The 72,089-nt window shown below is 38.7% G+C and overlaps 3 protein-coding genes across 6 annotated transcripts; 1 reads left to right on the forward strand and 2 right to left on the reverse strand.

The window, feature by feature from the left end:
- Nucleotides 1-16,345: 16,345 nt before the first annotated feature.
- On the reverse strand, nt 16,346-17,566 carry LOC141600798 (uncharacterized). The gene is made up of 4 exons (XM_074421049.1): nt 17,395-17,566; nt 17,072-17,292; nt 16,863-16,953; nt 16,346-16,749 (listed from the first exon to the last, which is right to left on the reverse strand). The coding sequence occupies exons 1-4, from the start codon at nt 17,564-17,566 to the stop codon at nt 16,346-16,348; spliced, it is 888 nt and encodes a 295-aa protein (XP_074277150.1).
- A 1,880-nt stretch (nt 17,567-19,446) lies between these two features.
- On the forward strand, nt 19,447-22,203 carry LOC141602563 (uncharacterized). The gene is made up of 2 exons (XM_074422783.1): nt 19,447-19,725; nt 20,837-22,203. The coding sequence occupies exons 1-2, from the start codon at nt 19,526-19,528 to the stop codon at nt 22,020-22,022; spliced, it is 1,386 nt and encodes a 461-aa protein (XP_074278884.1). The 5' UTR covers nt 19,447-19,525; the 3' UTR covers nt 22,023-22,203.
- An 882-nt stretch (nt 22,204-23,085) lies between these two features.
- LOC141599479 (calmodulin-binding transcription activator 2-like) lies at nt 23,086-34,192 on the reverse strand. 4 transcript variants are annotated; one of them, XM_074419502.1, is made up of 13 exons: nt 33,887-34,192; nt 32,413-32,532; nt 31,814-31,929; nt 31,466-31,554; nt 31,322-31,364; nt 29,056-29,227; nt 28,733-28,849; nt 28,337-28,632; nt 27,141-27,410; nt 26,362-26,987; nt 25,382-25,961; nt 24,759-25,079; nt 23,086-23,583 (listed from the first exon to the last, which is right to left on the reverse strand). In XM_074419502.1, the coding sequence occupies exons 1-13, from the start codon at nt 33,930-33,932 to the stop codon at nt 23,461-23,463; spliced, it is 2,919 nt and encodes a 972-aa protein (XP_074275603.1). In that variant the 5' UTR covers nt 33,933-34,192; the 3' UTR covers nt 23,086-23,460. The 4 variants fall into 4 exon arrangements, with proteins under 4 accessions (XP_074275603.1, XP_074275605.1, XP_074275602.1 ...); XM_074419504.1 differs by having other exon boundaries at nt 29,056-29,224; nt 33,887-34,150; XM_074419501.1 differs by having other exon boundaries at nt 27,141-27,413; nt 33,887-34,150.
- Nucleotides 34,193-72,089: the final 37,897 nt, after the last annotated feature.

A 72,089-nucleotide genomic window follows, 5' to 3' on the forward strand; every position in this document is an offset into this window, starting at 1 on the left:
TCATAGCATCAACACGGCCCTTGCCAAAGAAATACAAGGCAACATCCTTATACCTGCTCTACACCGTGTCCCTCTCAACAGCCAGCTCCTCGTTTTCCTTCAAAAGATCCTGCATAACCTGCTTTTCAGCTTTCAGCTCATCCTGGACAGTAGCAAGTTTATCCTGGACGGATTTCACTGCATTCTGGGCAGATCCCAGTTTGGACATTTCAACAACCAATTTTGCCTTGCCTACCTCATTCTCCTTCTTTAGAGCCTCATTCTCTCCCTTCAGCACTTCCAAGTCAGTGTTCAAGGCTTCAGCATCCTTCTTCAAGCACTGCACCTCCCACTCCAAGACATTATTCTTAGCATTTGAAGACTTTAGCTCACAAGCACCCCTCAACATAAAACTAAGGAAAAAGAATAGTACCTCCTGTAGCATAGCAACCAAGTTGGCAGTATAGTCCCTAGAACGATACATAGCAGCTACTACCTGAGCAGACAATTCCTCAGCCTGATAAATAGAGTAAGGATCATCAACAAAGAAGGAATGAGCCTGGATCTGTTCTTTGGCAAACTGTACATCAGCAAGCCTGGCCCTGACCTCTCTGACCTTGCTTACACCCTCACCAACAGCTCCAACTCCCTCAGAGACCTCATCCTGCCTTTTTCTTTTGCTAGCCTGTCTAGACGCGTCAGTATCATCCACGACCTGTGGAGGAGACACCAGTTGAGCCTGGTGAGTAGGAACCTGAATTTGAAGCGTACTATCACTCTCTGTAGCCTCGCTGCTCCGAGACTTCTCTCCTGTAATTTGGGAGATCCCTGCCTTCACTACAGACAGGCCAAAGTTAGAAATCCTCGTAGAAGCCCCGGTAGCTACACGACGAGATCCTATATCAGCAATACTAACATATGCTCAGGCATAAATACCAACACAGGAAAAACAAAACTTACTTCCTGATGTTGAGGCCCCTGAAGCCTTAGCACTCTTAGAAGCCTTGTAGGTGCTCAATTTAGCCTTCTTAAAATGAGGCAGGGACTCTTGGCCAAGGCAAGCAGGCCAGGTCCTTTCCTCCTCTGACAAGGCCATAAAGCTGCAATACGGTCAGCCGACCCCTCAGCATCAGAATCACAAGCCCAATCAACCACTATGGCACAACACAAGTAAGTTTACATTAAAAATTGATTTACATACTATTATAATCTAAATTGTATACAGGGAAGTACTTACCACCCTCCACAGCCGGATAACTGAGATAGTTCAGATCAGGGGCAACAGAATCTATCTTGATAAACATGTAGGTTGTGGCCTAACCTTTATCATCGCCTGAGTCAAAGTTGGTTATCAAGTGAGCCATCTTCTCCCTGACGCGAAAATTGAAATGCCTAGTAGTATTACTCTTCAGGTAATAAACGTTCTTGAAGTCTTCAACAGTAATCACCAAATTGTGTTTGGCACATAAATGTTCAACAGATTGAACAATTTCCAAACCATAGGCATAAGTTGGAAAGGAGCAACCTTGATAGCCCTTATAATATCAATCATGAATGGAGTAAAAGGAAGCTTGCAACCCCCCTTGAACGCCTATTCAAAGATATAAAATCAGCCAAGACTGCACCAGTTTGCCCTGACTGGACCACTTTCTGGGACCCAGACCTCAGCATCAGAAGGAAGGAGACCTCTACCCTTCAAGTAATGTTCAAAAGAAGGTTTAAGTTGATTAGCCTCAGGAAATAAAGCAGACAACGACTTCACAGGGGCTAAACTGACACCCTTATGCGTAATAGCCAAAATTTCTGCAAGGGCAAAAACTTCGATAACCTCATCCTCAGGCATGATTTCAGGAACATCAACCACCACCGGAGGTTGCTCAGCCTCAGCAGCTTTTGGTGCAGCAGTTCTCCTTCTTCCACCAACCTTTTTTTTATTATTAAATATGAAGCTTATTGAAACAGGGTTTTATCTTGCAAAGTAATCAGAAAAAGAAGAAAGAAAGATTGAAAATTGGAAGAATGAAAGTAAGAAGAGATCAATTGACGGCTCAAACCAATTTATAGGCACAAATCAAGCTAACGGATAACGCAAGTGGACGAGTTTAATCATGACTCTCCTAGGGTTTGATGAACCTACCCCATTTAATGGGCACTAGCCGTTAGGAAGTTGAAAAGAACTCAAACTCTTTTCCGGTAAAGATTCTTACATTTATGCTTGGCCCGATTTTTTATCTCCTCATTACTGGCCAGATTCAATGGAAATAAGGAGATAAGGGGCAATTGATGGGCCAAGCTTTATCCTGCCTAATCAGACAAATGTCAGGCTAAGACTATCAGGCAAGTTTGGACATGGGCAACCCAGCACAAAACATATATCACTTAGACAGGCGCCATCCAGGAAGGAAAGACAGGTCAAGCCATCCTATCAGGCCAGACCTGAAGAGATACATATTAGCCATATATTAGATATCACTTGAATGCGTTAGGCAACGATAAGAATGCAACAAAGTAGTTCCTACTTTCACGGGAGACCTATTCCACAAACCTACAACAATTGAAAAGCGGTTGTAATACTACGGTTTTATGAGTCTCTGGGTACTCTATCGAGTGGGGCTTACTCTGTCGAGTAAGTATGTTTTGTTTTACGAAACAGTAGTCTGCCTGTAGGGTACTCGATCGAGTAGCCTTGGCACTCGATCGAGTAAGTGGCACTCGATCGAGTATGTTACTTACTCGATCGAGTAAGTCGGTTATCGGGTAACGTTTGACGGGTTTTGTTATAAATGCGGGATTAATATATAAAATACTCCGTTATCTTTTCTAAACACTTTTTACAAACCTAATTCACAAAAGGAGAGATTGCAACTACGTTGTTTTATTCATCCGCATTATTGGCAAATCCCGGAGCTAGAGGAGTCGGTTTCAGTCGTTCTTGATATCATTGTGGTCCTTGTGTCAAGGGTAAGTCCTACATACCGTTTTTGTAGCATTTGGTTGAGGTTGGTTAAATCCTAATTTTGGGATTGGGGGTTTTTATGATTATGTTGTATTAGTAGTGATTTTATGATTGTGTGTATAGGAGGAGGGTTCGTAGAAGAGAGATTTTGAGACAGCTGCTAGATTGTCTGCTTTTGTGTTTGCATTCCAGGTAGGGTTTTCCCTACTCAGTATTAATTACATGATTTGTGGTGATTGTGCTGTAGTTAGTGATTGTTGATTGATTCAGACGGTTGTGATTTCATATTGTTGATGGTTTCAGACGGTTGTTGAGGTTGTATTGTGATTACTGTTTATCTGTCTGTGTTCTTCGGGGTGCGTCCCTGGCTGAGTGGAGTCACTTGCGGGAGTGGCTTCACGCCCTTGATTCGCCTTCTGTGGAACCCGCCACAGAAGGGATGTGCACATTAATAAACATGGGTTTATCCCTCGATGGAGATGAGCGGGGCTTAGGTGGGAATGGCTGCGGTCCCCCACTGGTAGTGTGGAGTACCTGTTGCGATGGGTACTCTGGCAGGACTACACACTTTAGTGTGTAGTCAGTTATGAGGAGATTGATGATGGAGTTTGGGGTTTGATGTGACGATTGAGCTGTTTGACATTTGTCTTATTGTGATTTATGTTGTGTAATTAGTACTGACCCCGTTATTTGTTTTGTAAAACTGTGGTGATCCATTCGGGGATGGTGAGCAGTTGTTGAGCAGGTTTGATTTGAGGCATTTAGGCTAGCTGGGATGAGTCACGCCGAGCAGTTTAGAGTCTTCCGCTGTCATACTTTAGTTGTTTGAGACATTTGGTTTTTGAGAACATCTATCGTACTTTTAACAGTTTTGGTTTGGATATGTAATCACTTTAAACCTTTTTGCTATTTAAATAATGTTTCGTTTTTGTCATTTGATTATCATTGCCTCGGGAGACCGAGATGGTGACGTTCCTATACCTGAGTGGTCCTGGTAAGGCACTTGGAGTATGGGTGTGTCACAAAGTGGTATCAGAGCGACGATCCTCAAACCTGTAACCAATGAATCTAATGAACATAGGGAGTCAAATTAAAATGAACCCGGGGTAGAAATTGTAGGAGCTAATGCAAAGGCTTGAGAGACGTCCTAAAGTCGCGAACTCGCCCTACAATTTTGAACCGGTCACATGGGGTACGTGTCAGGGTCGTATGTGTTGTCTTTTGGTTTGTATGTGTACATAGTAGCATCTGGTGTGAATTGATGGAGGTTGAATGTGAAGAATTGGAGGTATGGAGTAGAAGTTGGAAGATATATGACTTGTATATCGAATTAGATGAAAAGCATGTTGGTTGTTTACAATGTGGCATATTAGTGGTGTGAATAAATCGTTTTGTTGATTTTATAACGAGTTGCGTGCATGCGTAGTTGTTGTTATTTTATTGAAATTATAGAAGTTGTATATTATGTTGGGAAAGTGAGATGAACATGCGGGTAGTGTAGACGAGTCTGCATGACTCAATCGAGTAGGGGGCACTCGATCGAGTAGGTGAGGTGCTCGATCGAGTGGGTGTGACTCGGTCGAGTAGTGAGTTTAGTGTTTTTCTGGGCAGAATCGTGTTTTTGGGTACTCGATCGAGTACATAGGGGCACTCGATCGAGTAGGGTCCGCTCGATCGAGTGGCTTGTCAGGTCGGTCGAGTATGTTTGTGAGCAGAGGCCTGATCACGTTCTGGAGTCGGGGCACTCGATCGAGTAGGTTGGGCACTCAATCGAGTAGCCTCAACTCGATCGAGTGGGTTCTGGTACTCGATCGAGTGGGTTCTGGTACTCGATCGAGTGGGTTCTGTACAGGTCATATGCGTGTTTTGGGTTATAGTATGCGTGTTTATATCTACCTTTCCTTATATAGTTACAAGATGTCGCCGAAAAGAAACGCCTTGTATGCTAGAGCTGAGAGTATGACGACAGACGACATAGTAAAGATGTTAGAGCACCAAGATGCTCTTACGGAAGCGTTGAAGAGAGTGGGAAAGGATAAGGAGGTTGATCACTCCAAGATCAGCATCCACATAGAGAGGTTTAACCCGAACGAATATAAGGGAACTGGGGAGCCAATTCTTCTGGATAATTGGCATAGGGAGATGGAGAATATCCTGGAGTTGGTGCACTGCCCGGATGAGTTAAAAGTGGAACAAGCTACGTTCTACTTGAGGGAAGTGGCAGGTGAGTGGTGGGATAAGGTCAAGGTGAGTGTTAGGGAGATGTATATGAAGCAGGGGCTACCTGCAATACCTTGGGATGAGTTCTGAAAGGCTATGAGACGTGAGTTTGTGCCGGAGCATGTGAGGAGCAAGCTGAGGGAGGAGTTCGATGAGTTTAAGATGGCATCTGACATGACGGTGGCTGAGTACTACCGTAAGTTTAATGAGAAGTCTAGGTACGCTGAGGATATGGGGCTGAGTGAGGAGAACCTAGCTTTGAGGTTTGAGAAGGGGTTGACCCCCAAGATAATGGAGAAGCTACCGGTGGGAGTCCTTACAAATGTTAAGGAAGTTTATGAGAGAGCTGGGAGGGCTGAGAGGTTGGTGGAGATGACCAGGAGAGGGGAGCTGAGAAGATAAAGGCTGAGAGCGAGGGTGGTGGTCAATCCAACTATAAGAAGGGTAACCACACTCAGGCGAGAGAATATTTATCTGGCTCGGGGTTTAGTGTCGGGGCTTCCTATGGGCGTGGCCGTGGGAGCAGTAGCAGTAGCTGGGGGATGACCTGTTTTAACTGTGGTGGTGTAGGCCACAAGAGACATGAGTGCACCAGTGCGGTGAGTGGGGGTTTCCAGATACCGGGACAAGGGAGCTTTTCACAGGGTCCTGCACAGAGTTATGCGAGCAACAAACCGGCTGGGTCATGGAACAACAGGGGAGGTTAGAGCAACAACGGTGGGGGTAACCGCAATGGCGGTAATTCTTATCAGAAACCAGCTACGAACACCAATAACAACCAGGGGTCTGGTGCTCAACCGGCTACTTCAGCTAGTACTGTCCAGGGAGGTGGGCAGAAGACCAGTGGCAAGCTGTTTATGATGGAGAAGAAAGCAACTGAGGATGATGCTCACGTTATCACCGGTACATTTCTTATTAATGGTGTTTATACCTTTGTTTTGTTTTATTCAGGGGCGTCACAGTCGTTTGTATCTTAGAGTCATGTTAAGAGGTTGGGATTGAGAGAATATGAGTCTGTAAGAGAGGAAGTTTTTATACCTTCGGAAGAGTCTGTATCGTGTGGGAGGTTGTATAGAGGTATATCCATGATAGTTGGGCAAGTTGATCTACCTGTAGACTTGCTAGAGTTTCCTTTATACGGTTTTGAGATGATAGTCGAGATGGATTGGTTGGGAAAGTACAAAGCTAAGATAGATTGTCATCAAAAGAAAGTTTCTCTGAGAGGTCCTAAGGGGATTAGTGTGTCTTATCGTGGGTTTGTTGTCATACCCAAAGTTAAGTTGATTGCAGCTGTGACCTTAAAGTCTTATCTAAGGAAGGGGTGCCCATTGATCTTATGCCATGTGAGGGATCACAGAGTGGAGAGTCCGACAGTTGAGCAGATACCAGTTGTGGGAGAGTTTCCAGATGTCTTTCCTGAGGAGATTCCGGGGTTGCCACCGAAGAGGGAGATAGATTTCAGTGTTGAGCTGAAACCGGAGATGGGGCCAATCTCTAAGGCAACGTACCGGATGGGTCCTAAGGAGTTGGAGGAGTTAAGGAAGCAGTTAGATGATATGATTGAGAGGGGATACATTAGACCTAGTGTATCACCGTGGGGAGCACCGGTTCTGTTTGTGAAAAAGAAAGATGGGAGCCTAAGGTTGTGCATAGATTACAGGGAGCTGAACAGAGTGACGGTGAAGAACAAGTATCCTTTGCCAAGGATAGATGACCTATTTGATCAGTTGAGTGGTCCAGCAGTGTTTTCTAAGATTGATTTGAGGTCGGGGTACCATCAGGTGAAGATTAGAGAAGAGGACATACCAAAGACAGCTTTCACGTCGAGGCATGGCCATTATGAGTATGTGGTAATGCCGTTTGGGTTGTCTAATGCACCTGCTGTGTTTATGGATTTGATGAAGAGAGTCTTTAGTCAATTTTTGGACAAGTTTGTGGTGGTTTTTATAGATGACATCTTGGTCTTTTCTAAGACTAAGGAGGAACATGAGGAGCATCTGAGGATTGTGTTGCAGACCTTGAGGGAGCATGAGTTGTATGCAAAGTTGTCCAAGTGTGAGTTCTGGTTGGAGAAAGTTGCTTTTCTGGGGCATGTAATTTCTAAGGAAGGGGTAGATGTGGATCCTGCAAAGATTGAGGCAGTTACCAAGTGGGAAGCACCAAAGAATGTAGCTGAGATCAGGAGTTTCTTGGGTTTAGCTGGATATTATCGACGGTTCGTGAAAGATTTCTCCAAGATTGCTAGACCTATGACAGCTTTGATGAGGAAAGAGAACAGGTTTCGTTGGGATGAGAGTTGTGAGACGGCATTCCAGACATTAAAGGAGCGTTTGACCACAGCTTCAATCTTAGCATTGCCTGAAGGGAGTGAGAACTTTGAGGTGTATACAGATGCCTCAAAGAATGGGTTAGGTTGTGTGTTGATGCAGAATGGTAAAGTGATTGCCTATGCTTCTAGGCAATTTAAGCCTTATGAGGAGAATTATTCTACACATGATCTGGAGTTGGGTGCAGTTGTGTTTGCTCTTAAGATTTGGAGACATTACCTGTATGGGGCGACCTTTAAGGTATTTTCAGATCACAAGAGTCTCAAGTACATCTTCACTCAAAAGGAGTTGAACATGAGACAGAGGAGGTGGATGGAGTTGATTGGCGATTATGACATGGATATTATCCACCATGAAGGTAAATCCAATGTAGTTGCAGATACTTTGAGTAGGAAGAGTGTGCATTCTTTGTGCACAGCTATATCGTTGATGAGATTGAGAGATGAGGTTGGAAAGTTCGGGATGCATATGATACAGAAAGAGGATGTCATGGGAGATTTGACAGTGCAGCCTGTTCTTTATGATGATATTCGCGGTAAACAGGTGTTGGATCCCAAGATGGTGGAGTGGAGAGCTGGAGTGGAGAAAGGGATAGTGTCTAGATTCTCTATTCATACAGATGGTAGTTTGAGGTTTGATGGGAGGTGGTGTCCCCCTACTGATGAGGAGATGAAAAAGATGATCATAACATAGGCTCATTGCACACCATACTCGGTACATCCAGGTGGTGACAAGCTATACAAGGATTTGAAGAAGACTTTCTGGTGGCCTGGGATGAAGAAAGAAACAGCTGAGTTTGTGGCCCGTTGTTTGACATATCAGAGAGTTAAAGGAGAGCAACGACGGCCACAAGGTAATATTCAGTCTCTTGAGGTACCTGAGTGGAAGTGGGAGTCCATTTCTATGGATTTTGTCGTGGGTTTACCGAAGAGTCAACAGGGAAACAACATGATATGGGTTATAGTGGATCGACTAACCAAGTCTGCTCATTTTGTGCCAATGAAAGATACATGGACTAAGGCACAATTAGCTATGGCTTATCGGAAGAATGTGCTGAGATTGCATGAGGTGCCTAAAGACATAGTATCTGACAGAGATTCAAGGTTTATCTCACGGTTTTGGAAAGTGTTGCAGGAGTCTTTGGGGACTACATTGAAGATGAGTGCAGCATTTCATCCTACGACAGATGGTCAGACAGAGAGGACAATCAAGACTCTTGAGGATATGTTACGAGCTTGTGTGATGGATTTTGGTGGTAGCTGGGAACAGAGGTTAGATTTGATTGAGTTTTATTACAACAACAGCTATCACACCAGTATTGGCATGGCGTCATTTGAGGCTTTATATGGGAGGAGATGTAGGAGTCCGATTTGTTGGGACGACAGTGCTGAGGCAGTGGTTTTAAGACCAGAGATGGTAGAGCAGATTAAACTGATCAGAGAGAGGATGAGAGCGGCCCAGGACCGACAAAAGAGTTATGCAGATCTACATCGACGGGATATAGAGTTTCAGGTTAGGGACAAGGTTCTTTTGAAAGTGTCTCCTATGCGTGGGGTCATGAGATTTGGTAAGAAAGGGAAGCTGAGTCAGAAGTTCATCGGACCATATGAGATCTTAGACCGTATTGGAGAGGTTGCTTATTGGTTGGCCTTACCGTCTGCTTTGGATAGGGTACATAATGTGTTTCATGTGTCTCAGCTGCGGAAGTATGTTAGTGACCCATCACATGTGTTAGAGGTAGAGAACATAGAGCTAGATGAGTCCTTGTCTTATCTTGAGGTGCCTAAACAGATCCTTGACCGGAAGGTTAGGAAGACCAGACATGGTGAGACAGTCTTGCTTAAGATTCTTTGGTCTAATCATGAGGTTGAGGAAGCTACATGGGAGGCGGAGGAGGCCATGAGAGAGCGTTACCCGTTTCTTTTTTATCAGGTATGTATGGTTACGGGGACGTAACCTTGTTTCTTTTACGGGGGTAGGAGATAATCGCGAAGAGTTTTTGCATCTTTTTGTGTTGATTTTGATATAGTTACTAGTTGTTTGAGTCGGGTTGAATTTGGTTTGATAAGTATATGTTGGAGTTTTATGTTGAGTTTTGTTTTTGGTTGTTGTGTCGGGGGTGTGTTAGTGTGTTTTTATTTTTTTGTGGTTTGAACTTCGGGGACGAAGTTCTTTTTAAGGAGGGAAGACTGTAATACTACGGTTTTATGAGTCTCTGGGTACTCTATCGAATGGGGCTTACTCTGTCGAGTAAGTATGTTTTGTTTTACGAAACAGTAGTCTGCCTGTAGGGTACTCGATCGAGTATCCTTGACACTCGATCGAGTAAGTGGCACTCGATCGAGTATGTTACTTACTCGATCGAGTAAGTCGGTTATCGGGTAACGTTTGACGGGTTTTGTTATAAATGCGGGATTAATATATAAAATACTCCGTTATCTTTTCTAAACACTTTTTACAAACCTAATTCACAAAAGGAGAGATTGCAACTACGTTGTTTTATTCATCCGCATTATTGGCAAATCCCGGAGCTAGAGGAGTCGGTTTCAGTCGTTCTTGATATCATTGTGGTCCTTGTGTCAAGGGTAAGTCCTACATACCGTTTTTGTAGCATTTGGTTGAGGTTGGTTAAATCCTAATTTTGGGATTGGGGGTTTTTATGATTATGTTGTATTAGTAGTGATTGTATGATTGTGTGTATAGGAGGAGGGTTCGTAGAAGAGAGATTTTGAAACAGCTGCTAGATTGTCTGCTTTTGTGTTTGCATTCCAGGTAGGGTTTTCCCTACTCAGTATTAATTACATGATTTGTGGTGATTGTGCTGTAGTTAGTGATTGTTGATTGATTCAGACGGTTGTCATTTCATATTGTTGATGGTTTCAGACGGTTGTTGAGGTTGTATTGTGATTACTGTTTATATGTCTGTGTTCTTTGGGGTGCGTCCCTGGCTGAGTGGAGTCACTTGCGGGAGTGGCTTCACGCCCTTGATTCGCCTTCTTTGGAACCCGCCACAGAAGGGATGTGCACATTAATGAACATGGGTTTATCGCTCGATGGAGATGAGCGGGGCTTAGGTGGGAACGGCTGCGGTCCCCCACTGGCGGTGTGGAGTACCTGTTGCGATGGGTACTCTGGCAGGACTACACACTTTAGTGTGTAGTCAGTTATGAGGAGAGTGATGATGGAGTTTGGGGTTTGATGTGACAATTGAGCTATTTGACATTTGTCTTATTGTGATTTATGTTGTGTAATTAGTACTGACCCCGTTATTTGTTTTGTAAAACTGTGGTGATCCATTCGGGGATGGTGAGCAGTTGTTGAGCAGGTTTGATTTGAGGCATTTGGGCTAGCTGGGATGAGTCACGACGAGCAGTTTAGAGTCTTCCGCTGTCATACTTTAGTTGTTTGAGACATTTGGTTTTTGACAACATGTATCTTACTTTTAACAGTTTTGGTTTGGATATGTAATCACTTTAAACCTTTTTGCTATTTAACTAATGTTTCTTTTTTGTCGTTTGATTATCATTGCCTCGGGAGACCGAGATGGTGACGTTCCTATACCTGAGTGGTCCTGGTAAGGTACTTGGAGTATGGGGGTGTCACAGCGGTCAACCAAGCAAAATATAAGGACAGGCAGTTGTGAAGTCTAATACCCACTTCCGGGTAAATAGGGCATAGGGCCTATTATCTAAGAACGTTCATATGAACGTTGAAAGAGCCGTTGAAGACCAGAAGAAGCTATTATAAATAGCAAAGGAAAGGAAGATAGAAGGCAATCAATTATTCACTCACTTACTCTTATTTTGTTGTATACATTCTAATAAATTCTACTAGCATTCTTATTTATAGCCTGACACGCTAATTCCAAGTCAGGATATAGAAAACTATAGTAAAAATCCCTCCTGACTTGGTGCCCGTGGTGTTTTCCCTTATTTCCAGGGTTTTCCACATACAAATCTCTGCATTTCATTTTATTGTTTATTCTTTACTTATTTACCTTACTAGTCAGGCATTGTTCATTGAGTTAGATCACCCTGCAAAATAATCCCCTGGCAAGACATTACTCCCGCGTAAAATCTTGCTAAAACAATTAACAATTCAAAATGTATTAAATTTGAATAAAGACTAAAAAACCTAGAAAACAATTAGAAAAGGTTAGAAGTGAAGAAAACTGATCTTCGGATCAACGATAATTAGGCACGCATACCAAGACAAAGAGGATGAACAGTAGAACAAAAATAATACTTTCAAAAGAGGCGCAGTAGATGCTGCAATCCTTCTAAAAGATTTATAATTCTTCGGATCTACTGCTTCGTTCTACCTAGGGATGGCAATGGGTAGGGTTTGGGTAGGGTCCACCTAGACCCGGACCCGATATTTTCCCTTTGGACCCGTACCCGACCCAGACCCGCAAGGGTCTAAAATTTGAAGACCCATACCCGGACTCTATGGGTAAGGGTAGGGTCTGGGTCTACCCGCGGGTCTGAGTTTCAGCCACTTTAGTAACAAGATTAACAGCTATGAGGTCTATAATATTAAAAAAAATTCAAACTACTTTAACATTATGAGTTTATTAATCTGCCGTTAATGGTGGTTGTCGGTCGCCGCCTATTAGAGAGGTAGTTGTCAGTCGCGTATCAGGTGGTGCTGGTTTTCTTGTGTCAGTGGTGGAGTTGTGGTATTGTCAGAAGAGTTTGGTTGGATTTTATCACTTTATGGGATGAAGGAAGAGAAAGAGACTTTAGTTGGGTTTCTACGATCTGCCAGTATGAATTCAGAAAAGTTGTGATTTTGATTTTTTTTTTTTTTTTTATAATAAAGGGTCTAAGGGTCGGGTATGGGTCTCATAACTTAGACCCGGACCCGGACCCGAAATATTTTCTTAAGACCCATACCCGACCCATACCCATACCCATTGGGTCTGAAAAAATGAGACCCGTACCCGACCCATTAGGGTCTGACCCTCAGGGTCTGGGTCGGGTCCCCGACCCACTACCATCCCTAGTTCTACCGCATGTCCTAATCCGTATTCTTAATTTCGTCTTAAAAGATTTTTTTACGAAAGAATTAGAATGGTTTTGGCATGTATATGATATACATCGTATGAAAATTACAAGAAACTAACAAAACAATATTAAATAGATTTATTACACCCACAGACTTACATGTTAGTGTCGCGAGATTTAACTAAATTGGTTTTTAATTAGTGGTAACTCGTAGACTATGCGGTGAAAGTGCCCTTGAATAATTAACAAGAATTTGAATTTTATTAGTATGAGTGTAGTTAGTCAAATTGGGTCGTCTATGCAAAACGTGACAGGTACCATGATAGGAATCGGGCTTACGTGGTCGAATGATAAAGAACGTAGATGTCGATGAGCAGTAGCAGGGTCTAGAATACAAAGAGAGAAGAGAAGGGGCAGACATTCGCGTGCTAATTATGGAGATCCGAGGTCTCTATTTATAGCAAAATAGGTGAATAAATGGGCTGTTTCTTGACTCTAGTGTTGTGAAGCACCTTAGAAGGAGCGTACTAAGTGTTGCACTCTTTCACAGAGGGCGCACCAAGTGCTACACGCTTTCTAAGTGTTTGAAAACCGCTCCTTCAATTCGTATTGGTTTCGTGATTTAAAGGAAAGGATAGACCTATATTTTTTTGGGATAGAGTTTAGGTTTTTGACTAAAACTCTAACATATAAAAGTATTTTGTGACGGTTTCCGGAACACGGTTTCTGGATTTAAGGACAATTTTGCCCCCGAACTTCGGATTGACTCTAATTAATATCAAAACGACGATAATGACACCTAGATGATGACCATGGGGTTTATAAGAGTGTTCGAGTTACCTTTTATTAACCGATTTACGAAATGTCATAAAACTGCGACATATGCTAAACATGCCTTCTGATCATCATCGGTTGGCTTTTGGGAGGTACAGGCACGAGTGTCTACATTAATATAACATACCCGTTACCAAAAAAAACTTTGTTAGATATATTTACAAAATTACATAATTTTATTAGATAATTTATTTAGTCTGTAGATATTAATACTCCCTCCGTCCCGGTCATTTTTTTTTTTTTTTGGTAAAGGTTAAGTATATTACTAACAAAAGGTATAATACATCATCCGGGTACGGTACGAGTTCGAGGTATGTATACAATATCAAACACAAGATCAGCCTATGAACACTTAATAAATTTAAACAAAATCATTTCATCTTTTGTAGCCACGCATCTTCAACCCTGGTAATAGCATTACGATTTATGGACCAAAATCTTTTGGATACTTCCTGAATAATTTTTCTGACAACCACGCTTGGGCATGTAACATGTTGATAGACTCTAGCTCGATTTCTGACCTGCCATATCATGTACGTTAACATCACATGGCAAGCAACAACAACTTTCCTGATCAACAAACTGATTCTCCTTCCTTTGTTATACCAGCTGACAAGATCACTTGGGTCCAAGCTGATGGCCAAATGTTAATGCAACAGTTGAATGCAGGCCTTATTGAAGTGACACTGATAAAAAAGATGAGAATGATATTCAGGTGCCTCATCACAAAGATAGCAATTTATTTCTTGGTTGCAGCCCATACGCAAAATTCTATCTCTGGTCAGCAGTCTGCCAAGTGAAGCTGCCCAGAAAATGAATGTTGAAGTTTTTGGAATATTCAGAGCATTCCAACAAACTTTCTACCACCTGGCCTGTTGTTGAGGTGGTCTGGGCCAGGTGTAGCCTTCTTTGGGTGTATAATCAATAGGTTTGCCCAACCAATTATCATTCACATACGCAGGTTTGAATCCCTCAATGGTTTGTGCAATCTTTTTCCAAGACCAACTACAATCATTAGGTGGTGAGTAATTGGTCTAGTGAGTCCCTTTCATATAAACATGGTTGATCCATTTAACTCATAGATGGTCTTTCTTTGAGGCTATCTACCACACATAATTACCAAGAAGGGTCTTATTCCAGATTTTTGCATCCTTGATTCTTAATCCACCTTCTTTTTTTGATACACAACACTTATCCCAACTAACTGCAGGTGCTCTAAGATAGGAATTCTTCCAGAAAGTTCCTACATATCCCCATTGATTCTATTCATGATTCCACTAGGAATGAGAAATATGGAAGCCCAGTAAGAGTGCAAAGTCTGCAACACAGACGTCACAAGAGTAAGTCTCCCTGCATAATAGAGATGCTTTGAACCCCATGCTCTGATTCTTGCAGTAATCCTGTCTGTGCGTTTCCTTTCTTCATTTTTGGTGAGTTTTTTAGAGGATATAGGCACTCCTAAATATTTGAATGGGAGGGTGCCTACCTTGAAACCAGATATCTGAATTATTTCCTCAATTGTATGTGAACAACATTGAAGTAAATTTGAGATTTATCCTTATTGAGGCATAAACCAAAGGCAGCTGAGAAGGTTGCAAACGCTCTAAGAATCCACATGATGGACACATCACTCCCTTTAGAAAAAAGGAGGAGATCATCTGCAAATAGCAGATGGTTCAATCTAATGTGACCACATAGTGGGTGAAATCTGAAGTCTCTTTGCTGCCCAACAACAGTAAGGATTCTGGAAAGATATTTCATGCATAAGGTAAAGAGCAAGGGGGAAAGGGGATCCCCTTGTCTTAATCCTTTCTTGCCATGGAAGAAACCAAAGGAACTGCCATTGAGGGACAAGGAGTAAGTAGGAGATGTAACATAAGTCATTATCCAACCAATAAACCTCTGTGGCAACTGAAGAGCAGTTAACATCTGATGAAGGAAATTCCGCTCAACATTATCATAGGCTTTCTTTAAGTCAATCTTAATAAGGCAGCGAGGGGAAGCAGATTTCCAATTATATAACCTTACAATGTCTTGACATATGAGGACATTTTCAACAATTGTCCTCCCTTTCACAAAACCACCCTGGGTGGCATTCACTATCTCAGGAAGAACCTCCCCCAGTCTATTGCAAAGGAGTTTAGCTATGCATTTATATATGATGTTGCAGCATGCTATGGGACGAAACTCCATAACATTCTTTGGGTGAGATACTTTAGGAATAAGAGTAACGGTAGTAGTGTTAAGTTGCTTCAGAAGTTGCCCTGATCTGAAAAAACCCTTAACAGCCTCACAAATATCTCTACCAACAATGTCCCAGCAGTCCTTAAAAAATTGACTGGTGTATCCATCAGGTCCTGGACTTTTTAATGCAGGAATAAAAGATGCACTGTCTAATTTCATCATCTGACATTGGTTTCAGCAAAGAATTGACATGATGCTCATTTAGAAGGGGACCTGTTCTGACTGTAGGTTTATGCACTTTGGTAGTCTCCTTTATTATACCCAATAGATCAGTATAGTAATCCAAGAAGGCTTGCTCAATAGCCTGAGTTTCATGATGAGTTATGCCCTGGAAATCAGTAATTTGTAAGACCTTGTTATGAATATGCCTGGCTTTAATTTGATTATGAAAAAAGTTGGTATTCTCATCCCCTCCCTTAAGCCACTCAGTTTTGGTATTCTGCTGCAGGAAGCTAATTCTAGCTTTATTGAGTATAGCATAGGAATCAGCAGCCTCCCTCTCAGCTTGCAGGATGGTATGATCATGAGGATTCAAGTGCATTTTGGTTTGCAACTCATCCAGGACAAGCTTGGCAATATCAGTTGTCTTTTCAATGTTAGAGAACCTATTTTTATTCAACAACTAAAGGGGTTTTTTCAAGTTCCTGAGCTTTGAGATCACTTGATACATTTTAATCCCATGAATATTCCTATCCCATTCATGCTTGATAATATCAGTGAACTAAGGATCCATACTCCACATGTTAAAGTATCTGAAAGAGGTTTTCCTGACATGCACATCACTCCTTCTCAAAGTTCCCCTTATTCATAAAATAAGCATTGCAATCAGGATAAAGGGCCATCCAATCTATATTAATAAGACACCTATCAATCGTTGAAAAAACTCTAGTAGCAGGTGGTTGCTTATTGCTCCAAGTAAAGAAGGACCCTTGAGCATTGATATCAGTGACCTCACAATAATCCACACACTGCCTGAAATCTCTTATTTCATTCCATGACACTTCACTACCTAGCCTCTCATTATAATTCAGTAAAGCATTAAAATCTCCATATATACACCAAGGTTTAGTACATAAATCCTTCAGGTGATTAAGTTGCATCCATAATCTTTCTCTGTCACTATCAAAATTAGACCCATAAACCACGGTATACCAGAAGATGCCACCTGAGCTAATTTCTTTACCTCCACAGTAATTTGTTGGCTAGAGCTAGTTACTGGCAGGATAGAAAACAACTGAGGTATCCAAATTATCCCCACTCCCCCCACCCCAGGATGATGCCTATTATTATTCTAACCATGCCAATAATTTCCTAAGTTGTTAAGAACAGACTGAAAATCATTATCCTTTATTTTTATCTCAACTAATCCAAACAAGCCAACTTTATTCTGATTCAAAAACTTTATAATTTCTAATTGCTTATTTGGGTTATTCATACCTCTCACGTTCCAAAAACCTAGTTTATCCATTATCATCTCTTTGGTTGGTTCCACTCCCCTTTGCTACCTGCATTTCAGACTTATCTTTATCCTTATCTGGTGATGTAGCTTCCAGATAAGAAATACCAAGCTTAAGATGAAAAGAAACATTATGCTCCTGTCTAGCAAGTTGAATTATAGGACTAGCTGGTGTAGGTAGTATAGAAGAGTCATGTCTAGTAGGGCCACCAAATGGCGGAGTCTTGGGAGTCACTCCAGGAATAGGATTCTTTGGAGGACTAGCAGCCACTGGATTATTAACAGGTTTTACAGTTGGCCTCCAAACCTAAACTTGGCGTGGTGCAACGGCTTTTTTCCTGCACTCATCCTTTGTATGACCAATCCCCTTACAAGAACCACATACCACTGGCTTCCACTCATATTCCACACACACGCATATTTCTTGTCCCTTCTCATCCTTAAAATAGATCTTATCAGGGAATTCTTGGCCAACTTGAACTTCCACCATTAACCTGGCATATCCTAAACAGGTCTTGTCTAAGGTAGCACCATCAGCTCGCATATAAGTCCCAACTAAGGTTGCTAACTTAGCCAAGCATCCCCCCCCCCCCCCAGGATTTTAGACCAAGTCCACATAGACAAATCCATATAGCAGGTACAGATTTGACCGGTTCCTTAGCCATGGAAGTTGTTTCAGTCCCGGTCAATTGTTGTTCTTTGGTTTTGATAGAAAGATCAAGGAAAGAGGAGAGGGTTAATTATAAGATGACAAGTGGACCAAATTGAGTTTGAATGATCAAATTGTTCATCAAATGCAATCCTAAAATGGAAAGGACAACAAGTGACTGAGACACCCCAAAATGGAATAAAGCAACAAATGACTGAGACGGAAGGAGTAATATTTAAAATTATAATTATGTGAAATTTTATTTTCAATATTTATATATTTACTTAAATTGTAAAATATTTAATCCCGTGTAATTTTAAACAGGTGTAAAACTGGTAAGTGAAATACAAAAGTTTAAGTTGTATATTAAAATAAAATATATTATCTTTAAAATTGTTTTAAGTTGCGAGAAAAATATAGCATAACAAAGGTTAGCTGCATTTTTTATACTTCATCTCATCCACACCAATGGTAACACTTGTTTTTTTGGCACTATTTATGTTCGTGGAGAATCTTTGATACTCCCTCCATTCTCCTATAATGTTTCCATTTTCTATTTTGGGACAACCCACTATAATGTTTCCATTTGCTTTATTTCCTTTTATGGGTATCTAAAATGACCATTCTATCCTAATGTCACTTTAGTATTTACACATTTTACCCTCCATTTAACTCACCTAATCCCTCTTATATCTAATTTAACTCTCTATTTTAACCCTAATTACTCCCTCCATATTTATTCACTGCCTCCAAATTCATCCTCTCATCTATATCCCTACTCTCACCTATCCCTCCCACCACCTTTCGTTTCTCTCTTACCCCTCCACAAATCTCATAATCCGAACGATCCAAATTCCGACTAGCACCAACAAAACACTCCTAATTTCCCGACAGCACCACTACTCCGGCGAGTCAACCCACCACCCAAAAACCCCATCACCCACTCGTCTTTCTCCCCAACATCTGCACAAACGCTCTCCTTGTCCTCCAACCACCACCAACAACACCCACTTGTTTTTTTAGATTTTTCGTTGTATTTTTCCGATCTGTATTTTTTTAGATCACGTTTTTTAGTCTTTGTTGGAGGTGTGGGGTGGGGTTGGCGGCTAGCGATGGCGGCGAGGATGACGTTAGGTGGGAGAGGTTGATGGCCTTGTACCTTTCCCTTTTTAAAAAAATTTGAGCGGTTGTCAATGATGTTTTAATTTTGTTAAGCAATTTGGTGGGGGAAAACTAATCACTTCATTAGTTTTTTTTTTCCTAAAGACTAGCCCACATGTGTTTAATCCTTTGCTCCTTGGTTGTTGAGCCATTTACAAATGGGAACATTATTAGAAAATGGAGGGATTATTATTTTTAATCTATAAGACAGAATATAGTTATGTGAGATCTTGTTTGATTTTTTCGTCATGAATGTTATAAGAATATCAAATTTTTATAATTTTTAATGCAGCAAGTCTAATTGAAGACGGTCATATCCGTCACAAGCTGAAGACGGGTCAAGTAATATCCAAGTGGGTAGATAAGACAAAAGCAGAATGCCTGCATTCTGCTTTTGTCTTATCTACCCACTTGGATATTACTTGACCCGTCTTCAGCTTGTGACGGATATCCCCATATTTAATGAAAATTTGTGTTTTTAATAACGTGTAAATAAAGATATTTATGTTGCAAAATGTATCTCGCGACAGTACTACTGATACTGAAATTGGTGAGATCCGCAATGCCTATGGCCGAATCTATAAATAGATGTGATTGCCCAAGGTTAAGAATGTGTCCTAACCCAAAAAACATAAAACCTACTGACTAGTGAAAAGAGAGTCAGAAAACAAAAGGCTAAAGAATACCCTCAAAATGACATTGCCTGAAAGATTTGCTTTATCTCTAAAGGACAGCAGTCCAGAAAGATACATGAGTTTCACCGGACCCGATAAACTTCTCCAGTTCGGTCCCGATGAAGGAGTGTTAACCGAAACCGTCAATTTTGCATTGGAGGAGGCTCAAAATGGATTAGTCCACATCAGATCATCTTATAACAACCTATATTGGGTTAGGTATGTACAAACTATGAAAGTAGCTAGCAATACTACTTTTTAAAGGAGGAAGATAAACCCTTACTGACTAACTCTATTTCTAGACGATGGGCAACATTTGACCCTTGTGCTCACTAGTCGTCCATTATCTATGTAAAGTATAACACAAATTCTTATTATAAACGGGAGATATTCGTTTATAGATTATAGTTATAGATGGACCCCATATTCACCCACTTTAAAAGAAAGTTGCATGGTTGGCCCAAAAATATCACCACTATAAGCATATTTAACCCGTCTTTCACTTTAAACGGATATATCCGTTTACAGTGAAACTAATTAAAAGTATAATTTGTTTCGTTTTTATTTTTATTGAACTTAGTTTAATATATAATATATGGGTCTGTTGTACAATTCTACCCTACTGTAAAATCCTAATTGTGTGGTTGGAGATAAAAATGAAAAAAATCCTTTCATTAAACCTTTAAAGGGGTAGTTCCTTCCTCAATAATGTATTACCTCCACTTTCCACCCTTCACAACCATCGCTAACCACCAATCTTCTTCCATTTCTTCTTGTTTTAGCCTCTATTACTCCGATAATAATTACTCCCTCCCAAGCAAGCCCTATATGTTCAATTGAGATGGGATAATTATTACGGGAGTAGTGGAGGCTAAAATAAGAAAAAATGCGAGGAAATTGATGGTTAGGGGTAGTTATGGAGGGTGGAAATAGGAAGTGATGGCAGAATTATTACCTTTATATAAATTACTTAGGGAGGAGGTGGATTACTCCCTTAATAGAGGGAATAATTCCCTCAGTCTTCCTCTTAAGGTTTGCTTGAAATGATAATAATAATTAAGAGAGTAATAGAGCTAAAATGAACTAAAAAAATGGAGGGAAGGGATGGGGTTGGAGATAAAAATGGGGAAATATAGTGTAATAGTCACTCCATTAAGGGAGTAATTGTTCCCTATCTCCTTCCCCAAGTAATGCATTACCTCCTCCATATGGAGGTAATAATTCCTCCTCACCTCCTCTTTTCACCCTCCACAACCATCACAAACCACCAATCTCCTCCTATTTCTTCTTATTTTAGCTCTCATTACTCTCATTCACCCATTGTATACAGGGAAATAGAATCGGACGAACTACTAAGCGTGTCAGCACCAAAGCCCGTGGAAGACTCGACAAAAGTCGGTTGTACGTTGTTCAGGCCGAATGTGTACTCGGGCAATTGGGTGAGTTTTCAACATGTAAGGAGCCAGTTGAACGTGGTTGTTCAAAAAACTGAACCATACTATTTAACGGTAGCAAACGCTGCTCCATCTCAATTCTTTTTCTTCATTAACACACTCCTCTTGAAGCTTCCCAAACACGTGGCATTCAAGGGAGATAACGGCAAGTTTCTCAGTGCTTCCACCGTCAACAATCGGCCTTTCCTACAATTCCTTAATTTCGAAACTGCAATCGACAAAGCTACTGTATTTAAGACCTTTGTCACTAGAACTGGTGATGTTCGATTCAAGTCTCTCGCATTTGACAAGCTATGGAGGTCAGAATCATCGAAATGGGTTATGGCTGACTACGGGGATGAATCTTACAACGACCCTAACAACCCAGATACTTTATTCCAGCCTGTCATATCTATAGCAAGTGCTTTACAACAAGGAATTGCCCTGTGTTGTCGGGGTAACAACAACTTTTGTAAGAGACTGGATGAGGGAGGGATGAAAAGTTGCCTAGCAACCAAGGCAACCTCACAAAACGACAAATACGCATGCCTTGAAGCCATAGACCCCTCCGTCTACACTGTCAATGTTACAAGTTTCCGTCAAGGGTACACGCACAAAAGGGACAGCGCCAAGATAGTGGATCGTTGGGAGATCAGAAACGAAAGTAAAGAAGACCAGGAATTTGTTTTGAATGAGATGTGTTATTATAATAAGAGACTTGAATTTAGTAATGGCGTTACCCAACACGGTGTGTCAGGAAAGACCACCACCTTTAACAGTCGACTACCTTTCATCAACGAATACGGCCAGCTCGAGATCCCAGACAAGGTTACAACGATAACTAACCTGTCTTGGCGCCACATTCATGACCTTTCGGCCAAGAAGGAAGCTCGTGTAAAGGTGGTGGTGCCTGCAATGACTAAGTTAATAGGACGTCTGATGGCTAGAAATGCGGCGTGTGAGGTTCCCTTTTCTTACACCCAGATTGACCAGTTTGCTACTGTAAATTCTAACGACGGTGTGTTGAAAGGTGATTATACGTACACTGTCAAGGCTGAAATTATTGAATCTCAACCCCTTTAGCTGCTCCTCATCACGTCGGTATGAACTCTGATGGATTTGCTTCATCTGTTGTATCTCATCCAAGTTGGCGTTGCACCATGATTTAATTTTACTTTGTTGTGTGTTTTAATTTCAGTGTGTCCTTTAATTATAATAATAGGAGCATCTGCGTCGACGAGTATCACTTCAGCATCCTTTAAAATGGTGTTTTTTTTTCATTATGTGAAACAATTCGAGTGCCTTGTAATATGTTAAAATCCTATTGTACTTGTCGTTTAAGCTTTGTTTGAGATTATGTGTGGTTGGTATGATCATCTTTTCGAGAGCCACGATTTGAAAAAAAAAAAATGTCGAGTTTGGAACTCGTGACCGAAAGAGTTACTCAAAGTTTGTACAGTAAAAAAAACTGACATACAATACAATAACTCTCAGCCACAGGATCCAAATGCAACAATTTCAAATTTTTTTTTTCAATCGTAATTCTCGAAAAGATGATCGATTTGAAATAAAAAATTGTCATTTTCAGAACTAATAAACAAGAATTATGACCACTTAAAATCTTCCGAATAAAAAAGATGGGTATTTCATGCAAAGTGTCAAACATCAAGAGGTGTACAACCACATGAATTTTCCCTAAAAAACACAAACAAAGCCTATAAATACCGTTGATTACCTTTCACTTTCCTAGATACCCTCAACCAAACATCACCTGAATGAACTACGTAGTACTCCCTAACTCAAATCCAAAAAAAAACCATAAATTCAATTTTCCTCTCAAAAATAAAGGTGGCACCGGAATGTTCCGACTTAAAATGAGTAAGTAGCAAACTACCAAATGGGGAAGTTGGAAATGTCCCGTGAGGCCCCGAAGTAGTACCACCACTTTGTCAATAATGCAGAAGATGATCCTAAAAATGTCAACACTAACCAGTAGTATTCTCAAAATCTAAAATAATGGCAATGGTATTGAAACAGAGACAACAAACATCACACTTAGATATTCCAAGGCTAAAACAGTCTTACCTTGTATCGAATTTCTGTACACCAAGCCTGTAGAAAGTCATTGCCGCAATATATCAAATTCAGAACACATGAGGCAATAAATAGATGGTTGATACAAATATGTTTCCTGCAAGCTGCAGGGAGGGGAAATAATTTGGTACTTCGAACAGGGACTTGCTACATAATACAGGCTAACAATCGAGAAATATTCGGAAAAAAAAAAAATGAACGTACTTGAACATTCAGACTCAAATTACTTAAGATTTATACCTTGAACCTTTGGGGTCAAACAGCAGCAACCCTGCCTTAATCCGTCAGACAGTAACCCCCTACAACCCCTAGTCGCCACTATAGATATTTACATGTCAATTTTCTAACTTTCTCTATTATCCAATCATAGTATGGACAGTTTGGTATATATACGAGCCGATCATCATAACTCGAAATTGAAAATAAATCATTCAAATGCGATGCCCATGAAGTTGTCGTCGTCAAATAAGCTTTCAACGTCGATCATGTCGTCTTCAATTTCAATTGGGGAAGTTTCCAAGCCGCTTAAAATGCTACTGCGAGACTGTTTCTGTAGATCAATAATAGGGATTTGCCATGTGAGATGTCAAATTTGAGGTGCAAAGTGGCCAGCATGCAACAACAAAAAAAGTGAAGAAAGTAGAAAAGATCGCCACAAAGCAATTTGAACTACATTTAGTAATTAGTACTACAGTACTACTCATTAGTCATTACATAATTACATTTACATTATCCAGAGGGGACAAATTGAATTATATACTCTCATAGTATACTATAGCTTTAAAACGTTGGTATTATATATATAAATAGTTGTTCCGTAAACCAGAGGGGACAAATTGTATCTTTGGAGAAATCAATGGTCAAAGTTGAATCGATGACAAGACAATTGTGTATAATATAGATGAAACGAAGGTTGTATAGTACTTACTATTTACCCTATCCACTAATGCAAAAGCCTTCAAAATGTTGGTCATAGACAGAAGTACACAAAATCATGAACTGGATTTCTTTTAGCATAACTATCAGCTTCAAATAATGTTCAACATTGCAATCAAATAGACAAGACTTAACCGTCTAGCTGAACAAGAAAAATGGGATCGATTTTCCATTCCAAACAGAGACTTGAGACAAAAGAAACCTCAACAGAAGTATCATAAGCAGGGTTCCACTTACGTGGCCCAAACATTTTTTTTCTTCACCCAAAGACAGCAAAAAAAAAAAGCGACAGTTTTTTATCAAGGTGCAAAAAATATTTAAAAAATAAATAAATAAAAATGAGGAGCACGAACAACCTGTTTCTAGTAGCAAATTGTCACATTGTCGGTACCGAATCCACTTCTGGCACGTGTACAACATTTGACACTAATTTTAGACAAGCGCATCGACCAATAAATGTTGCTACTACTAAGGACAATATGATCCATACATTCTCCATCTCATAGTGAATTTCCCATTTAAATTTTTCAGCAGAGAGTGGTTGCTTTTAATTAAGAATTATTACATGATAGTACTAATCTACTATACGAGCACAAAAGGGCAGATAGATGTTGCTTTTACTGTGACAACATTAAAAATCAGTCACCCACAATAAAACATTTGTGGAAATTTAAAGTTGCTTTATTAATCTCTCTTAATATTGATAACCGCAAAAAGGATACCATACAGGAGAATTTATATCAAAAAGCTAACAAGCTAAAAATGATGATCAATCTTGGGAAGTGATACCTGATTTTTCTGGAACCCTTCTACAGCAGTCAGGAGCCTTCGATACTGAGCTCTGCCCTCAGGATACTGGACCATCGATTTCACCCTAACAAGGGCTTTCTGTAGCCGTTCTTCAGTTTGCTTTCTTCCTTTCTTCAGATAATCATAGTCATCATCTTCTAGAGGCTTACTTGTTTCGATGGGTTCTTTGAGTGCATCAGGACGGAACCCACGTAGGCCCGTTCCTTTCCGTCTCCATCGCAAAATCACTTTCTCAAGTATGCCCACAGACCAAACAACTGTTTTGTATCGCTTCCTCACCTGGTGACCTCTTACATGGGCCTTTAAAAAATACAAGTCATATTAGATATGCTTCATAATAGACTAACAGCCCACAAACTACGGAGTGTGGCTGACAAGGAACTCCTAATATTTCAACTGTGGTAACTAAACCAAAATCCCAAGCATGTCAACACTCAGCACAAACTAATACACTAGTTAATGACTGTATATCAAATTCACATGAATCTTCATGAAATTCCCTTGTTCCTCACCCTCAAATGTCAAAAAAGATACTCTATATAACATCATTTAACAACTATAGAAGACAAATGAAACGTTAAGGAGTGGGCAAAATAACACACCTGAATTTTAACAACTCTTTCACGGATGATTAAAAATTCTCTTCTCTTTTTCCAACCACGGTACTTCTTCTGAATTTGAACGGCAGCAGAGTGCTCATAAGAATTCCCAGGTTTGTGAATCTTGGATGATAGAATTGAGAAAAGGCGTTCATCTGACAGCAACGAATCACCACCACCACCAGAAGAATCATTACTTTGCTTCCTCTGAAATGATTGCATCCTGAAAACTTGATGGATGCGACCAGCAGCTTGGGTGGCATTACAAACAGCTGCCAAGGAATCCTTCAGTGACAAATCTGACCAATCACATTCATCACCAGGAGTCGCCGCCTTCTCTCTTATTGTCTGTACAGCTTTACTAATAGAACTTTCAAGGGTACCATCTAAGTTGTGTTCACTCATTGTGAGTGTTTCTAAGTGTGCAGTCAAGGAGTGCTCTGCAAGGAAACCGGATATTCCCTTGTATTTATTCGCTGAAGCAAGATCAGCCGCTGTTCTACCCAAAGGAAATTCTGGTGAAGGATCTGTTAGTGCTCCCGATGCAGCACCTAGTGTAATTAAGAGAGCAATAGTCTTCTCTCTGATATTCATTTGAGACAATGTTAGAGTGGAGATGATGCAATGGTAACTGGGATGATTTATGGCAGTACACTATCTTATGAGGTCAACTATTTAGGGCATCAACAATGATTGCATTTTAGATCCACTACTCCTTATAAGGGAGCTTCTTCCAAAGAACTCTTGAGAGGTTTTTCCGTTGTTGATTGGAGTTTTTAGCAAGATTGATTTCTTATTTAGGCAGCAATAGTAGAAGTTTGAAGGAGCTCCTACCATTGTTGTTGCCCTTAAAAGGCTTCACGGTCTCAACAGTGAAGTTGTTGCAAATATGCAACAATTAAAAGGAATCTACAATGCAAATTCCAAACCAATGTGCTAAAAGAAGATGAACAATAAAGTACGCAGGTGCCTATATGATTTACCTGCCAAACGATGCAGCCCAGTGAAGTGCAGTCCATCCATTTATATCACGGAAATTCACACTAACACCAGCAGCTAAAGTAGGCGGTATTATCCAATCATAACCAAGTGCAGCGGCACAATGCAGCAGCCCTTGTCCCTCTTCATCGAGTATATTGGGTCCCTTCCCGTCTTCACAGACCTTGTCAAGCAGCCAATAGAGCAAGTTTTCCTTCAGATGGTTTTGAACGCCCAAACACAGCTCATCCTCCATTAACAAGAGAATTCTGTTCACAACTGGCTGTCGCCTGATGTAATGGTAAGAATCCAAATCGACTGGAGATCTCATCGATAATAGCCTTTCAAGCTGCAGAAGAAGCTGCTTCTCCTTCACATCAATGCTAACATTTCTGCTGTTGACATCCAGACACTCTACCAAAAATTCAAATTCTCGCACTTGACTACAAGCAAATCTGTTCGCACGTGTGACATAAAATGGGAAACGTCCAGCTTTGTGCGGTGGAGCATAGCAACAAAGAACACCATTACCTAGAACTTCAGCTGGCACCTCCACTTCCCCAAACATACATGACCAGTTAAATTTGGAGACCTCAGATGGGCTCACTAAAAATTTTCCAGTGATCAGAACCTACCATTTAGTACAAACAGAGAGTGGAACCACAATTAGTGAGAAAAACAATTATATAAATAAAACCCTAAATAAATAGATAGATAAAAACTAGGTAAACTAAGTCGTTCACCAGTAGTACAGCATCCAAGAGTCTATGTGCGCAAAATTTACCTTGGTTTCAGATTCCATGGAAGCGCAACTTGGTGAAAAGTCATAAATGTCAAAGAGCTGATCTTGACCGATTGAGGGACTCATTGAATAATTCTCCAATTGTATTGAAGGATCATTAACATCACTAGCTGTATCAATATTCTGCCAGGACAGATTGGAGGATGACTTGAAATTTAAGTCATCTACACCATCTAGTTCCTTGGTCATCCATTTCGAGAAACTGTCGACTTTCTGCAGGCCTTCCTCTGACTTAACAGTTCCAAGCCGTGGCTGCTTTGAATAAGACAAAATATTTGAAACGTAAGGAAATTCCATAATTGGAAGTTCTTTTGGATTGCTCCTCTGACAACAAAAATTATGCCCATTAAGATGCAAACAATTTATACAGTTAAATGTGGAATTGAAGCTACAGTTCTACAACCGAACGACTCAAATTCATACACTCAAACCATTTCAGCTAGAATTTTCTTTTCTTAGGCTCACAAGGAGCCAAAATAAGTAGATGGATGCAGTTAGGTTCCAAACCTACATCTTCAGTAGTATCTAATCTATCACGATTTCAGCTGTTAACCACAGGAAAAAAAGTATTAGTGAGATGACAAATAGAACTGTGTGTAGAGATTAGCTTGCAGACTACACCTTTCTGAGCTCTGGCACTCAAGCAGGTGTATGCGGAATAAGTACTTACAAACTGGTACTTTAAACTACAAACTGTTAACTTCCCAGCCTTTTTGTTAAACATCTCATAACTACCAGCAGGAACGCTCATAACAACCAGCAGGATTAGTATTCATGGACAAGGAGATCAACTCCATCAATTACTAATTGGTCAATTCAACTACAAACTGCCAACTTCCCAGCCCTCTTGTAAAGCATCTCATAAGTACCAGCAGGAAGGCTGATGACGTGTTTAATACATTGTATCCGTATATCTTAAAAGATACTCCCTCCGTCCTGCCTTTGGTTTTGGCACAAAGACCAAGGAAAGAGGAGGGGGCCAATTACTAAATGACAAGTGGACCAAATTGAGTGTGAATGATCAAATTGTTCATCAAGTTCATTCTTAAAATAGAAATAACAACAATTGACTGAGACACCCCAAATTGAATAGGACAACAAATGACAAGGACAGAGGGAGTAGTACTCAAGACAAGGCATGGCCAAGAGACATCCAAAGAACTGTAATAAGAAATCACCTGCAAAATGTGCGTAGCTAAAGATCCCCCTGAACTAGAATTGATCACAAAGCCATCATCTAAAAGTTGGCTGAGATTTTCATCATAATCTCCAGTGTTTCCAACTGAGAGAGTAGAATGAATAACAGGCTGAGAGGGTAAACCTCCCGAGTTTCGTGTAGACTGCTCAAATACTTCCTCCCAGCTTGCCAAATCGAGGGTCGTAAATTGATTTCTGTCATCATATACATTTTCTTGTTGAGAAAGTGCCACATAATTTAATGCAGGGTCTGAAAGCTGTGCCCTTTTGTACTCATCTGGAACCAAGAAAAGTAAAGAAAATAAATTGAATGCAGCCAAACCAGATTAGAGATTAGCATCAGTTCTGGGAGTGAACAAATAGACACTGAACCATACTGGTGGTAGGCAGAAAGTTAGCGCACAGTAAGCCACTCCTGTTGTTTTCAAAATTATCTTGTCCATGTGGGAAGTTTGGAGATGACGGATACTTGGACATAGCTTGATAATTATCCTCTGCACCATGACAGCTCGCATACTTAAAATTCATTACAGATTAATTTGAACATCTAAAGATAAAGAAGTTCGAGCTTTTTTTGTGTGTGTGTGTGTGTGTGTGTGTGTGTGTGTGTGTGTGTATGTGGATGGGGGGTGGGACATAAGTGACGAAATTAGAAGTTGCTTGAAATAACGTTTTAAAGGAGTAGAAAGGAAGAAATTACCGGATTCAAAGTCTTCATATGCAGAAGTTAAAGTGCTAGCTGCACTTGGTGAACCAGCATTACCGCCAAAAGCGTCATTGTAACTAGTTGAGACACTACTTGACAAAGAATTACTTGTTGGGGAACCTGATAACATAGATTCTACACCTCTACTGCCACACCTATTGCCCTGCTGTTTAATTGCACAAAAGGGCAAAGAATGGAAAAGATAGTATGAGTTACAAAAGATCCCAGGAAACAATGGAACTTAACTACATTAACGTAGACAAAAATCCGTAAGAAGTGGTGAGATTTAGGATGAGAAGAGTACTGCTAAAAATTAAGAACCTAGCGGCATAATCTAGAAGCACGTGGTAAACCAACGACAGTACAGTTTGTAATAGCACTCTGTTAGTAACAAAGATGCAGATGTCAGGAATATAGTGAAGTAGGATTATACTCCTATCCAATTTATAGTTGGAACTTTATCCAGAAGTGTGAAGCGCCACTGATGAAGGAAAGAGAGCAGGACTAACAGTGAGAATGTCGCTAAAATTTCCAACACACAGAAGTCCCTAACATCTTTTCTCCTTCTCCTGGTGTATCCTCACGCAGTTGCCTGGGAGTCAGAGACATATTTCTGTTCATAGATCATATTTTATGGCAAAATAACACAGATAACTTTTTGATTGTTGCCATGTCAATGCTGATGCTCAAAGCATCAAGCCTCCTACCAGAGATCCTGCCGTTGTAACTTGTAAGAGCAAGTATACGATAGCCCCTACAGTCCTCAACAGCCTAATCGGGCCACGGCTATAAAGAAGATATTAATCTACCAAGGAGATTTTGATTTGTTCAATTTTGCTTGTAAGGGTGGAGCTAGAAAGGCGGGGAATGGTGGGGTAAGAAATAGTTGGATTCGTCCAAGCACGAAGCTATTCTCGATGCGCCATGCTGAAAATTGCCTTGAGAATTGCATCAACGCGACTTGACACTATAAAGAAGCACGTCCAATTTACTAGACCATTTTGCTATATTTCATCATAATCCCAAGCCAAAGAATAGAAAGCTTTTGGTTGCATGGAAATATAAAAGAGACAGAACAATACATCATTAACCGACTCCTGCAAATGGCAAGGTAGGGGGGCTAGATGTAAGCAACTATACCCCAATGTTTACAATACCGAGAGGTTGTTTCCGGATGACCCGAAATGGAATTTGCATCGAGAATCACATCAAATCACTGCTAGTTAAAAGGAAATACAACCAGTTTCATGAGTCATTTTACTTTATTTCATCAGAATCTGGACAAAAGAATAACGAGTTTTGGGCGCCATTGGAAATGGAAACATGGGGCAATATGCACCTAAAAATGGTACTCCGTCCACCTAAAAATGGTACTCCGTACCCTTCACTCTATACACTAATAAATGGTTGTCAAGGAAAATGAATATAAAACACTAATAAACGGTAAATGACCTAATTAATGGAAACCCTTAGTAACAAAAGTAATTAACTCAAAACAATGCATTCCCACTGCCACCATCAAACCTTGTCCCACCACCGTAAAAACCTCCCGAGCTACAATATCGTCATTGCGCCACCACCACACTCCCACCACATCGCCAAACCACAGAAACTACTTGTCGGATCACGCTGCCATCACAACCTACTACAGTCCAACCACCCACAACCAAACCCACCACCGCCAGTATCGCACAAACCACCACTTTGAAAGCGATAATGACCATCACTTGAGGCGCATTAGGCCGGATAACACAATGGTGGAGGCAGTTTTATTAAATTAAATGTCTCACCTAATAGATCTGGGTTTAAGGTCAGAGAAAAAACGGTTTGCTTTTGGGTAGGAAGGAAATCGAAAAACAAGAAGAAGATGGGGCGACGACACCGGTCACGGTGGCGTGTCCAGCTCGGTCATGGTGGAGCGCCGAGTCGCCGGTCACGGTTGTGTGCAGAGTTGTTGAGGGGGTGACGGTGGATACTGATGGGTGGGGGGTACATGCCACTACATGGTATGGTGGATAAAGGATAGGTGGGGTTATGAAATGGAGTTGGGAGTAGTGGTAGTTATAGATTACTAGTAGAAAATAAGTTGTGTTTAGTCCCTTAATTTTTGCCATATAAGGAAAGTTATCAAAGGGAGGAACACAAAGATGTGTCCCAAAAAGGAATAGGGGAGGAACATTGTGATGTGGAGGGAGTATTAGATACCGAAGAAGCAAAGCCTTGATCTAACAAAAGAAAAAAAAAAGAAAAATCAACATACCTTAACCTCCAAGTAGTGCACAAAAACTATATGCATGTACTCCCTGCAAAATTCATGTGCCTTGTAAGGAACAAACAGAGATGTCTCAAACTAAATTAGCTTTCCAATAAAATGTGTGACATAAAGTAGTTAATTTAGTCATACTCTTCCAGCAACCAATAGGTGCGCCGTTGAAAACATTCGTTGTCTTCACCATGGGCATAGTAGCAGTGCAACACGTCAATACTTCCAACCTATTAATTCATAAAGCATGAGAACATCCAAATGAGCCATAACTATTTTACATATCCCTATATTTAGTATTGCTCCTAAATAATTGTTTGATACCATCAGTATGAGGTCCTTTGTTTTGTAATTAAATTAGGGTAGGAAAGCTTAAAGAATAGAAACTGATAGATTCTAATGCACTTCAACTCTAATGCACTCCAACAATAGAATACAGCTACAAATCAAAGTGAAAAAGAAAAGGAGACACTTATTATCACAACTTACCTTAAGCTTTTCATGAGCTTCCTTCACCGTCTTTCCATCCTTCTTCTTTCTCCAATTATGGAAATCCTTCCTGAAGTACCTCAAAACCTTCCGATCAAAAAGAAAGAGTGAGCCACCTGAGAAAAAGATGTGCATGTCAAGAAAATGTTAGCAATATGAGAGGCAGAAGGAATGTCCATAAGAACTCTTAATTTTACAATAGTTATACGCCGATACAAGTTTAAGTTAACATGACTAAGAAAAAGAAATCATCTATATGTACACAATAAACATCATGTGAGATCCATTGTTGATCAAGTTTTGACTAACAACTTGGTTGGTTTCAAATATAAATGAAGTTTTTGTTGTGGAAGAGGATATTTGTGAGTTTACAAGATCATGAATTAATTTATAATAGTTGAAACTTGAACAGCACCAAGTGTCAACATACAGCATTCAGACTATCAAGCGCATACCCCTAGCCCAGCCGACATGCTCACATACAAATGGCAGGATTTTTAAAAAATATAAACCGAGGGAATGAATGTGCATATGACTAACAAAGCTTGTAGGTATCATTCATGCGAAAGCAATTAGCCAAAAATTTGACAGAATCTTACTTGGAGGCCGATTTGGTGGTTCTGAAGATATCTGGAACTTTTGAAAATTCCTTAAAACTTCACAAATTTCAGCCGGTCGCAACCATCGATGTTGAGCTTCAAGCTGTAATTGCTGTAGATCTACATGGTTCGAGTAAATACAGAAATTGAGCATTGGTTATTGAAACTCAGGATGAAACGCATTCAAGTTTATAGCACAAAGCCCCTACACAGTTACACTAGAAATTTGCATGGATAAGAAACTAAAAGGGCTGCAAATTGTATTTACTGAAAATCAGAACAAACATACGTTATAGGAACAACAGTTAATATAACATATTATAAGCAGCAACGAAAAGTCGAAAACAACAAAATGAAGAACAAGTTACGGGAAATTAAATTGAAAAGCATCACAGAAAACAACTTCAAATGAAACTAGGCAACTACCAACATTTTGCTCTCCAATTAATTTATTGATCAAGTGCTTCCGACAACCCTAAAAAAACCAACATAAATTGCCGAACAGGAACAACCATAGCTTGCCTTAACAGCCAACCGCCAACATATATATACATTCCGGTAGGTGGAAACCATGGTATTAATTATTAAATCAATGTCACAACACCGTAACTCAACCGTTCTGTAAAAGTTTTGAAGATCAATGGAGTACATTTTAAGGCGATATGGGTCGTATTTAGACAGATTAAGCGGCAAATGCTGACACTGCAACCAAGACCGAAATTGAGATTTACACTTTGGTAGAGCAACAATTCCAATGAGTAAATTATTTCAAAATGAGTTGAAAATCATATTCAGTAACGCATCAACAGTAAAGCAATCCTTCGATGTAGTTCTACACGCAATTTTCATCTCAAGTCATTCAAAAACAGCCTCTTTGTGTTTTACTAACACAAGGGGAAAGGCTGTCTACATCCAACTCACCCCTACCCTGCAATTTGCGGGAGTCATTAAGGCACTCGGCTAGGCTTTTATCCTTGGGCGAAAAAAGTGCAAGACTGCGAAACAGTGTGGAAATGTGAAGCGCCGAAATAAATTGACTTGAGCCAATTAAAAAAGTCTAGAATAGAGAAATACCGAGTCAAAATCTAGACACCGAATGCAATAATATAGTAAAATCGCGGTATAAACAACCAAACAATTCTTAATTATCGCTTCAATTATAATTGTTAATTAATAAAAGCAGAATTAAATAAAGTATGTTAACAAACTACTCCTACTTGGTCTAAATCTTGACTAATCAAAGCAATCAATCAATTACTCACTCAAAATCCACTCATTTACGTAATCGCTGACTTATAATCATAATAATGCATCAAAGATAACAAAATTGCGAAAACAAGCACAAATTGCAATTACTAACAGCATAATTGAGCATGAAACAAAGCCAAAAAAATTATTTATTCCGTCATTAAGAATATAAAAAAGGTAAATAAATAACTGAGACGGAGAGAGTAGGTGAGAGCTGAGTTCATACCTAGACGAATACCGGCAGCCATAGATCCTCCTCCCCTATCCGCCATAAATATCGAAACGAGACAAGATAAAGTGTTTGGATTAAGTAGAAGATATTTGAAAAGAAGCGGAAGAAGCAAGAGGAGTTGATTCAAGGAGGAATGTTGGTCAGATATTTTATGGAAATTAAGTAGTACTAGTAATAGTAAGAGAGGGAAAAGTAAATAAAGGTACAAAAATAGGAAGAGTTGGAAAGGAGAAGGAAATGGGGAGGAAGGAAAGGTGAAAAAGGGAGAAATGTTACAGTGAGTTTTGTATTTATAGGAGTAGAAATGTTGAATGTAGTACGGAGTAGATGAATTATTTGGGGGAGGTGGATAGAGTATAGTTTACTCAGCTTTTTAACCCACGTGACTACAGATCACGTTGATTTCTTTTGTTTATGCTACAGTCTACACCGTTGTCTAGTTGTCTAGTTGTGTTCACTGCGCAAGGCCCGGCCTTTATATAATTTTTTTATTTTTTATACCCCGTGCAAGGCCCGGCCTTTATATAATTTTTTTATTTTTTATACCCCGTTGTTGGTAAGAAAAGACATACGGAGTTACGGATTTAGAGCATCGACATTGAAGAGTATGTACTCTCCTCTTATTTTCTCCCTTTTCCACTATCTTTTTTACACCTCACATTTTCTATCATCCAACTTATTTTCCACTATCTTCATCCTCCTCCTCCTTTTCTTCTATTTTTTTCCCATATTAAAGAGGATCTTATTTACTTCCTCATTCATATTTTAATTATTACTTTTTAATAATAGTGGATATGATTTTTTTTTTAACTATTATTAAATACAAATTAATTAGGTTCATACAAATTAAATGAAAAATTGAGTTAGTATTTTTATAATTTGGATTATTACGATCTATAATTAAGATTTTTTTTCCTAACGAAAATAAATAAGAAATAATTTCGTGACACAATATGGGATGAATATTTGATACTTATTTATAGAAAAAAAAATGTAGACGTTGGATTAGTTGAGAATTTTTAATTTAATGCATGTAAATTTATTACCATGCAATTATACAAAAAAATGTTGGATTGAATAAGGCATGTAAAACCAAGCATATGGGTATGGGTATGGGTATGCAGAAAAACAAGAATTCCATGTAACTTGCAAAGTATGCACATTTTTTTAATGAAAATCATATAAAATAAAATCCATATGCATCAATTTCATAGGGTAGTGGGCACTTAGGCCAAGGTTGTACTTTCTCTAAAAATAGAGGAAGTCTTCCTCTTCCTCTTTCAAAGAGGATGTGAAAATTAATCCCACATTGAAGAGGATGTCCTTTTTAAGGAGATAGGGTGCTAAGAGGATTTATCATCCTCTTCAATGTGGGTGCTCTTAATGTATATCGGATCCTGCTCAAATTCTGGGATTCAGATTCAACATTCAAGTATCCAACGGATTGAATCTGGATCGCAATGTTTTGGATCCAGTGGGTATAAATGTGGATCGGATCCATATGCGTAGAAATGAATTCGGATATGGATCCATATGGTCGAGATCCAGATCCTCCCCTAGATCAATTTTTATTCTATTTTTAAATGAAAATTAAAAAAGAAGTTATAGAAATAGTAAAATTATACTCCTATCTTTTTTTTTTTCAAGTTTTTTCATCAACTAAACTATGATTTTTTTCTTATTAATATTTCTCGATTGCAAAAAATTCTTTATTATCGCTAGTATATATTATGAAACTTTATTTCGATATCTTTATAACTTAAAATTTAACATTTGTATTCAAATATAAAAAAAAAAGTATATTAAGTTGTAAATATAACTCAAAAAATACTTCCTACATTCCATTCAACTAGATTTCATGCCCGGGCGTTGCCCGGGTAATATCACAACAGCAACTCCAACATTTTTTTTTTTTTTTTTTTTTTTTTTACCAAAGTTGGCTGGTGTGAGTGGTAAGGGCTCTCATCTCTTAAACAAGTGGTCAGGGGTTCGATTCCTGACTCTTGCGAATGAAAAAGCCAAACTTGGGAGGGGTCAACCCATTAAATTGCCTTCAGTACCCCGAAGGAGATTGCCCCAACTGTCGGTAGGGAATACTCCTAGTCAACAACAAAAAAAAAAAAAAAAAAAAAAAAAAAAAAAAATGCTTTGTTTTTGGAAACGACTATTTTCCTGCCTTTTGGTCAATATATGTGGTTAATAGTAATAAAGTAATAAATCGATTTTGCATAATGCTTGATGTTAGACATGTAAAAAAACAATCTGGCCTAATAAGTATATCCTGATATTCAAAGTTGATCCAAAATACAAATGTTTCAGGATCAAAATATAAGAGTTTGTATGAAACTGATCCGATTTTGATTGGATTTTAAATTGACGTATCTTGACAGGTAAAACGAATAGATTTTAGTATTTTTTTTATTAAAATTTATGATAAATAATCAACGTATTTTCTACTAGTGTGTCAAAAAAAAAGTAATATCTGCCAATAGAATATGCACGTATGGATTACAAACATTCAGATGGTATATGGAGGTGCAATCAATGATTTAAGTAACTATGAAGTTAGCATCACAACTCTCCACTGATCACTGATCTTTTCTCCGTCTCAGTCAATAGTTTATACTTACTTAGGGCATTAGTAATAGATGAACCTCTAAGAAGTTACAAACTCATTTACCTACAAACCTCCTACTAACAACAAATAAACCTCTTCAAGGTTCATATTATGGCCCACTAAATTTTTTCTCCTCTCACATTCTCTCTCTACAAACCTTCATACTAATTTGTAATCCTTCTCATCCATGAACCTCAACACTCATCACTAACCATAGAAGGTTTGTAGACAACCCTCTAAAAAGATGGATATGTCATCCTACAAACCTCATGATGAACCTCTATTGGTAATGCCCTTAGTATTTTTCTTTAACCACGGCCTTCTATACGTATTATAATTGTTATACTCAATCTCACGTCAGGTGACGTACTTAAATAGTACCCTAATTTTATTATTGATGTAATCTTCCGAGTAATACTACAAATCTTACATAGATATGACATATATCTTGATGATAGCTTGATATATTGTTAACCCTCTTCTCAATTTTTACATAAAATCAAATTATAATAAAATCATCACAAATTTTATGGTGAAAAACTTATTGAATAAGCTAATTTTCCCATAACTATACGAATTCAACATCTATATAACACTTAAGCTAATGTTTAAAATCAAAAAAATGTTACGTAAGAGACAAAGAAGATGGAAGTAGCATGAGTTTGATGTTCTTAGAGCATCTCCAATGGTTACCTAAAAAGACTTGCTTTCAAATAAAAAAGATTTCAAGCTACTTATTTAACCATTGGAGCACTCTACATAAACTAGCTTAAATTGAGCTAGTAGCTCCATAGAGCTAGTAGCTCAAATGGTCCTACAAGAAGAATGTAACCAATAGAAAAATAGAGGGTGAGGTAAGTGGGTTCAATTAAGCTACTAGTAAATTAGCTTAACCATTGGAGCAAATTGTAGCTTGAAATGGTTGTGGCTTAAAAAGTTGATGTGGCAAAGCCGCAAAGGTAAGCTACTAGCAACTAGCTTACCATTGTGGATGCTCTTATTTAAGTAGCTTTTCTTATGCAATGCCAATTGACAACTAAATTGAATTAATATAAAACTCCCGACTGAAATACGACTCCTAATTTAAATAACAACTTTTATTCCGACTCCAATTCCTCTTGCCAACCGAATAAGATTCAAGCTTGCCCGATTGTTGGACCCCTCAACGAATAGCATGTTTACTACTCGAAACTTGGCCTTAAATGGACTCTAAGGAATGATGCTACATCTGCTACGTTGGATTCCTCAACAGTCGAACTCCAACGTGCGTGTTACATTCGATTTAATCATGACTAATGTGTTACGCCTTTATTTATAACCTTTATTTATGACCTTAAAAAAGAATTTACTAAAGAATGAGACTTGTCATGTATTTTTTTTTAAATCATTCTCATGAAGCTCTTCTATTCTTGGAAGAACTAATAGCTCTATGTAATTGTTTTACAAAATACTAAATATAAGACCGTCTCACGATAATATAATAGTAGTAGTATGATAAATTTTAATTGTTATATTTCACAAATGATATCCTACAACCAGTTGTATATTAGCATAGTACAACCAACCTATGTCTAACTGAGCTTATGTGTTTCTTAAAGTTAATGTTTTTATGCTTAAGTGGGTAAGTTCAAAAACTTTCTAATATAACTCGGATTCTACCCATTTCCATTCACATAATACTCGTCGCAATATCCGACCCGTCGCAAGGGAGACCCACAAATAGGATTATACATCCAGTTGTATCATAAGCATGGTACAACCAAGTATAAGAATCCGAGCTTACGTGTATTCTTTCTGAGCTAATTTAAATTTCATGTTTTTAATGTGTAAATGAATGAACTCAATATTTTCTAATAAAGCTCATATTCTTTAATATAAAGCTCGGATACTTTGACACAAAGCTCAGTTTCTACACCGTACAACATATACAACTGGTTGTATAGTCCATGAATTAAGGGAGACCTATTGCCAAAAAAAAAACCAGTCAATATTATTATCAATAAAAGAGTGATCGTCTTACACCGTGAGACCGTCTCACACAATAATTTAGAATAAAGACTAATCTTAACGTAAACGAAATATGAACAACACATATCCTATGACATTAAATTCACTCCTTTTCACACCCGGTTCGTTATCAAATTGGAGAAATCAATCAAATTCGCATCAATATTCACCCAAAAAAAAAAAGAACCACTTACCTTGATTTTTGATGAAGTGTTTGAATTGTGCGTAGCATAGTGCACTAATCTATTTCGAAGAAAAAAATTTGTTCAAACAAACAAACAACAATATACTCACAATCATAGACTCAAAATTAAGTTAAATTTATCTCTAACAAAAACTATGGTAATATGCAGACCAAAGGCAATAAAAGTAGTTCAAAAGAGGATGTTTAATTGTACGGAATATATATATTTGTATAGCTATGTTTAATTATTATTTATAGTAGTAGTAACTAAGAACTACTCCCTCTCCCGGTTATTTGTTGTCCTTTTCCATTTTGGGGTGTCTCAGTCATTTGTTGTCCTTTCTATTTTAAGAATGAACTTGATTAGTAATTTGATCATTTTCATTCAATTTGTTCCACTTGTCATTTGGTTATTGGCTCTATCCTCTTTCCTTGGTCTTTGTGCCAAAACCAAAGAACAACAATTGACCGGGACGGAGGAAGTATTTATCTCCTACTAAAATACGCATAAAAGAAATAGTTTCAGAAATTTATAACTTTATCTCCTACTAAAATACGCATAAAATTAATATCTTATATATTATCTCTTATTTAACTTATTAATTAATTTATTGCAATTTATTAAACAAAAGCATTAGCCACTAATATCGCTCGAAAAGTTCCCACAATTTTTAATCATCTAAGGACTAATCTTTATTTTAATTATCTTTTTATTTTTTTTTATACACATAATTTATTCAGCAAAAGTAATAACCAATGAAATCGCTCTAAAGCAATAGCTAATGAAATCGCTTCAAAAGTTCATCTTTCAGCAAAAGTAATAACCAAAATCGATCCAAAGCAATAGTCAATGAAATCGCTTCAAAAGTTCCTCTTTTAAGTATATATACTAGATTTAGGCCCTGTTCTTTTGGACTGAAACTTATCTCGATCTCGAATCGAATCGAACTTATAGGATCTCGAATCGAATCGAATCGAACTTATAGGATCTCGAATCGAACTTATTGGATCTCGAATCGAACTAAACTTATAGGATCTCGAATCGAATCGAACTTATAGGATCGAATCGAACTTATAGGATCGAATCGAACTTAACTTAACTTATAGGATCTCGAAGTTAACTTAAATTAAGTGAGGTATAGGATCGAATCGAACTTATAGGATCTCGAATCGAACTTATAGGATCGAACTTATAGAATCGAATCGAACTTATAAGATCGAATCGAATCGAACTTATAGGATCTCGAATCGAATCGAACTTATTGGATCGAATCGAACTTATAGGATCGAATCGAATCGAATCGAACTTATAGGATCTGAAGTGAACTTAAATTAAGTGACTTGAAGTCCAAAAGAACAGGCCATTAATGCATGTACGATGTACGGGCCTAGAAATAATATCATTTCGTTAAATTTTCTGTATGACTAACAAAAGAATCTATCTATCAAGAAAAAATCTATTACTATTTGGCGTTTTTTAATTAGAATCATCATTTAATCTAAATGAATTACTGTATTTGGTGAAGCGAAATTTATTTTCAGATTTTGATTTGCATGCAGGTCTACCGGATAAACAGGTCAATCAGATCGGGTTCGGGTCGGGTCATTTCGGGTTTGTCGACTTCGGGTCGAGTTGGATCGGTCCGGGTCATTTTGGGTTCGGGTCAATTATTTTCAAGTTATTTGTGGATAATAATCAATTGCAACAATAAACATTCGGACCGGGTTATACTGGGTCGTCGGGTCAATTCGGCTTCTAGTCAAGTACGGGTCTTGAGTTCGTGTGTCAGGTTGGGTCAATTTTGCCAGGTCTACATCCAGGTAGTTTTCCCACTTCTCTAAGACCCGAGTTTGATCTTTTTAAAGACTTTTTTACCGTTATATTTCACATAATATGACAAATTTGACAATTTTAACAAATTGAAAATGATTAATTTAAGTTCAATAAATCATATTGATTCATTTCCGATATTTGACATACTAACCTTGCTTCCTAAAATTTCGAGTTCGCAACTAAATTATAGTTTTGATACAATTTTGGTGATTGTTCTTTCTTTTCTTTTATTTTTTAAAAACATAATGAATACCTTTTATTTACAAATTAAATTCACATATGACTGTTATTGATAATCTAAAATCATCTACGTTGTCATACCTACAAAAACCATATTTGAAGCTGCGCAAATTCTCCTAAGAGACGATCTTCCAATAATGTTTTATGTAAGACCTCTCATATAATAGGAGTAATTAATGATTAATTTTTCTTTTCTTTTTGCTTTTTGTTATACTCCCTCTGTCCCGGTCATTTGTTGTCCTTTTCCATTTTGGGGTGTCTCAGTCATTTGTTGTCCTTTCTATTTTAAGAATGAACTTGATTAGTAATTTGATCATTTTCATTCAATTTGTTCCACTTGTCATTTGGTTATTGGCTCTATCCTCTTTCCTTAATCTTTGTGCCAAAACCAAAGGACAACAATTGATCGGGACGGAGGGAGGATTTAAAAGTAGGTTTTGCTATATCTTACACTAACCGAATGAATGTACCAAAAAAAAAACACTAACCGAATGTAACACTATTTTTTGGGAGACTTACTCTCAAGCTGATAAACATTGTTCCATCACATTTATGACACTCATAAATTGGAACTCTATCACTTGTGTAAAAATTTTATCTCATTATAGTTGTACTACATGCCAAATACTCATCAAATTACATATTGATTGAAATCTTTTAAGAAAGACTTTTTATTTGACCAGGGGTTATATATATATATATATATATATATATATATATATATATATATATATATATATATATATATATATATATAGAATCGGGATCCTCTACGAACTAAATTATGGTGCGAACCGTACGAACTGAACTCATACCCTTAGATCAAAGTAATCAACCGTCAAGATTACAGTCCTCTATCTCACACAAACTCTCTTTTATATTCAATCATACCACCTCATATCACTCCACTCTATTCCCACAAACCCAAACTCCATCATCATCACTCCTCTCCATCCTCTCTCATCACCGACCACAGCTGTTGTCGCCGCCGGCGAACCATCGACAACCATGTCGATTGACGGCACCCATCGAAGGCTTCTCCTCGTCTCCTTGCTACATTTCTCGCTGCTGCTTTTCCTCATCTCCTTTATGTTTTCTTCTCTCGTGGCTCACCTTCGCACACAGTCGGAGCTCCGAGCTTCATCACTTTTCCGTGAGTCAATCCAGCGCCATCTCGCCGTCTTTAATCTCACTACCAACGAGACGCATTTGACAGTGCTATCATAGTTTAATTCGAAATCTCACTACAAATGCATTTCCATAATTTTTTTTTTGAAATTTCTTGTTAATTTGAATAGATCTAACAATTACAAACAAAATTTAATGAATAAATTTTGAAATTTTACTTCCTTTTTGGTAGATCTAACATTTAGATCGAATTTTGAAACGAAAAAAACCGAGCCTTACCTAATTCCGGCTCTCAACTTCCCGATAAATTCGTCGTGCCTTTTAATTTTTTGAATTTGTATTTTGTTTTTTGTAGATCTATCTTTTAGATTTCGATAATGGTTGTTGGAATGGGTAAAAATAGGCTGTGGAAGATGGCGCTGGTGGCGGTGTTGTTTATGGGGAAGAGGAAGGGGAGCAAAGGTAAGGAAAACGTGGTGAAGGGGCGTTGCCGGAGAAGTCATGCGGACTACAAAAAAAACCTCATTTACAGCCAATTCTAGATCCTTAGATTTCGACCTTTTGATGTCGATTTTCCATATTCGATCTTTTTTTTTTGAAACTTTCTAATTTGAATCCTTAGATCTACTAAAAACTAGTATATTTATTTTGCTTAATCGGAAATCAATGAGTTGATGTCGACAACTTGGTGGTGATGGTCGTGGGATGACGTGCTAATGTCAATGGTGGTGATTGTTTTGGTGTGTTTGGGTGTGTCGGAGTATGGTGGTCAGGGTGGGAGGTGGTGGGTTGTGTCGAAATATGGTGGTTGGAATGCTCAGATTTGGTCGAAAATCAATGAGTTGCTGTCGACAACGGCTTGATTATGATCTTTGTGTATGTCGGTTGTGGTGGTGGTAGTTGTGGTGGCAGCGGTGTCGTTTCAGTGGTAGTGGCGGTGATGGGGCAACAGTGATGGTGGTAGCAGTGGATACACAAAATACCACCCCAAATACACACCGTATTAATACGGGATACATGTGTATCCGACAGTATAACCATGTGTATCTGGTATTAATACGATGTGTATCCGGAAGTATGAACGTGTGTACCCAGAATTATTATAATGTGTATCTGGCATTAATGTCATGTGTATCCGCAAAAATTATAAAATGTATCCGCAAAAAATATAAAACGTATCCGAAAGTTAGTGTTAAAACTTGTAACAATTTACACAAAGTGTATACGCTAATAATATAAAATGTATCCGGAAATAGTATAAAATGTATCTAGGAGTTGGTCTTAAAACTTCAAAAAAAGAAAAGTGTAAAAGTGCATCTAGAATTGTAGTGTAGAAAAAGTGTATCTAGATATGTTATAAGATGTATCTGAATAAGAGGTGTATATGGTAAGTAGATAAAGTGTATCTGAAAAAAAAAAAAAAAAAAAAAAAAAACTGCCTTATTAAGCTAGTTCGTACGGTTCGTACGTTAAGGCGATTCGTACGAACCCGCCCCTATATATATATATATATATATATATATATATATATATATATATATATATATATATATATAGAATTAGGATCACATGAGTCCACCCTAACTTTTTGAGTCCCGTGAGTCCACTTATGTATCACACGCTCTACACAAAAATATCACGATTTTTTTTATGAATAAAAAAAAAGTTTTTTTTTTTTTTTTTTTTTTTAAGATGTGATATTGTTTAGTATAACCTGTGATATTGTATCTGAGTCTGTGAGTCCAGTAAACGAGTATCACAAATTATACAAAACAATATCACACCTTACGATAAACAATATCACTGGTTGTATTAAACAATATCACGGGTTATACTATACAATATCACATCACTGAACCTAACTCCGCCTCTCACTCCGCCTTTCACCATCTTCATTGTCAGTCATCTTGTCCGCCATTATAATCTGCCATTATCTTTCTCTCCTCTGTTAGATAGCTCAACCATGTGTACTAAAGAATCGCGCTTAGCTCTGATGATGCATTATATGTAAAGACAGGAATAATCACCGGTAAAACTGCATACATCCGACTTTCCTTACCTTGCCATCCTTTTAATGTGCAGAGGTAGTGCTGTTGTGAGTTCTATTACTTTATATTAAGAACGTGAATTTTTACAAGGTCAGCGCAAGGGTAAGATACTACTAAGATCACATACATCCGAGTAATCGACTACATTACCTCGTAAGGATGTGAATTATACTAGTGAACTCATGGATGCTCTTGTTATTATGAGATTTTTTACTGTGTTAAGAATGTGAATTTGAACATTGAGGGCATACTATTTGAATGGATTTCACAGCCAATAAGTCAACTAAATTTACTTAAAAACAATATATGGCAAGCTTGGATGTCTCTTTTTTCGCAGTTCAATCTTGGGATTGTGCACACACTTTCAATCACCCACTCTTTGATGTAAAGTTTCTGTTTACGCATGACTTACCGTTAGTTTACCTGACTTAGTTCTATCGTGGTGTAGAATTGCGACGTTGGTGAACGAGAACTTGGTGCTTTAAAGGCTGTGATAAAATGTGTCGGGTCCTATTATTAATGCCTAAAAAATACTCAGATATATTGCTGAGAATAGTAAAACAAATCAATACTGTTGAATTTGATTTTGAACGAGGTAGACGAGTACCTAACAGTCAAGACCCAACAGCTTATTCTAGCAATCAAAAGAAAAGATTAATATCTATATACGAACTACTTTATAATATTCTAACTCATGTGTGTACCATCGTGATATTCTTGTGTATAACATGTGATACATAAGTGGACTCATGGGACTCAAAAATATAGGTGGACTCACCAGATCTTGTCTCTCTCTCTCTCTCTCTCTCTCTATATATATATATATATATATATATATATATATATATATATATATATATATATATATATATATATATATATATATATATATAGTAATAAGATCAAGTGAGTCCTCCTCTTACATGTGAGTCCATAAGTCCCATTATAAGCCATTGGATCTTGGAAATGGAGGGCTAAGATGAGAACAAAAAAATTAAGGTTAATGCTCTAATTTTGCCATCTTCCTCTAATTTTCTCATTAACTACATTAATCCTCCTTATCTTTCATTCATCAACTCATTATCACATATCCTCATTCTCTCTCTATATCTCACTTCTCCATATTCTCTCCAAAAAAACCAAGAAAAAAAAACTCAAAAAACCAAACAAATAAAAAACCCAAAAAATCCAAATAAATCATTTACTCATCTTTTCCTCATTCACCATCCACCTACCACCACCCACCGGAAACCACCACAGTCGCCAACCGCCACCGCCGCCCCGACGTTTTTTTTTTTTTAAAACTTGATGTTTGGGTGTTTTTTTTTTATTTTTTGTTGTTGTTTTTTGTTCTTCTTATATCGTCTTGCTATATAATATTGTTTTAAATTTGTGAGTTTTTTTTAATTTTAATCTTAGATCTACTAAAATAGATCAATTTTCATTGACCCTTTTTTTTTCATTTCCGTTTTTTTTTTTTTTCAATTTTGATGTTTTGGTCCTTTTTATTTCCTGTTATTGACATTATTACAAATTATAGTGTGATTTTAGTACTAAGTCTATTAGTTATGAAATCTCATTTTTTACTTTTTTCTTGTTGATATCACTTTGTTAATATCCGTCTTGTTATATATATTTGCCAAATTTCGTATTTAAAATTTTGTCTTGGTATTGTGTGATTTAGGATCTATTAAACTTACTTGTTCGGTTAAAATTACACTTTTTCGGTTAAAATTACACTTTTGTCCGTTAAAAGTACACTTTTTTCCGTTAAAATTACACTTTTTTCAGTTAAAATCACAGTTTTTTTCATGTTAAAATTACATTTTTTAACGTTAAAATTACACTTTTTTCTGTTAAAATTACACTTTTTTTCGTTAAAATTACACTTTTTTTCCGGTTAAAATTACACTTTTTTCTGTTAAAATTACACTTGTCTTCATTAAAGTTAAATTTATCTCTATTATTAAAGTTACACTTATCTCTACTAAGGTTACTCTCTCAATGACTAAAGTACGCTTTTGGATTAAAGCTAGAACAATTTGGACTGAAGTTACACAAATTTGGACTAAAATTACACAATTTGGACTAACTAATGGAGTTATTTGTAATTTACACAATTTGGACTAAAGATACACAAATTTGGAATATAGTTATACAATTTGGACTAAAATTACACTTTTATGGACTAAAATTACACTTCCGTGGACTGAAATTACACTTTTGTAGACTAAAATTACACATTTGTGGACTAAAATTACACTTTTTTGGACAAAAATTACACTTTTTTGGACTAAAATTACACTCATAAAATGATAAAAGATATACACTATCAATCTACTAAAGTTACACTCTAGTCGACAATGATTGAAATTGCACAATATCAATGAGTCAAAATAAATGAATTGTGTAACTTTAGTCCAAGTTTAGTCGTAAATAGTGTAAATTTTAGTCAAAATTATGTAATTTAAGTCCAAATTTGTGTAATTTTAGTCCAAAATTGTGTAATTTTATTCCAAATTGTGTAACTTTAGTCCAAATTGTATAACTTTAGTCCAAATTATGTAATTTCAATCCAAATTTTGTATTATCAGTCCAAAATTGTGTAATTTTAGTCCAAAATTGTGTAATTTTAGTCCAAATTGTGAAATTTTAGTCAAAATTTGTGTAACTTTAGTCCAAATTGTATAAATTACTAATAACTCCATTAGTTAGTCCAAATTGTCCAAATTTAGTCCATTGAAAATGTAACTTTAGCCCATTGAGAATGTAATTTTAGTCCGATGAGTGTGGAACTTTAATAGAGATAAGTGTAATTTTAGCTAACAAAAGTGTAATTGTAACAGACAAAAGTGCAATTGTAACAAACAAAAGTGTAATTTTAACAGATAAAAGTGTAATTTTAAACAACAAAAGTGTAATTTTAGTTACAAAAGTAAAGTTATAATAGACAAAAGTATAACTTTAGCTAACAAAAGTGTAATTTTAACAGAAGAAAGTGTAATTTTAGCAGAAAAGAAGTGTAATTTTAACAGAAAAAAAGATAATTTTAATAGAAAAAAGTGTAATTTTAACAGAAAAGAAGTGTAAATTTAACGAAAAAAAGTGTAGTTTTAACAGAAAAAAAAGTATAATTTTGACGAAAAAATGGTAATTTTAACGAAAAAAAGTGTAATTTTAACAGGAAAAAGTGTAATTTTAACGAAAAAAGTGTAATTTTAACAGAAAAAAAGAGTAATTTTAACGGAAAAAAAAATGTAATTTTAACGAAAAAAAATATACAACACCCACAACATTAATATGTAATTACAAAAATAAAAAACCAAGATAAACACCAACAATATTAGATCTAAAATAATAAAAAACGAAAATAAAACAAAATAAAATAAAAAACCGAAAAAAATAAATCTGGAAAAAAACCAAAATAAAACCTAGCAAAAAAAAATAAAAACCAAAATAAAAGCCAAAACATCGAAATAAAAACCAAAATACCAAATCTAAAATATAGTATAACTCCCACAACATTAAAATAATAAAAAATCAAAATGAAAACCAAGAATACTAGATCTAAAATAATAAAAAACCGAAATAAAAAGTAGATGAAAATAAATGAAAAAACCAATCGAAATCTTAAATACAACCGTTCACAAAACGGAATCGATACTAAAAAATCCGACACAACCAAACACCGAATTCAACTTATATAAACATTGGAAATTGGCAAAACAAAAAAAATATGAAAGAAAAAAAAAACCGAAAATATGAAAGAAAAAAAAAACGAATTAATTGGTGCTGTCGGGTTTTGGTTATACGGCATATGAAGGACGAGTATAAGGATATGAACGACAGAGTATAAGGAGTATAGGTGAGTTATATGGCGTCAGATCTGGGGGTTGTTGTTGGGGTGTGGAGGTGAGTTGGGGTCGCGGTTGTGGGGCGTGGCAGCAGGAGGTTGTGGGGGTCGGGTGGTTGTGGGGTGAGTGGGCTGGTGGTGGGGGTCGGGTGGTTGTGGTGGGCCGCGCCGTGGTTGTGGTGGGGCTGTGGAGTGGTGTTTTTTTATTGTTATTTTGGTTTTTTTTTGAGTAATTATTTTGGTTTTTTTTTGAGTAATTGTTTGGTTTTGTTAGATGAGAGAAAAAGGAGAGATTGTGAGATTTAGAGAGAAGGAATGAGTTTGTGATAATGAGGGATGAATGAATTAGTGAGTAACTTAATTGCAATGAGGAGCTAATTAGAGTAGATTGATTTGTGGCCATCCATTGAGATGTAATCTCATCCCTTCATTCCCTTCATCCAAGAGCCCTTATAAGGACTTAAGGACTCAATAGATGTAAGGGACTTAGGAGAACTTCACACTATATATATATACTAGGTTTGGTGCCCGGCCTCGCCCGGGCTACCTCTATTTACCGTTAAATTTTATTTTAATGAAATAAACTATGTTGGAGTTGTCTAACTCACACGTTTACTATGTGTAATATATTTTTCTACGGCATATCTTGTAATTATGATGAAATGTAAAATTTATTTTCAAATTATGAGACACGTTCACTAACCCGCTATTAATATTATTACTTTCACGACATTCTTTGTTAATATCATTACGTTCACTACTCTCGTGGTTAATATTGTTTCTTACTTTCTTTTACTAATTCCTCTATTTTTTTCTGTTTAATTCATTATTTGGGGTTAATTTTATCCGGCCTATATTTGAGTAAATAAAATATTTCCTCGAGTCAATTGGTTATTTAATTGTTCATACTTTTTCTCATTGTTACCAGTGTTACTTTCACTACATTCGTTGTTACTTTCACTACTCTCACTGTCATTATTATAACTGTAACTACTCCCACATTAATACTGTTAATTTTATTAATCTCGTTGCTGCTACTATTACTTTTACTACATTTAATTTAATGTATAATTCTTACTAATTAATTCCATAAGTGGGGCATCTTAGTTTTAAGGAAAATCACTATATTCTTGTGTTTTCTAAATTAATTTACTTTAATTTAATGTAATTTTCATAAATATTCTTCATCAAGGCATCTTTATATTATACTTTTAACTAAAACTATATAATATTTACATTGAGGTCCCTTTATCAGGTCCATCACATATTCACACGGTGTTAGCGATTTAAAACTATATAGTATAATTAATTTGTATAGATTTTTTTAATTACATTGAAGTCGCTTGGTTTCTGGAATTAATATATAGTACTAGTATTGGTGCCCGGCTTCGCCCGGGCTACCTCTACTTACCATTAATTTTTTTTTCATTAAATAAAATTACTTAAAGTTGCATAACCCATAAATTTATCATTAATATATTTTTGTAACATATCCTAAAATTACGATGAAATAATTTTGATATAAATTCACTACTCCCGCTATTAATATTTTACTCTTATTAATGAAACAATAGTAATAACATTTCACTATTTGTCCATAATCATTGTTACTTTCTCTACTCCCGACGTAATTATTGTTTGTGGACAAGGCCCTCGGGAACTGCGTCCGCGGGATCCACACTAGGCATAATCGACTCAAGGTTCTTTCGAATCGAATTAAGACAAATTAGAGTCGCCACCAAGTTTTTTGGGAACTTGGAACCGTTCAAGTCAACTTTAAACCTTTCATCGAAAAGCATAAAGCCAATCGACTACGAGTGATTAAAGATAAAGACTTGTACCCTATATCACTCGATTTGAATGACTCTCGTAATCCAATGGTATTTAGACGGATCCACAAACCATAGATCTTGAGTAAGGGGTGAGGGTACGTGTTGGGAAGCCCATAAGGACACCCAACCCCGCCCGTCGATAACGGCCTCTACTAAGTCAAGTATGGATTTCAAACAAGGTCATAGCTACTACGATATATGAAATGCAAACATCGTTTTAAACCCTAACATGTGACAACAATTTCTATGTCGTTTTAGATGCAACTAAACTAACCTTGTCAAAGTTGTAATTTAGCATGTGGGTTGATTAATCTAACAACATACAAAGCAAACAAGGCTTAAAGGGGGAATGGGGGAGCCGTTGGGATCTACCTATTACAACCCGGGCATTTCATGCCGACACAACGAGAAATTAGAAATACAACTCGATCTAAATACAATTGCTACATACAAAACCGTACACGACAACACACACGGCCAAACGGCCTCGAAAAGCGTGCACAAGAGGGGTGGCCCACGGCTTACATGACCCACGGCCTTGGGTCACTCCTCGTGATGTGTGCTTTCGCTTGATCTTATCGAATTAGACATTGGGCTACGCACCAAAGCATGCATTAGCATAAACCGGGCCATGTTGCTTTAAACAACATGCGATTTACTACGCTCTTACATGCATTGGGAAACAACCATCTAACCAAACAAGACTAAGGTTTTTTGAAAGAGGTTTTGACTCGATAAAAGAAAACTAACTCGAAAATTACAACTCGATAAACAAACTATAAATTACAAGCTACAAAACAACGAAGAACAAATGATAAACAAGAAAAGAAAAAACGAAATGAGAAAGACGAGAGACACGACCAACTCACGGCCCAAACCACGGCCACCCTCACGGCCAAGACAAGGCCATCCTAGTTCCTAGGTTAGGTTCATTAGTTAGATCGAATGATTGCGAAACGGATTAGGAAACGAGTTAGAAAACGAGTTACAAGACAGGTTGATCGATTGAGAAGAAACGCGCGAGTGTGTATTCTACACGGCCTAAAGGGTCCAATTAGGTCACGATATCATAAGATTAATGCTTACTCGTCGAGTGTTAATAGGAAGGTGCTAATCACGCACTCCTATGCTAGCGAGAAATCAAGTGAAAAGAAAGATGTATTCAATTAGGTTATAGAATCGTCGATTGATTTTAAAAGCTATGTCGAAGCCACCTAACATGTCTAATTAGGTTATTAAATTGATCTAATGTCGTCTAAATACGTCATATGTTAACAATCAGAGGTTAAACTAACATACAACGGATCCTAGGGTGTGTCGAATTGGCCGAAACAACAAAGGGTCAAAAGCGAGGAACGGAAGTTAGAAATTCGTTTTATTTATGCCCTACCTTGAACACGAGGATATGTAAATGAGACGGGGGTGTACGACCGACTGAAGTAGCGGTTTATTTTCCCATCTCAAGTCAACACGGGTGTTCATGGTGGTACTTTAACTCATACTCGGACTAAACTAGTTTCATAGTTAATTAAACAATCGATAAACACAAACGATAAACGAATAAAAACAAACTATAAAAAACAAACATAAAAAAACAAAATAAAAGGGAGAAAGAGGAGGATTTGATGCACCCTCAACCTACATGTATCGTTGACACCGTCTTGGGTCGTAATCGATGGTAGATTTTATCTCGAGAGGCCGTCGTCGACGAAGAAACAAAGCAAACACGCGTTTTTGGCAAATCCGGACAGCAACTTTCAAACGATGATTTCTCCCTCGTTTCACGATGAAAATTCGATTTAAAAGATGTTTTGAAAACTAGAAAGAGAGGAGAACAGAGATCTTAAAGCAACCCCTGCTTGTTTTGAGTTATTGGGCACGAAAAACGAGCACAAACAGAACTAGACAGACAGGAAAAGCCGCAAAAACAGAGTGTATAACACTCTGTTTTTCGAGGGAATTCGTGTACTCTCAAGGGCAATTTGGCTCGTAAATCTTTGTCTAATGTGTAGATGGATGTTATGTGGTTAATTAGGAACAATAAAATCGAGTTTTGATGGAGGTTTGAGGGAGGAACGAATTGTTTTTCGAGGAGGACACACAAACAGTTTCAGTTTGTGTGTCGGTTTTGTGGAGGGATTTTGAGAGGCAATTAGGGTTTGTTTCTGAGGTTTAAAGCTTGTGAGTAATGGTAGGATGTGGGGAGAACTTAGAGGAATGAATGTATGGTGAAGGGGTGGTATTTATAAGGAGTTAAAATAGGGTAAAAGAGAGGGAGAGGCAGTCGGGCCTGCTCACGCATAGCTGCTGTCCAGCAGCTTTTGTGAGGGTTTGAGAGGGGCTTTCTTGGTGATTAAGCTAGGGTAATATGGGTAGGATACTAGGGTATGGGTTAGGGTTAATGGGTACGGGTTTTGGTGGTATTTGGAGCGGGTTTTGGGCTCGGGATTTGAGCTGCAAAACAGGGGGGCTGCTCGTGTATATGCGGGCTGTTTGGGGGGTGTTTGGGACGAGAATTTGGGCCGTGGATAGGGGGTTCGAACTGGGGTGGATGGGTAGAGGCTTAGGTTGGTTAGTGTACTCGATATTCGTGCCAACTCGTAAAGAAAACGGGCTCAAAAACCGAGCTATAATCGAGCTCCAAAACGCTTGTTCAAAACGAGTTTTTCTCGATTTTTAAATCGATTTTTCAAATCAATTAACACATTAAAATAAATGATTTTTCAAATCAAATATACTCATAAAATGATTTTTCAAATCAAATATTTATTTTATTTTCAATAAAATAAATTTAAGAAAATAAATTCAAAATAAAATAAAATAAATTGAAATCACCTAAAAAAAGACCTTAATTTAAATATCATTTAAATTAAAATACTCCGTCGACAACGCTCATTCTACATCGTAAAACGAACCCAAATAATGACAATGCCAACTAAATAAATACATGTGTCCTATCATCATCGGGTGTTTGTCGGGTTCTCTATAAATTCCAATATCGACGGATACGGGTATCTACAGAGCCCCCACTTTGACTGAGGCTTGGACAAGGCGAATGTCAAAGTATACCCCAGGTCCCTCTCGACCTGAGGATTCTTCGGGTCATTTATAGTCCATTAGACTTGCGTATATAAGCTCGCCAGCCATAAGAAGAGACCATACCTGAAACTTCGTTGGGGACTGACTCTTGCTTCTGTTGTGTCCAATTATCGTCGTTGGTCGTCGACCCATAAAATTGCATATATGGTGAGTTGAGCCTTATCCTTAGGCGCCTACGTATCCGTTTCTGACGGAATCAAACCCGCGTCGTAGTTCTAAGAATCGCCGACACATGCCCAAAGTTTATCATCTCACGGCGTATGTCCAAAATTCATCATCCGACATTTGCCCAAAATTTATCATCTGCTGGCGCTTGTCCGAATGGGACGGGACTTTCCAAGGAGGTTGCCGCCGCTTTCATCATTTGCTTTCAGCTACGGAATTCTTCCATTTCATACTCTTGTATTGAATTGAATTCTTGGTGTATGTCATCCTTTACATCCTGATAACGGTCTCTGAAGCCAACGGCTTCAGAGCCCCCAGTTTGCAATGGCTCTAAAGTCGAAGACTTTAGAGCCCCCAGTTGAAGCATATCCTGCTACATTTGAAACACAAAAACGTACTAGCAATAATCATCACATAAGCACATTTGGATCATCGATCCTAAAATTAGATCATTTGAAAGATTGGGTCATCGACCCGAAAATTGAATTTGAAAATTTTGAATAATTGGGTCATCGACCCGAATTTTGAATTTGACATCACTTGGAATGTTGGGTCATCGACCCGAAATTTGAGTTTGAAAGACTGGGTCATCGACCCGAAATTTGAACATGTTGAAAATTTTGAATAATTAGGCTATCGACCCAAATTTTGAATTTGAAATGAATCACTTGGATGTTGGGTCGCCGACCCAAAATTTGATTTTGAACTTTGAGATTTGAACCTTGACTTGAAATGTACCACTACTTGGATCATCTATCCATAATTCGCAAAAAGTTTTTGGAATTTTGATTTTTTTTTTTTTTTTTGAAATCGAACCTTGATGGGTGAGCGTGAAATACGACTCAGACACCCTGTATGACTCGTAAACAACGTGGGCGTAGCCCGCTACCGTAAAACAAAAAAGGAAAATAAAACCCTAAGTGTGCACGGGCTTTAATTCAAATATGGACTTGCTGGGGGTAGAAAGGTAAATTGGCCGTTCCGATGCGAAAAGATGGCAAATAGAAATCACAAGGCCGTCGGACTTGGGACGGAGATATCGTATGGCATTGGCGTGCTCCCGAGGGCACATGGGAATCAAGATCACTTGACATTGACAAGGTGGATTAAACTTACGGAGCAACAATGTTGGCTTCGCCCAGACACTAAACACGGACTCATTTTATGAGAACACTTAGACATCACACATCACTCTTGTTGGGAACATTCTGTCACTCTTCTCCTCGCCTCCTTTTTTTTCAGCGAGTATTCATCATTTCTTGCCACCGCCTTCTTTCTTTTCAGCGGGCTTTTACTAATTTTTTTCCACGCCTTCTTTCTTTTCAGCGGGTTTTTCATATTTTCTGTTCCCAACACAAACCCACATCTATCTGACTGAGCATCTTTGCCTACACCGTTAGATAAAGCTCATTCCGAGACTTGACACTACTCATCTGAACCTATATCCTTATCCTAGCCTACATCGAGTGCTAAGACCGACTCAAATAAAGGTGGCTTCATTTGGACTTGGTTAAGACCCGTAAGAAACTAACAAGATGACAACTTGGATGATGGATGGATTGAATCCCTTATTCTGAAGGACTGCCTATGTATTCGCGTGGAGCGAAATCAAATCCGACGTAGTTCGATCATGGTGCATAAACATGGCATTTTGATTGTGTGTACACACTCGAAGGTTTCACCTAAGGTATCATGTCATATCCCATTCTAGCCTGTAAAGTACCGTTAAATCCCGTGTTTGGGGTTAGGTGTAAAAGGCATGGATCTTTTGGGATGTGGAGCTTGGTAATAACAAGTTGGAATGGTTAACCATCATTCTGAAGGTTTGTTTTGTGGTGCTAACGCCAAGGGCTATGGCTGCTGATATGGTTGGAATGAGTGTCTCGGGTTTGATGAACCACGAGTGCAAATGGGTTGAAAAATGATGTGGGTTCAAATTTCCATGTCTGGACCCTAAAGGCTGGGTGTAACAACACAAGCGGAATAATTCTCAAAATTCCCGACTATCCCTTTGTAACTGTCTCAAGAAGGACTTAGAGGGTAAAGAGGTTACTACTTAAGCTTTTGGGCTTCGCCCATTGAACCTCAACTATGGGTACTTGACTTGAATTCTGGCCTCTGTAACTTCGACATTCAACCAAAAGCGTTCTGCAATAACTTCAACATCTTTTTTCCTTTTTTCTTTTTCTTTCATCTTTTTTTCATTTTTCTTTTTTTTTCATTTTTTTTCATTTTTTCTCTTTTTTTCATTTTTCATTCTTTTTCATCTTTTTTTTTTCCTCTCTTTGAAAATGATGTCCTATTCATTCTCTTAGTCATAAATGGATACACCTTGAAAACTGGGCTTCGCCAACTAATTTGGGTAGGAACTAACAATTCCTTGTTAGAACGGGTTGATATCTTCTCTCTTCGAGATGGGATGATGTTATGGGAAAAAGGCTTGACTTCGGTCATCGATAGGGGAAACAAGGAGCTAGTTCGGGTTCGTCATAGAATCATCTAAAAGCTTGTCAAAAGCACTGGTTCTGATGGAGGTTTTCTACCGCCAGACATGGAATAGGTAAAGGAATCAAACACGGAACCCTATTGTACCTTACGTTTTGAAACGGGACATATTTCTACCCCAGGGATGCCTTTGAGTGTGTTGTGCATTTTATCATGTTTTCGGAATGATTGAGGATTGGAAACAAGACATATTTGGAAACGAACTGCAACTTTTATTGGAATGACACATGCTTAACAGACTCGAAGGAACGATTCCTAGGACACACCCTAGGTCATCGCGGAACAAACGACTCAACTTCAGGAAAAGAAAGTCCTAGACTCGACTCGACTAAAATAAGAAAACAGATCCCGACTCATAATTTTTCAAATCTGGTCTTGAGCTTTCCCTTGTTCAGCTGTCAGCTTAGATGCTCGGTTCTAGTCCTTGATCCCTTTGATGGTCTGCCTCCATCCCGAGGTAGTCCTCTGAGGATCTACGCCAGTGATGAAGGTTGGTGAATCGAATTGTCCTTTATTAACTTTGTTAACGAGAGGAGTACATTCTGGAGCAAGACTCCCGACTTGAATTTCATTCTTCGGGTTTGGTAAGAATTCACAGCAATCCACAAATATTTTCCCGATAAACACCCCTTTCAAGTGACATGGGCGGATAAGATGGGAATAATCGACATTGTCTTCGACAGAAATAAAGTTAGTGTGATCGGCAAATGGATTGGTGATGTTATTGGGTTTAACAGTTGGGATCGGGAGTGTTCCATTCTCAATCATGTCTTGGATTTCGTGCTTCAGTCGATAGCACCTTTCAGTATCATGGCCTTTCCCTTGATGAAATGCACAGTAGGCATTTGGTTTATACCATTTACCTTGTTGATCAGCGGGTGGGTCCGGAGTTGGACCAATAGGCTTCAGCTTTCCTTGGGCTATGAGCCTTTGGAGAGCGTATGTATAAGTGCATCCGATATCGGTGAATGCCCTTGGTGTTTGGCGCTGCGACTTCTTCGATTGCCCTTCTAAGAGATTGATGGCTTCATCAATATGGGCCGTTGCTGGGGCCTTGCCCTTAGATGATGAGGCCCCTTGGTACCCTTTCGGCTTTTCAGCCTCTGCCATTCTGACATCATCTTCTACCTTTATCCCGATTCTTATCAATTCTTTGAAAGAGCCAAAATTCTGGTATTTCAGAGCATTGCGGTAAATAGGTCGTAGATTGTTTACGAACTTATCTACCATTTCAACTTCATCGGGCTTCTTGGCTAATTTCACGCTTTCAGCGCGCCATCTTGCAAGGAATTCTGTAAAGCCTTCTTTGTCTTTCTGTGTCATCACCTCTAATGTTCTTATATTGGTTTGAATCTCGACATTATCAGCATAGTGCTTGCAGAACTCCACCGTGATATCTTCGAAAGTAGGGAAGTTCTTAAGGTCCAGATTGTAGAACCACGCCTTCGGGTGTTCATCCAGAGATTGGGCAAAAATTTCAGAGAGCATGTCAGCAGGTACTCCCTTCAGTGCTAAGTACCCTTTATAGGCCTTAACATGGTGGACTGGATCTTCGGTGCCCTTGAACTTTGGGATGTCAGTGAGTACCATGTTCGTGGGCAACTTATCCTGAACTGGGGCATAGGCCCTAGCATTCTCATAGTGGATGTTCTTCCCCTGGGAGAGCTTCAGACGGTCTTCAATGAACTTGAACCGTTTCTCCAGATCAGTCAGAGGTGGGGTAGATAAGGGGGAATCTTCACCCAGCTTAGATTCGATTGCATCCATTCGGGTCATCATGAGGTTCACGGCCTCGGTGAGTTTGTTAACAGCATCTTCCATTGCTTGACGTCGGGTTTTTGGCGGCCTTTCTACAAGAAAACCCCGAACTGAGTCAATATTCGAATGTAAGAGCCCCTGCACACTTAAGGACACGACACTAACTTGACTCAAACAAAGACTCGACTTGAGACTGACTAACCAAAGGTTCGACTCACGGTTGGATTTAGACCTTGGTTCATTTTAGACTCGACAAAACGACATGACTCAAACTGCCATAGTACGATTCTAAACTGGACTCGGTGTGACTAAACCCGTGATTGGACTAACATAGCCCATAGGTTCGGGCGAAACGCCCTAAATGGCCTAGCTTGGGCGTTTCTGTGGACTATCCTAGACCAAATGGTCGACCAACATGACTCAAAGCCCAAGAGGTGAGCTTGGGTGACCCAACAGGGTCATGTTCTAGACTCTTAGAACGAAACACACCCGGCCTAACACGGCCATGACCCGGACACGACTTGACGCATTTCATGCTTGGTTGAGGTTCGAGAGGCACTTTGGATTGATTTTGAAAAACGAAAGATTGATTCGAAAATGAGATTTGAAATGGGCAGCATGCCGGCTATAAAAGCTCATTTTGGGCCAAAAATTCTAGTCCTATTTGGGCAGCATTTCGCGTTTTTAAAACCATGCTATTTTGAAAGTAAGTTGTTCAAAAGTTCGGTTTCGAAAAGGACATGGAAAATTTCGAAAAGACTCGGGAAAACAATTTGCACATTGTCATTCTCATGTTATAAGGATGTATGCTCCTAGACATCTCTAAGTCTCGGCAAGTCTTCTACAAGAAGGTCTATGCCCTCCATCCTTTTGCGGTCTTATAGAGCAAGGTGTCTTAAGGTAGAGTACCTAGAAGATCGTCCCCACCATCAAGAACCACGCGAGGTGAAGTGGAAGCGAGCAATGTGCAGCTTCCTAGCATAGTGGGACGTCGCCCCCCACGCATCACGAAGAAACGCTGGGACGGCCCGGGCAAGTCCTTAAGGGTTTATGCATGAATCGTAGCACTATGAGTAACGTTTTACTTTCCGACACTTTCTTTTCAAGTTTCACCTCGGAGGAAAAGACCCTAGAAACAAAGTGTAACTAGTCCTCTTTTCCCAATGAGTCGCCAAATGTGGACAAGGCCCTCGGGAACTGCGTCCGCGGGATCCACACTAGGCATAATCGACTCGAGGTTCTTTCGAATCGAATTTAGACAAATTAGAGTCGCCACCAAGTTTTTTGGGAACTTGGAACCGTTTAAGTCAACTTTACACCTTTCATCGAAAAGCATAAAGCCAATCGACTACGAGTGATTAAAGATAAAGACTTGTACCCTATATCACTCGATTTGAATGACTCTCGTAATCCAATGGTATTTAGACGGATCCACAAACCATAGATCTTGAGTAAGGGGTGAGGGTACGTGTTGGGAAGCCCATAAGGACACCCAACCCCGCCCGTCGATAACGGCCTCTACTAAGTCAAGTATGGATTTCAAACAAGGTCATAGCTACTACGATATATGAAATGCAAACATCGTTTTAAACCCTAACATGTGACAACAATTTCTATGTCGTTTTAGATGCAACTAAACTAACCTTGTCAAAGTTGTAATTTAGCATGTGGGTTGATTAATCTAACAACATACAAAGCAAACAAGGCTTAAAGGGGGAATGGGGGAGCCGTTGGGATCTACCTATTACAACCCGGGCATTTCATGCCGACACAACGAGAAATTAGAAATACAACTCGATCTAAATACAATTGCTACATACAAAACCGTACACGACAACACACACGGCCAAACGGCCTCGAAAAGCGTGCACAAGAGGGGTGGCCCACGGCTTACATGACCCACGGCCTTGGGTCACTCCTCGTGATGTGTGCTTTCGCTTGATCTTATCGAATTAGACATTGGGCTACGCACCAAAGCATGCATTAGCATAAACCGGGCCATGTTGCTTTAAACAACATGCGATTTACTACGCTCTTACATGCATTGGGAAACAACCGTCTAACCAAACAAGACTAAGGTTTTTTGAAAGAGGTTTTGACTCGATAAAAGAAAACTAACTCGAAAATTACAACTCGATAAACAAACTATAAATTACAAGCTACAAAACAACGAAGAACAAATGATAAACAAGAAAAGAAAAAACGAAATGAGAAAGACGAGAGACACGGCCAACTCACGGCCCAAACCACGGCCACCCTCACGGCCAAGACAAGGCCATCCTAGTTCCTAGGTTAGGTTCATTAGTTAGATCGAATGATTGCGAAACGGATTAGGAAACGAGTTAGAAAACGAGTTACAAGACAGGTTGATCGATTGAGAAGAAACGCGCGAGTGTGTATTCTACACGGCCTAAAGGGTCCAATTAGGTCACGATATCATAAGATTAATGCTTACTCGTCGAGTGTTAATAGGAAGGTGCTAATCACGCACTCCTATGCTAGCGAGAAATCAAGTGAAAAGAAAGATGTATTCAATTAGGTTATAGAATCGTCGATTGATTTTAAAAGCTATGTCGAAGCCACCTAACATGTCTAATTAGGTTATTAAATTGATCTAATGTCGTCTAAATACGTCATATGTTAACAATCAGAGGTTAAACTAACATACAACGGATCCTAGGGTGTGTCGAATTGGCCGAAACAACAAAGTGTCAAAAGCGAGGAACGGAAGTTAGAAATTCGTTTTATTTATGCCCTACCTTGAACACGAGGATATGTAAATGAGACGGGGGTGTACGACCGACTTAAGTAGCGGTTTATTTTCCCATCTCAAGTCAACGCGGGTGTTCATGGTGGTACTTTAACTCATACTCGGACTAAACTAGTTTCATAGTTAATTAAACAATCGATAAACACAAACGATAAACGAATAAAAACAAACTATAAAAAACAAACATAAAAAAACGAAATAAAAGGGAGAAAGAGGAGGATTTGATGCACCCTCAACCTACATGTATCGTTGACACCGTCTTGGGTCGTAATCGATGGTAGATTTTATCTCGAGAGGCCGTCGTCGACGAAGAAACAAAGCAAACACGCGTTTTTGGCAAATCCGGACAGCAACTTTCAAACGATGATTTCTCCCTCGTTTCACGATGAAAATTCGATTTAAAAGATGTTTTGAAAACTAGAAAGAGAGGAGAACAGAGATCTTAAAGCAACCCCTGCTCGTTTTGAGTTATTCTGCACGAAAAACGAGCACAAACAGAACTGGACAGACAGGAAAAGCCGCGAAAACAGAGTGTATAACACTCTGTTTTTCGAGGGAATTCGTGTACTCTCAAGGGCAATTTGGCTCGTAAATCTTTCTCTAATGTGTAGATGGATGTTATGTGGTTAATTAGGAACAAGAAAATCGAGTTTTGATGGAGGTTTGAGGGAGGAACGAATTGTTTTTCGAGGAGGACACACAAACAGTTTCAGTTTGTGTGTCGGTTTTGTGGAGGGATTTTGAGAGGCAATTAGGGTTTGTTTCTGAGGTTTAAAGCTTGTGAGTGATGGTAGGATATGGGGAGAACTTAGAAGAATGAATGTATGGTGAATGGGTGGTATTTATAAGGAGTTAAAATAGGGTAAAAGAGAGGGAGAGGCAGTCGGGCCTGCTCACGCATAGCTGCTGTCCAGCAGCTTTTGTGAGGGTTTGAGAGGGGTTTTCTTGGTGATTAAGCTAGGGTAATATGGGTAGGATACTAGGGTATGGGTTAGGGTTAATGGGTACGGGTTTTGGTGGTATTTGGAGCGGGTTTTGAGCTCGGGATTTGAGCTGCAAAACAGGGGGGCTGCTCGTGTATATGCGGGCTGTTTGGGGGGTGTTTAGGACGAGAATTTGGGCCGTGGATAGGGGGTTCGAACTGGGGTGGATGGGTTGAGGCTTAGGTTGGTTAGTGTACACGAGATTCGTGCCAACTCGTAAAGAAAACGGGCTCAAAAACCGAGCTATAATCGAGCTCCAAAACGCTTGTTCAAAACGAGTTTTTCTCGATTTTTAAATCGATTTTTCAAATCAATTAACACATTAAAATAAATGATTTTTCAAATCAAATATACTCATAAAATGATTTTTCAAATCAAATATTTATTTTATTTTCAATAAAATAAATTTAAGAAAATAAATTCAAAATAAAATAAAATAAATTGAAATCACCTAAAAAAAGACCTTAATTTAAATATCATTTAAATTAAAATACTCCGTCGACAACGCTCATTCTACATCGTAAAACGAACCCAAATAATGACAATGCCAACTAAATAAATACATGTGTCCTATCATCATCGGGTGTTTGTCGGGTTCTCTATAAATTCCAATATCGACGGATACGGGTATCTGCATTGTTACTGTCACTACTGCCGCAATATTGATAATTTTACTACTTCCGCCGTAATTATTGTTACTTTGACTATTGTCGCATTAATATAGATTATTTCACTACTCCCGTTGTTGTTTCTACCACTCTCACTAATTTCGTTGATAATATTGTTACTTTTACTATTCAAATGAGTGATTACTATCATATAACTATATCCAATGTTACTACAATCTTTTTTTTACTGACGAAATTACTTTTACTACTTAGGCATGCAATTTTAAGAGGATTATATATTTATATAAATATATTACATGTATGCATTAAATCAAATCGAAAGAATTATGCAATATTATATATTATGAAATCTAACTTGAATTATTTATAACCTACTTATTATATTTTTGTATGTTAAATAATTAACATCTTTATACATCTAATAAATTATAAAGTTTAATAAAATTGCATAGATTTTAAATATAATATATAATTTTATGATGATAATAATTATAATACCATAAGTGTGCATGTTTATACTAATTAATTATTTTATTTTAAGGAAATTGACCATCTTCTAGTCTTCTATAAATATTTAGGAAAATTACCAGACATCTTTTTTTCTTTTAGTCTCCTTGAAATTGACCATCTTAATTAATTATTTTATTTATTTTAAGGAAATTGACCATGTTTAGGAAAATTATCAAGCTTTTATATAATTTAATTTTAACCCAAACTATATAATATTTGCATTGAGATCCCTTAATCGGGTCCATCACACGGTGTTATTGATTTAAAACTATATAGTATAATTAATTTGTATAACTTTATTTAATTACATTGAAGTCCCTTGGTTTCCGGATTTAATATATAGTATTATATATATATATATATATATATATATATATATATATATATATATATATATATATATATATATATATATATATATATATATATATATATATATATATATATATATATAAATGGGATCCTATAAGTCCACCATTTTAGGTTGAGTCCATGCGTCCTCATCTAAGCCATTAAATCTTAAAAAATGGATGGTTGAGATTAAAAGATAAAAGACACACAATTCACACTACCTATGCATAATTAATTGTTCGTCTCTTTTACACCAATTTCCCATACACTAATTAATTCTTTCTCTTATAATTTTATTTACCTCTCATTTTTATTTCATTTCAAACCAAATCAAAAATTTTATTTCCGCATAAAATGAAAGCCACTTCATAAAAATCTCCGTAAATCTTCATTCTGACTCCGATTAGGACGAAATAAAAGCCTAAATTTATTATTTTTTCGAGCCCGTCGTAATGGTGATATTTTTGTTGGGTAACACCCAATTGTCCAACACAAGTTTTGTTCAATGTTAAGATGTTACATGTACATACATTACAAAGTTACAATGTACATGGTGAAGTTCAATGAAATATATTTGATTCATTGTATTAGCTATGGACAAGGGGGGCTAATGTTTTTATGAAGATGTTAGTACATGGAATTTGTTCCATAGGTTTTCCTATATAAAGGATGGTTTTCATTTGGAAAACAACACAACAATATCTCACAACAAATATCAAACAAGGTGACTTAGCTTGGTAGAAAATAACAAGTCGGGTTTGAGGGTGAGAGGCAGTACAACGGGTGTTTTTATACAATAATTTAGGAGGTTACTCTCGGGGTGATATTAGTGGCATTGACTAATATTACTGGAGGGCTAGAGGTTGTTATCTTATATTATTGTGGGTTTCGAATTGATATTTAATTCGGGACGGTTACGTTGTACTGGTACTATATTATTATAGTGGATTCTAGTCGATTTGGCTAGTGGGTTTTACTTCCGGTTTGGAAGGTTTTGCCCTGGGTTTGACCCTAAAATATTGTCTCATCTTATTATTGCTTACGTTTATTTACTTTTACGGTTTAATTGTCAATTGATTGTTTCTGTTGCGCGTGGGAGATTGGCGCTAATTTCCCAACAGTGGTATCAAAGCCACTAGGCTCGGTCTGGTGGCTGGTTTAATTGGCAAGGATGTCAAATATGGGGTCTCAATTTGCAGTACCAAAATTTGATGGTAAAAGTAGTTTCATCCTTTGGCAAAGAAGGATGAAGGATCTCCTGGTTCATCTTGGCTTGGCTAGAGCCTTGAAAGGAGATGATGGTAAGCCGGAGAAGATGAGTGATGACAACTGGAAAGAGGTTTGCACCAAGTGTGCAAGTACTATTAGGTTGCGCATCTCGGATTCAGTCATCAATTGTGTTCTTGATGACGACTCTCCATCGGTGATATGGGAAAAGTTGGAGAAGCTCTACATGGCGAAGAGTTTGACCAACAAGTTGCTTTTGAAGCGGCGGTTATATCGGTTGAGGATGGGCGATGATGCAAAATTTAATTGGACATGTGAATTTGTTCGGTGGACTGTTAGACGAGTTGAAAAAGGTCGAAGTAAAGCTTGAGGAGGAAGATAAGGCGTTATTACTCCTCAATTCTCTTCCGGACACATATGAGACTTATGTGGATACTATTCTATGCGGGAAAGACACCATTACGATGGAGCAAGCACATACAGCTTTATTACCCTTTGATGCGTGGAAGAAGGACAAGGCTGGGATACGGAGCGATAATACGGGTACAGTTGCAGTTGCTTGGGATGGGAGAGGTCGATCGTTTAACAGGGAAGATGGATCGAAGCATGACAGGTCTCGATCCAGGAACGCTTCTGGGAATAATGATGTGAAGTGTTTCAAGTGTGGTGACCTTGGGCATATTAGGCGGTTCTGTCCTAAGAAATGCGGGAATGAAGAAAACAAGGGCGACGCCAACTTGGTTGCCGGCGAAGGAAGTAGTGGTTGTTTCCTTACCGATGGTAGTGACATATTTACGGTCACGGATGTGAACAACGTGTCTTCCAAGGAAGAATGGATATAAGATTCTGGTTGTGTCAACCACATTTGCACCCAGAAGGATAGTTTTGATGAGCTCCAAGAAGGCGTGGCTAGGAAATTGAGTTTGGTTGATAACTCAATAGTTGATGTCATGGGTGTTGGGGTGGTCAAAATCAAAATGTCAAATGGGGTGGTGCACACTTTGGACAAGGTTGCTTATGTTCCAAAGTTGCGGCATAATTTAATTTCACTTAGTCAACTGGACTCCGAAGGTTATGGGTGTAAAGCTCATGGGGGAGTAATAAAAGTTACTAAAGGTTCAATGGTCCTCATGAAGGGGGAGCTACGTTGTGGTTTATACCGTCTGGATACATATGCAGTAAAAACCTCAAAGGATAGCTGGAAACGGAAAAGTCGTGCACGTGTTTCGTTTGCGGAAGAAGCAACGAAGGTAGATTGTTTCCAGGTTGCAGACGGGCGCAAAGGTAAAATTCCTGCTGGTAGAAAGGTGGAGAGCAAGAGGTTTCTCTCCGGAGTCAAGTAACGTCATTGACTGGTTTTAGGCTGTACACGGTGCATTGGCCATGATAGTGAGTTAGGGTGAGGACCAGATACTAACTCGGGTGTACAACTGGTAATTTCAAAAGGCCAATGGTTGATTCCTCGGTGGTTCTCTCTTGTGTTGGAGGGGAAGATTTGTTGGGTAACACCCAATTGTCCAACACAAGTTTTGTTCAATGTTAAGATGTTACATATACATACATTACAAAGTTACAATGTACACGGTGGAGTTCAATGAATTATATTTGATTCATTGTATTAGCTATGGACAAGGGGGGCTAACTACCGCTAATGTCTTTATGAAGATGTTAGTACATGGAATTTGTTCCATAGGTTTTCCTATATAAAGGATGGTTTTCATTTGGAAAACAACACAACAATATCTCACAACAAATATCAAACAAGGTGACTTAGCTTGGTAGAAAATAGCAAGTCGGGTTTGAGGGTGAGAGGCAGTACAACGGTTGTTTTTATACAATAATTTAGGAGGTTACTCTAGGGGTGATATTAGTGGCATTGACTAATATTACTGGAGGGTTAGAGGTTATTATCTTATATTATTGTGGGTTTCGAATTGATATTTAATTCGGGACGGTTACGTTGTACTAGTACTATATTATTATAGTGGATTCTAGTCGATTTGGCTAGTGGGTTTTACTTCCGGTTGGGAAGGTTTTGCGCTGGGTTTGACCCTAAAATATTGTCTCATCTTATTATTGCTTACGTTTATTTACTTTTACGGTTTATGTAACACCCCCTCATACCAAGATGCCTTACCAGAACCACCTAGCCATGAAAGTGTGTTACCATCTCGGTTGCCCGAGGTTAGTATATATAAAAAGCGTCTGTCCTAACACATTTATTAGAATAATGAAGAGTGTAAATGTTTACATTAACAAAATCCAATCCAAACCAATAAAATAAATCCAACAACTGACAACTATAAAGTCATAACTAAGACTCGAGACTGTGATGCTATAACTGGTGAAGACGACTCCCCCATGACCGCCCATGCTCACCAAAAGCAATACCTGTCAAGCCTGTTCACCATCCCCGAATGGATCACGACAGATTCCACAAACAACAACAACGGGGTCAGTACCATTCAATCAATATAAGACAAACAAACAATGAAACCGGTTGATCATCCTCCACAGTAACCGACTACACACCAAAGTGTGTAGCCCTGCCAGATTACCTATCGCAACAGGTAATCCACTCTGCCAGTGGGTGACCGCAGCCCATCCCCACCAAGTCCAGCTCATCAACGAGCGATTAACAATCCCTGTCCCTTAATGTGCACATCCCCTCCCGTGACGGGTTCCACGGAGGGCGAACTAGGGTGTGAAGCCACTCCCGCAAGTGACTCCACCACAATCACACACACCACAGCATCACAGCTGTCACAACACCACAACCGTCACAACACAACCACATCACCACCGTCACCACAACACCCATACTCCGATGATCAGCAGATAACAATAATTACAAAACAAACACAATCTTAAATCAATTAACAGTACTGAGTAGGAGAAACCCTACCTTAGCAACAACAGCAATACGAAAACCGGACAATTAGAAAAGGCTCCTCTACGAAGTCTTCTCCTATACAATAACCACATAGCACAATTAGACATTGCACAATCCTCTTTTCCCCAATTCCATATATATACAGTAAACCCAAAAACAATAGCATAAATGACATGGGGAATAAGGACGTACCAACAGTAGAATGAAAGATTGAACGCAAGGGCTACCAAAATCGCACACACAGTGGAAGATTAGGGAGTGATTAGAGTATCGTAAAATGATTAGGGTTGCAAAATGGCGTTTAGAAACTGATCTTCACAATTAAATAACCCTAAACACTCCCGCATCAAACCGCTGAAATATTACTCGCCAGACCGGATACTCGGTCGAGTAAAGTGTATACTCGACTGAGTATCCTCTACTCGATCGAGTATTCACTATACTCGGCCGAGTATTCCTCGGCAGAACCCAAACAGACTACACTCTTGACACTACTCGGCCAAGTAGGCTCTACTCGGTCGAGTACTTAGCTTATAAAAATCCGTAGTATTACAGTCTTCCCCCCTTAAAAAGAACTTTGTCCCGAAGTTCACACTCTACTCTAAAACAAGACACACAACACACAAAAAGACTTCCCAATGAACCCTTAACAACACCCAAGAACTACACAAAGCATCAGAAGACCTACTATCCCGACTCAAGGTAAGACAAAACACACACGCGACCATCTCCTACCCCCTAAAAAGACAATGGTTACGTCCCCGTAACCAAACATACCTGTTCAAAAAGGTTAGGAAAGCGTTCTCGCATAGCTTCCTTGGGTTCCCATGTGGCCTCTTCCACATTGTGATTAGACCAAAGTACCTTGAGTAAGGCAGTCTCACCATTCTTTGTCTTACAAACTTTACGGTCAAGAATCTCTTTAGGAACCTCGGCATAGGACACGGACTCATCAAGCTCGATATTCTCTACCTTAAGTATATGTGACGGGTCACTCACATACTTCTGAAGCTATGAAACATGAAAAACATTGTGGACCCTATCCAAAGCTGGTGGCAAGGCTAATATGTAGGCTACCTCGCCCATTGTTGTCAGAATCGCGATTCGATCCAACGATTCTACGATTTTACGATCCAAAAATGCTTGACCGATCCTGGATCCTACGATTCTATCATAGTTGTAGAATCTTACGATCCTATTAATTTGAAAATTTCTAGAGATGGGATCATAATACGATACTACGATTTTACGATCCTACGATCCGATTCCATAATAAAAAAAATTAATATATATTTTTATATAATGACACCGTAAAACCCAAATTTCGTGTAAGTTGTTCATACAATGATACTAAAATCATTAATTACCAATATTTTATGAATAAATATTAATAAATAAGTGTTTTGATTTTCAATTTTATGTTTTACCAAACAAAAAATCATATTTAGTGAGTTTGTAGAATCTTGCGATTCTACGATCCGATTCTACCGATTCGATCCTACCCTCCCCATCGATCCAAAGTAGAATCCCGATCCTGACAACATTGACCTCGCCTACACGGTCCAAAATCTCATAAGGACCTATAAACTTCTGACTTAGCTTACCTTTCTTCCCAAACCGTATTACCCCACGCATAGGTGACACTTTCAAAAGGACCTTGTCACCTACTGCGAACTCTATGTCCCTGCGGTGTAAATCGGCATAACTCTTCTGACGATCTTGAGCTGCTCTCATCTTTTGCCGAATCATCTGCACGTGCTCAACCATATCCTGTACCAGCTGTGGTCCTAAAACTACAGCCTCAGAACTATCATCCCAACAAACTGGACTTTGGCACTTTCGACCATACAAAGCCTCAAAAGGTGCCATCCCGATACTCGTATGATAACTGTTATTGTATGAAAACTCAATCAGATCAAGTCTGTCCTCCCAGCTGCCCCCAAACTCCATGACACATGCCCTCAACATGTCCTCTAAGGTCTTGATGGTTCTCTCCGTCTAACCATCGGTTGATGGATGAAAAGCTGTACTCATCTTCAAGGTAGTACCCATCAACTCCTGCAGTTCCTGCCAAAACTTGGATATGAACCTCGCATCACGATCGAAAACGATATCCTTGGGTATACCATGTAACCGTACCACATGTCTCCTGTAACCCAATGCCAGCTGCATCTTAGACCAGATATCTTTCATAGGAACAAAGTGGGCTGACTTGGTTAACCGATCAACTATCACCCAGATCATGTTATTACCTTGCTGTGATCTAGGTAATCCCACAACGAAGTCCATAGAGATTGACTCCCACTTCCACTCGGGTACTTCTAAAGACTGAATCTTACCCTGTGGTCTCCTTTGTTCACCCTTGACCCTCTGACAGGTTAAACATCTAGCCACGAACTCATCTACATCCCTCTTCATGTTTGGCCACCAGAAAGTCTTCATAAGATCTTTGTAAAGCTTGTCACCACCCGGGTGAACCGAATAAGGAGTGCAATGAGCCTCTGACAAGATCACTCTCCTCAACTCTGCATCCTCAGGGACACACCATCTCCCATCAAAATGAACACTCCCATCTGTATGGATAGAAAACCTGGAAACTGTCTCACTCTCCACTCTTGACTTCCATTCTTGAATCTTAGGATCAAGCTCTTACTTATTCTTGATGTCCTTATATAAGTCTGGCTCGATCGTCAAATCCCCGATGGTATCCCCCTTCCTTATCATAAATATCCCCATCCGAGACATCTCATCCCTCAGCTTCAGTAGAGACATGGCCGTACAAAGTGAATGAATGCTCTTCCTACTCAAAGCATCTGCAACAACATTAGCCTTACCCTCGTGATAGATGATCTCCATATCATAATCTCCGATCAGCTCCATCCACTATCTCTGTCGCATGTTAAGCTCCTTCTGAGTATAGATATACTTTAGGCTCTTGTGATCATAAAACACCTTAAAGGTTTCTCCATAAAGGTAGTGCCTCCAAATCTTAAGAGCAAAAACAACTACACCCAGCTCCAGATCATGAGTAGGGTAATTCTCCTCATATGGCTTTAGCTGCCTCGAAGCATAAGCTATAACCTTCCTTGCCTGCATCAAAACACAACCCAGACCATTCTTTGAAGTATCGGTGTATACCTCAAAGTTCTCACATCCCTCTGGAAAAGTTAGAATAGGAGTTGTGGTCAAACATTCCTTTAAGGTCTGAAACGCCGTCTCACAACTCTCATCCCGAACAAATCTGGTCTCTTTCCTCATCAAGGCAGTCATAGGCCGCGCTATAGTAGAGAAATCTTTTACAAATCTCCTGTAATAGCCAGCAAGGCCTAAGAAACTCCGAATCTTGGCAACATTCATCGGTGATTCCCACTTGGTCACGGCCTCAATCTTGCTAGGATCCACAGACACCCCTTTATTAGATATTACATGACCCATAAAAGCCACTTCCTCCAACCAGAACTCACACTTAGATAGCTTGGCATAGAGTTGATTCTCTCTCAGAGTCTGCAAAACCATCCTCAAGTGCTCCTCATGTTCTTCCTTAGTCTTGGAATAGACTAAGATGTCGTCGATGAAAACAACCACAAACCGATCCAAGAACGGTGTAAGGATCCGGTTCATCAAATCCATGAAAGCTGCTGGTGCATTGGTCAACCCAAAAGGCATCACCACATACTCATAATGACCATATCGAGATCGGAATGCTATCTTTGGAATATCCTCATCTGCTATCCTCAACTGGTGATAACCTGACCTCAAATCAATCTTGGAAAATACACCTGCTCCACTCAGTTGATCAAACAAGTCATCAATCCAGGGCAGAGGATACTTGTTCTTTACCGTGACACGGTTAAGCTCCCTGTAGTCGATGCATAACCTCATGCTCCCATCTTTCTTTTTCACAAACAAAACTTGAGCTCCCCAAGGTGACACACTTGGCTGGATATAACCCTTGTCTAACAACTCATGTAACTGTTTCTTCAACTCAGCTAACTCTTTAGGTGCCATACGGTAAGGTGCTTTGGATATAGGACATGTTCCTGGTTTAAGCTCCACACTGAAATCAACATCCCTCGTTGGCGGCAAACTCGGTATCTCTTCCGGAAAGACATCATCAAACTCTCCCACCACAGGTATCTCAGCAGCTGATTGTGACTTTACCCGGGCATCTCTCACATGACAAAGAATCAAGGGGCACTTCTTTCTCAGATATGACTTTAAATTCATCACAACTATGAACTTACACTTAGGTTTTACCACAAACCCTCTATAGGACACCCTAACACCCTTTGGACCCCTCAAATATACTTTCTTTTGTCGACAATCTATCTTGGCATCATACTTACCCAGCCAATCCATCCCGAAAATCACCTCAAACCCATCCATAGGAAACTCTAACAGGTCTACCGGTAAATCTACCCCTCCAACTACCATAGACACTCCCTTATACAACTTGAGACACGACACAGACTCCACTGAAGATATGAACACGTCATCCTTTACAACCTCAAACTTCCCCAAACCCATAGACAAGGCATGACTCCTAGACACAAAAGAATGTGTTGCCCCCGAATCAAACAAAACAAAAGACGGTACATGATGAACAAGAAAGGTACCGGTGACTACATGTACATCATTCTGCGCTTCCTGCTTGTCCATCATAAAGAGCTTCCCACTGTTTTTCTGTCCTCCCCCTTGGACCGAAGGATTGGAGGTGCTCGGCTTGGCTGCCGAATCCTGGGTGGCGCTCTTGTTCTGACGTTGATAAGATCCACCACCGCTGCGGTTATAACTACCCTGGTTGCTTTGTCCACCTCTGTTTCCCCATGATCCACCCGGTCGGTTGCTAGCAAAGCTCTGAGTCGGCCCCTGAGAGAAATTCCCTTGATAAGGTCCCGAACCTGCGCCAGTCTTGCCACTTGTGCACTCCCGCCTCTTGTGGCCTACACCACCACAGTTGAAGCATGTAAGGTTGGAGTTGTCACTCAAACTCCGACCACCAGTCTTTCCCCAACCACGAGATCCCCCAGAGAAACCAGCTCCACCAGAAAAAGCCTTGGCGTGATTGAAGTTACCCCTCTTGTTGCCCGACTGATTGTTGTTTCCACTATCAACCTTCCTTTTCTCGGCAGCAGCCCTTTCATTAATCTCTTTTGAGAGATCTACCATCCTCTTAGCTTAACCAGCTCTCAGATACACTTTCTTGAGGTCAGTGGCAACCCCAGCTGGCAGACGGCTTACGATCTTGGCAGATAGACCCCTCTCAAAACGGAGAGGCAAACCCCTTTGTCCCAACTGCATATCCTCAACATAGCGAGATAACTCTAGGAACCAGTGATAGTACTCAGTGACTGTCATCTCCTCTGTTATGGTGAAGCAATCGAACTCAGACCTCATCTTGTGTCGGATATTCTCCGGCACAAACTGCTCTCTCATAGCGCTCTTCAATCCTGACCAAGGAATGGCCCCCAGACCCTCAGCCTGGTAGTAAGCTCTAGCATCCTCCTTGACGTTTTGCCACCACACGACGGCTTCACCTCTCAGCTAGTACACTACCTGCTCAA

This window comes from Silene latifolia, chromosome 9, assembly GCF_048544455.1.
Source record: "Silene latifolia isolate original U9 population chromosome 9, ASM4854445v1, whole genome shotgun sequence".
Taxonomy (NCBI): Eukaryota; Viridiplantae; Streptophyta; class Magnoliopsida; order Caryophyllales; family Caryophyllaceae; genus Silene; species Silene latifolia.

What these genes read in the sequence shown, in the direction of transcription:
- LOC141599479 (XM_074419501.1), bottom strand. Translation starts at nt 33,932, where the DNA reads ATGGCGGATAGGGGAGGAGGATCTATGGCTGCCGGTATTCGTCTAG. An exon ending in AAGCTCATGAAAAGCTTAAG is followed by an intron (nt 31,555 to 31,813) that starts GTAAGTTGTGAT and finishes ATGAATTAATAG; the next exon opens with GTTGGAAGTATTGACGTGTT. An exon ending in TGCACTACTTGGAGGTTAAG is followed by an intron (nt 29,228 to 31,321) that starts GTATGTTGATTT and finishes GCAATTAAACAG; the next exon opens with CAGGGCAATAGGTGTGGCAG.
- LOC141602563 (XM_074422783.1), top strand. Translation starts at nt 19,526, where the DNA reads ATGACATTGCCTGAAAGATTTGCTTTATCTCTAAAGGACAGCAGTCCA. An exon ending in AACAACCTATATTGGGTTAG is followed by an intron (nt 19,726 to 20,836) that starts GTATGTACAAAC and finishes CATTGTATACAG; the next exon opens with GGAAATAGAATCGGACGAAC.
- LOC141600798 (XM_074421049.1), bottom strand. Translation starts at nt 17,566, where the DNA reads ATGCGAGCTGATGGTGCTACCTTAGACAAGACCTGTTTAGGATATGCC. An exon ending in GCCAGTGGTATGTGGTTCTT is followed by an intron (nt 17,293 to 17,394) that starts GTAAGGGGATTG and finishes TTAATAATCCAG; the next exon opens with TGGCTGCTAGTCCTCCAAAG. An exon ending in AAGATAAGTCTGAAATGCAG is followed by an intron (nt 16,954 to 17,071) that starts GTAGCAAAGGGG and finishes TTTTTGAATCAG; the next exon opens with AATAAAGTTGGCTTGTTTGG.